This window comes from Phoenix dactylifera, chromosome 11 (genome assembly GCF_051530095.1).
Source record: "Phoenix dactylifera cultivar Ajwa chromosome 11, Ajwa_hap1_PhDact_Kaust_v1.1, whole genome shotgun sequence".
NCBI lineage: Eukaryota > Viridiplantae > Streptophyta > Magnoliopsida > Arecales > Arecaceae > Phoenix > Phoenix dactylifera.
This window is the reverse complement of record NC_143200.1, coordinates 12,388,979-12,449,926: the sequence shown is the minus strand read 5'-3', so window position 1 is coordinate 12,449,926 and position 60,948 is coordinate 12,388,979. Positions and strand designations below refer to the sequence as shown.

General features: G+C 38.0%; 3 protein-coding genes and 1 long non-coding RNA gene across 16 annotated transcripts in view; 3 read left to right on the top strand and 1 right to left on the bottom strand.

Annotated features, from left to right (window-relative positions):
- The first annotated feature begins 3,361 nt into the window (after positions 1-3,361).
- On the top strand, positions 3,362-20,664 carry LOC103717255 (putative methylesterase 12, chloroplastic). 3 transcript variants are annotated; one of them, XM_008805572.5, is made up of 5 exons: positions 3,362-4,635; positions 9,424-9,663; positions 9,758-9,901; positions 10,408-10,542; positions 20,064-20,664. In XM_008805572.5, exons 1-5 carry the CDS (start codon positions 4,384-4,386, stop codon positions 20,334-20,336), a joined length of 1,044 nt encoding a protein of 347 aa, XP_008803794.1. In that variant the 5' UTR covers positions 3,362-4,383; the 3' UTR covers positions 20,337-20,664. The 3 variants fall into 3 exon arrangements, with proteins under 3 accessions (XP_008803794.1, XP_026664298.2, XP_088562952.1); XM_026808497.4 differs by lacking the exon at positions 20,064-20,664 and adding an exon at positions 18,798-19,098 and having other exon boundaries at positions 3,406-4,635; XM_088706826.2 differs by having other exon boundaries at positions 3,413-4,635; positions 20,045-20,664.
- Positions 20,665-21,023: 359 nt separating this feature from the next.
- On the bottom strand, positions 21,024-25,725 carry LOC113463391 (uncharacterized). 2 transcript variants are annotated; one of them, XR_015971164.2, is made up of 2 exons: positions 25,306-25,725; positions 21,024-25,041 (listed from the first exon to the last, which is right to left on the bottom strand). It is a non-coding gene; the product is annotated as an uncharacterized LOC113463391 (long non-coding RNA). The 2 variants fall into 2 exon arrangements; XR_015971165.2 differs by having other exon boundaries at positions 21,024-24,496.
- A 9,649-nt stretch (positions 25,726-35,374) lies between these two features.
- On the top strand, positions 35,375-47,776 carry LOC103717256 (nucleic acid binding/RNA binding protein). Its single transcript, XM_008805573.5, has 8 exons — positions 35,375-35,582; positions 41,649-41,717; positions 42,519-42,632; positions 43,316-43,398; positions 43,495-43,570; positions 44,274-44,459; positions 45,323-45,451; positions 47,459-47,776. Exons 1-8 carry the CDS (start codon positions 35,508-35,510, stop codon positions 47,618-47,620), a joined length of 894 nt encoding a protein of 297 aa, XP_008803795.1. The 5' UTR covers positions 35,375-35,507; the 3' UTR covers positions 47,621-47,776.
- A 2,227-nt stretch (positions 47,777-50,003) lies between these two features.
- Positions 50,004-60,948, top strand: part of LOC103717258 (vacuolar protein sorting-associated protein 9A-like) — a 19,594-nt gene continuing 8,649 nt past the window's right edge. For 4 of the 10 annotated variants that reach the window (XR_015971163.1, XR_015971161.1, XR_015971162.1 and 1 more), the window contains exons 1-4: positions 50,060-50,239; positions 52,920-53,080; positions 54,992-55,162; positions 59,569-59,748. Coding sequence is in view for 3 of the 10 variants with exons in the window: in XM_017845220.4 (XP_017700709.1) it covers positions 53,009-53,080; positions 54,992-55,162; positions 59,569-59,748 (423 nt within the window). In the remaining 7 variants the exon portion in view is untranslated. Of the gene's footprint in view, positions 50,240-52,919; positions 53,081-54,991; positions 55,163-59,568; positions 59,749-60,948 lie in introns of all 10 variants that reach the window. The other 6 variants (XR_015971160.2, XM_088706825.2, XR_005508108.3 and 3 more) reach the window with 4 other exon arrangements.

The window sequence follows — 60,948 nt, the reverse complement described above, 5'->3', positions numbered from 1 at the left end:
AAAATAACTACAGCGTGGCCATGAGGGGTTTCAACACCCTTTAGGTCTTCATAAAGGGGGCTATGGGTCCCGTTCCTCGGGCTCCCTCCTTTTAGCTTAATCACGAACGAACCGACCCAGCCGACCTCAGCAGATGAGTGCCTCAATCTCATCACGGAGCCGGTAGCAATCCTCCGTGTCATGGCCATGATTTTTGTGGAAGCGGCAGTACTTCTTCGAGTGCTTCTGCAACTCTGACGGCCATGTTTTTGGTGGAGGTCGAAGGTAGCCCCGGCCCTCAATCTCCATGAGGATCTCGGCTCAGGTGGATGTGAGGGGAGTGTATTCTTCAATTTTCTGGAGAGAAGACCTCTGACGAGCTGGCTCTTGGGCCGAGGAGGATTCTCCTCGTGCCGGGGGGATCTACTGCTTGGTTGGGAGCGCTCCTCGTGGTGCTTTTTCTGTATTTTGGCATGTCGTTCGGCTGCCTCTCGCTGAGAGGCCGTGGCTTCCTTAGCCTTCGCGTACTTGTGAGCTCGGGCCAACATTTCAGCAAAGTCGGCAAGAAAACTCTTCTCGATGGAGAAGAGAAATTTATAAGACCGAGATCCAGTCTTCAATGTGGACATGGCGATTGACTGATCGAGATCGCAAACCTCTCATGTGGCCGAGGTAAAGCGATCGATGTAGTCTTTTAAGGATTCTCCCTCCTTCTGCTTGATAGCGAAGATGGAGTTTGAGGTCCGGCGCTGACGTCAGCTGGCGGCAAAATGGGTGGCGAGCTGCCTGCCTAGCTACTCAAAGGAGAGAATCGAGCTGGGCTTTAGCTCGGAGAACCAAAAACGAGCTGCCTTGTGGAGAGTCGTTGGGAAGGCTCTGTAGAGTAGGGCATCTGTGGCCCCTTGGAGTGTCATAAGGGCCTTGTAGCTCTCCAAATGATCCAGAGGATCGGATGAGCCATCATATGCTCGATCTATGGCATCTTGAACCTCTGGGGGATCGGCTCATCCACGATCCATTGAGGGAATGGAGACTCGGTTGTAAAGTCGAGGTTGGCGTCTTGCTTTGGTGCTCGGTCTCGGAGCATTTATATCTGCAGCTCCAAGTCCTCAACTTTTCTACCAAGCTTGGGCGGGGCTTCCGTTGCAGCTCAGCATGGGGTAGACCCCGCCTCAGATGGTTGCTCCCGTGCTCGAGGCGTCAGACTTCGACGCGAGCTCTCAGGATAGTGGCTGCGCGACAAGCCTTTCCGGCTCGGGGACCGAGCTCAGTGGGAGCTTCGGTGATGGCGACGCTCTGCAGGAAAGCGACGTCACGAGCACCGTCTTGAGGACTTGCACCCATGAGGAGGGAGTGTAGGCTGGGCTCCTGCCCGCTGCAGGCCTTGAATGGCCGTAGTGAATGCTTGGACTTGCTGGGCAAGCAAACTAAACTACTCTGGCTGGACCTGAGGAGTTCGGTCCGCCGGTTCCGCAGGGGGTGGACTTTGGAAGGAGCTGTCGGGAGTTGGTACCCGATGCCTCGATGCGTTTGAAGCTCCTTGACCCTTCAACTTCATGATCACGACTCAGGCCCTTCCTCTAAAGCCAAATGTTAGAGTTCAAATTTGGCCCGAGGATGACCACGCCGAAGGAGCTGAGAGAGCTGCCGGCCAGAGCGGAGGAAGAGGAGAGCCACCTTCCGTGCGACGGTGTATCTGCACAAAGCTTCACTGATGGTTCCGGTGGGGGCCCTCCGATGTTCAAGTTAGAATAGAGTTTTTTTTTACCAGCTTGAAAAAGATCCTCAGGCGTTACCTGATGGGGCTATTTATAGTCTCCGTAGAGGTGCCCAAGTAGTGGAGGTATGGCCTGTCCTCATCATAAGAGGAGATGGCTTTTAGCCAGATGGCGTGCAGCTAGAATTTGCTTGAGGCGCACGGTGTAGTTCGTTCTTTTGAACGGTAAGGCATTAGTAGATATGGTAGGGTATGGCCCTTAATAGGAAGCATGGCTGGGGCAGCATGGCGTCGTCCTTGGTTGTTGTTGGCCAGCAAGCAAAGCATGGCGCGGTGAGGTTGTGATGTACGGCTACGTGTGCGGGCGTAGTGTTGAGAACCCAGGCAAGCGGCACCGCCCTTCTGAGATCGGCCTTCTGGGCACGGCCTTCTAAGCTTGGCCTGTTGAGGTCGGCCTAGATTTTGGCAGGGGCGAAGTCTGCTCGGCCGAAATTGGGTGACTCCATGCCGGAATAGGACGATCCATTTTGCCCCCCATCAGCACCGATTACCGGCAAGATATGTCCAAATAACCTGATATGCTCAAATAACTCTTCTTTTTTTTTGTCTCGGAAATAGACACAAAAGATTGTATAACCAAAATTTTGAAAGAGACTGTGTGAAACTGGTGCGAGGACAAAATATTCTCTACACCGTGTACACTATGTAGTCATATGCACCAACCACAACTGTTTTTATTTTATACTCTATTTATCAAGCATGCAGCTTGATGCACTGCTATAGAGACTAGCAGTTATATTTGGTGGTGTGCACCAGCATATGGTGCGTACAATTTACGAAATAATTTTTCAACGAGTGGTTGGATTTAGCACTTATCATCCTGCTCCCAATGAAAAATATTCTCCAATTTTTTTTGAGTGATCTTGTTTATATCTCGAAAAACTTTATAGAAATCCAATTAACAAATAAAAAAAGACAGTGAATTGCTGCTCCCTCCCAACCTTCCGTGCACGTGGAAAATTATTCTCTACGACTGCACTATTCCCATGACTTCGTCCGGTATCACGGGATGTGGGAGCCTTACTTTGTTGTTACAACGTCTAGATTTATCCATATCTCTTGCCTCTTAGAAGCCTCCACCTTCTAGCCATATCAAGATGAATTTCAATAGTAATGTTTCAGGTGATGGAGATAGAGCAGGTGTAGATTTTATGATCCGGAGTTATGACTCTAGGTTGATTGCTTGTTGGGGAGCAAAGCATCGTCGGTTTGATAGTTGTAGGTGCGGAGCTCAGGACAGCTTGGGAGGCCTCACCTATGTGAGGCGGGTACTGAGAGCCGAGTATATTATACTGGAGGAAAATTTCGTGACGGTGATCGATTGGATACGGGATGAGAGACGGATGGAGGATAGAGACCCTCTTCTCCGTACTGTATCGCTTTTCAAGTCACATATACCATGAGGCGAATTGAGCCGCCGATTGAATTGCCACTAATGTCACTAAGCACTTTGCAGCGGTCCTGTAGCTACAGCAGAAGGCCGCTCTCTCAGTGTTTTGTTATTTCCTGGTCTTTGACTTTGCTGGCTGCACGCTCGCCAGGGTAGTATGAGCCGTTTCAGCGACTCTTTTTTACACCCCGATTATTGAGTACGTATTTTGATGAACCGGTTCAGAAATGGTGGTTCTCATTGTCGGCGTGCGCTGCCATCTGATGCACGCAGTGGACGGAAATTTGGCCAACTACTCCGGTTTTTAAGACTTTAGTTTTAAAATTTGTTAGAGAGAGACAGAGAGAGACGGCTTCAAGGGTCCAAGCAGCCGTTTGAGAAGTGCCTCTTTGAACTCGTTTCCATAGTCTCTCTCTCTCTCTCTCTCTCTCTCTCTCTCTCTCACAGAGAACAACTCTCAGCTCATCCTTCGTAATCTTCCTTTGGAGAAAGCATCACCCAGACTCGTTCTTAGGGAATAGGGCCCCGTTTTCTCACCCAAAGATGGATTTTTTCGTTAGTATTTTGTGATATAGAGCCGAAAAATCCGCGATTCCGCTTTTGTTCCGCTTGAGTATCACCAATTCGCGTAGAAAAGGGAACCTTTATTACAAAATCTCTGTCGGTTTTCTCAAACCTGTATTATTTGGGCATTTCTGGTGTATTTTTTCTCGTTTTTATGTTATTGTTCCCTCAGAATTTCTTCTACTGTCTGTTTTAGGTAGAATTTCTATTTGCTTCTCCTTTTTAATGAATCCGTTTGAGAACCAGCTCTTATTTCTTGGCTACGAAATTTGTTAAAGTTTTCAATCTCGAACTTCGGCGTGCCATAAGAAACGCTTTCTGGCGTTGCCTCGAATCGAATTTTTCGAGGTCTCGAGCTTGAAATCTTGTTATTTTCTCAATTATAACCGAGAATCTCGGCTCCAAATCTCTTCTTTCCATTTCTCCAGCTGGGTGATCTACTGAATCTTTTGGTGTGATCTCATACTTCGTCCCTCTTCCCTAGCAAATTCTCCTAGGAGTTGCTCTCGATTCTATTTGACATCCCTATATCAAAATCTTCTCCTCAACTTCGGCCAAGAAACATCTTTCGATCTCATTTGGCCAAATTTGTCCAACTATTCTCAACCACTTTCAAAATCTTTATATAGAATAATTTTTCCGGCTTTAGTTGTCTTCCTCCCTAGTAATTTCCATGGGCAACGGATTGACTTGCATACCAAAGGATGAGAGAGGTGGCGTCGGGTCACGGAGCAAGAGGACCTCAAACTCGAGGTCACAGAGGAAGATGGTCTCTGAAGAGGAGCTGTTGCACCGCCAGGCCCTGGCGATGGCAATCCAGCAGCACCAGCTATCGCAGCGGTTCAATGGCTCAATGTCCCGGAGGATTGGGTCCGCAAGCTCTCGGCGGTGGGACCTCCCTGATTCAATCACAAATGGGAAACAGGTTACTTTCAGATTGCAACCTTTTCATCCTTCAGTTCTTCTTGCTCCACTATTTTAACTATGATTTAATCATTATGTACCGAAAAAACTATGATTTAATCTTCTCTATAGAACCGTGAATGTTTATCATATATTTCACTTTTCCTTGTATGAGGGTGGTAGCTTTTACATTAGAAGATCCGGCAATGAGTATTTTCTTAAGGGTATAGGCTTAGGTTCTTCATTACTTATAATGTAGGTTATAAGTCGCCAGAATAAGATGTAGAATTCTTTTAAGATTTAGAGGTGATTTGGCTGTCAATTTGGAGAATGGAAATTTTGACTGTTTTTGATGGGCAACTTTATGGAAACGTCAAGGAAAGAAAAGGATTTGTTTGTCAAAAAGGTTTAGGATCCAAACTGCTTTTCTGGATTTCAGAAGCTGTATTGATATCCTTGGCAACGTTTTTTGTGATGAAGTGAAAAATAGCTGCTCGTTAAATCTCATTGCAAAAGAACTTGGAAACTGTATAGAAAGCATTCCTCCAATTACGCCTTATAAACTTACGGGCCCACTCAATTTGTAAACTCTCAAGATTTCCACCTTGATCTTCGTTACCATGGATCAATAATTTTCTCAGTCATGAGTTGTCAAAAGAAGGGCTGTAGTAGTTTTCCATGACAATTCTCTGCTCATAATGATTATAGAGTCTCCTACTTGATTGAGCTGGGGTCTAATCGAGCTTGATTTGCTTATTATTTGATTGAGCCTAATCAATCAGCTTGCTAACCTCAGACCAAGCTGAAATCAATTTGAGCTTGTATTCAGCTGGAATCAAGCTCAGTTGAAGGCTGGTTCAAACTCAGTTCAGACAATTAAATTTAGAAAGCAATTAACATTTGTTAGACATAAATTTTTTAAAAAATTATTGAATATACTATGAAATCTATTATCACTCAACAGAACATAATAATTTAGCTAAACCTTCAAACATAGATTTTATATTGGTAGTGTGTAAGTGTGTGTGCATATAAAATCTTTTTGAGCCTTATGGATTTTAGCTTGATCAAGTTGGGTTAATTGCTGACTTCACTTGAAACTAATTTCAAGCCAAAGAACCAAGTTTAAGGTTGGATCAATTAAATCTGTATTGAGCTTGATTTGAGCTTAATTGAAGCCGAGCTCGAGCATCTTAGATCAATTAATACATATAACCATAAAAAGATGACTTCGTCTCCCACCACAGACATTAAACAATCTTAACCACTGTCAGCCTTAAAACATTAATCTTACTCATGTTGTCACTCATATAATCTCTCTGCATATTTGCATTGTTTATTTGTGCACCCTTGTATGGTCATGATTGTTTCTAACATTGCATACCCATGATCCTTAATTTCATGCACCATGTGTTCAATTCTGTCCCCACATTTGTACAAGTAGTTTCCCAACACAAATTTGGTGAACCACTTGCACTCATGAGAATGACCTTTGATTAGTGCAAACTAAATACTTGCCACGGTTACGTAGTGCCCAAGCGCTCTAAAGTGTTCATTGCTATGTTTATATAACCTGACATCATGACTCTTCTGCAAAATATGAGTATACGAACATATTAAAATATGTTGAATACTATTACATTTACTTGTTAATAGTTTTCTTATCAAAAAAAAAATCCACACCAAATTCATACATGGGGGAAAAAGACATGACATTTAATTGAAAGTGTGTCTGTCTAAGTTGATTTCATTTGCACGTAAAACAGTAAAGAGTGGTATTGCCATAATTTGCATTCTAATGTTTCCTATTAAAAGAATCCAAAAAATGCCCAAGTGTTGACACTTCTGGTCAATGTAAGCAAGTCACTACATTTGTGGGGTACCAGCAAATTTCCTTCTATACCATCCCATCTTCAATCGGTAACCTAAAAATTTCAAAAATTCAAGTTTCCAAAAATTTGAAAATAAAAATGTTCCTCTAACACTACCTTGGAGATTCTTCGGCTAAGATGGATAAAAGCTTTTAAAGAGGTGCAATGAAGCTCTCAGAATGGCTATTTGTTATTAATTGCATTTTTTCTCTTTCTTGACCTGAACTATTGCAAATATCTTTTTAACTAATAATTGCATATTATGTACATCACAACAACACTTCACTAGGTTCCTGGTCAGACTATGTATGAGACAAACAAAATGATGACCTTTCTATTTTATGATACTCACACTTCCATAATAAAGGTTCCTTGCAGTTTGTTGACTCGATCATGCAATAAAATGATGTGATATGTGCTTTGCCTCATTTATTTTGAGCTATTGATATGCCATCAGTTAGACAACATGGATGTACAGTGCCACAGATACTATCAATTGTTTCCCCTCAAGTAATGGTGAAGGCAAGGTTTTAAGTCCTGGCAAGACAAGACAGAGGGCGTCCCAACCTTCCCATCCCGTTCCTATGAGAAAACGGAACCATAACGGGTTAGGACTCCAAAACCCATCCACGTGGGGAGAGAAGAAGAAATAGGAAAGAAAGAAAGGGAGGAAAGCTGAAGAAAAGGAAAAAGTGAAAGGAAAGAAGAAGAAAAAAAAAGAAAGAAAGGAAGGAGAAGAAAAAGAAAGAAAGGAAGGAGAAGAAGGAAGAAAGGAAAGAGAAAGAAGAAGGAAAAGGAAAAAAGAAACAAAGGAAGGGATAAGAGAAAGAACAAGGAAAGAAAAGAAAAGAAGGTAGAAGAAAAAGAAAGAAAGGAGGGAAAGAAAGAAGAAAAAAGAAAGAAAGAAAGAAGAAATGAAAGAAGGGGAGAGAGATGGGGATGTCTATCGGGATGCCTGACTGAGATTGCTGCTGGGACGGAGCGGGATAGCAGGGCATCCCATTTCTTGGAGAAACCGGGGCATGACCATCCCACGGGATTTAAAACATTAGGTGAAGGTACTAACTTGGATGAAATAACTGTAAAATAAGATCATTTTTGTTAGTTATAAGGCAACTTGATTAATGCAAACCATGAAAATGGGAGAGTTTAAAGAACTTGACTCTCCTTCCGTCCCCTTCCTATCTAAGATACCCCATCCCCTCTCCATTAACAATAATGATGGAAGTCCAATGTGGGTTAGCTAGAGACATGAACAAGGGTGGCATAGAGGGAGTTTGGAGCAAGATGTAGAATGGGGGGAGGGGATGCTCCATGGCATGGTTGCAGATTGACCAAGTTTAGGTAGGCTGGTGTAATAGATGATGCGAAGGGTGGGCGATGCTAGAGTGACTCGAGTAAAGGATATGATAAGGGATTGGGGTGTGGTAGACATATTCAAGACTGGGTGGGGAAAGATGGTCAGACATAGATGAGATTAGAGTAGTGGGAGAAGGAGCATGACTATGTCTACTAGGGAGGGAGTGTGGATTGATAGAAAGGGGTAGGAGGGATGGCTAGATGCAAACCAGGCTGGAGCATACGAGTAGTGGGGACAAGGCTGCAACTATGTAGGGGAACATGGTCCAATGCTCAGCTAAATTCACCTGAACTCTCTTCTCCTCTCTCTCTCTCTCTCTCAATCCTACTGTGAATGGGTGTGCTGATGCTTTGTCAAGCTCTTGAGACTATCTTGTTCCTCTTTCTCTGTATGATTGATGAGTACGAGCAAGTGGTTTGGGTGCTCCACTGAGCCTAATGAAGCCCTTCATGGCTTCATCCTCTTCTTCCCCTCTCTCTCTCTCTCTCTCTTCAGTTAAAGAGAGAGGGCTCTTATGAAGGAGTCCTACAAACTTGCAACTTCTTGTTCTAATTGTTGTTCTAATAAAACTTGTATTATTCTTTGTCCTTAGACAAAAGAATAGCTAAAATAAAATTTCAAAATAATCAACAAAGAAGAGAAATTACCAAGTTAATCTGCAAAGACATTTTTGCTTGCAGTATACAACTCAAGTCAAGAAATATATCATCCTTAACTTCTCCTTTTATAAATTCTTAATTTCTATCATATGAAACTTGTGAAACACATATGCTTCCTTGGAGTATCCATGGTCATATTTAATATATTTCAGATACCAGTGTTCCTTTAGTAGGGCTAGATATGCATCAAATACTTTCCATGGGTATCCATCTCTAAAATAACACATAAGATGAATTTGTAATCCAGATACTCTTCAGACATGTCTGGGATATTTTTGGAGCTAGCAGATGATAACAAGTTGGGTTGAATGGGGTGGTTTGACACCTAGTTCCATACACATTAAGTTATGTAAAGATCCTACAACCTTAAACCATCATATGTGCTCTGATAAAGAAAGAGATGGTGGATGGAGCAGATGAATTGAACAAAAATTAATGTATCTTGTGTACAATATAGTTGTAGACATGGAAAGATGTCTTAATTATTATCATTTCCCCGCCATAACCATGTTCGGGATACAAATAGGCTGTGTCAGGTCTGGGTTATCCAAAATTTTTGATAGGTAAGGTTGGCCTGATGGCGAGCCCAAATAGTGTAAAATTTTGCCCGTGGGTCCACCTATTGGCATCTCTATATACAACCTATGTCTTCATATTTTTTGTTTGCACATCCACATTTTTGTATTGTGTCAACCATATTGATTATTTCTGTTCATGCTTCATGGGTAGTCAGTACCTGTTCTTTCTACAAACTCCTGTAGGACATGCACCAGTAATGAACTGTGGACTTTTTTCACTTTTAAGTAACACAAGTTCCTTGCAGTAGATTTTGATTTACCATGCCTTCTCTTTTGTAGTATTTTGATATGAAGCATAATGTAACTCTAACTGTTTTTCCGTTTTCGAAATTGTACTTTCAGGTCCCTGTTTCGCTCGAGAATCTTGAAACAAAGAAAATTGTTCTAGTACATGGGGAAGGATTTGGAGCTTGGTGCTGGTATAAGACCATTTCTTTGTTGGAGGAGGCAGGACTGCATCCTGTTGCTCTGGATCTCACAGGGTCTGGGATAGACCACACAGATACAAACAGCATAACAACTTTGGCAGACTACGCAAAGCCGTTAATTAATTACCTGCAAGATCTTCCTGAGAATGATAAGGTGGAAAGGCTTTCATGAAAAAAATTTCATGCATGCGTTTCTATAAGCACCTTTGCTGTATATCAATAATATTTTGACCAATATAATGGCACAGGTTATTTTGGTTGGCCATAGCTGTGGAGGTGCAAGCATATCATATGCACTAGAACGTTTCTCCAAAAAGATCACAAAAGCAGTATTTCTTAGCGCCACGATGGTACTGGATGGACAAAGACCTTTTGATGTATTTTCAGGAGAAGTGAGTACTCACTTTCATTTTTTACCAGTAGCTTACAAACCTCAATCCCCTCCCCGAATCTCATCCAAAAAAAATTGTGTGATGCCACAACAATATTAAATTATAAATATACAAAGTTATTTGGAATGCTTCTATGTGACTGCATTATTTCCATCCTGCATTATGCATATTCGTTGATCCAGGGCCACAATGTGGCTTGGACTGACATCTTCATATTGACCTGTCCAATGAATAATTTTCCACACAATTGGAAAAGCCATGTGCAACCATCTGTTTTTTTCAGATTCCAGGAATATCTGTTCCAGACTTAAATTTTGTGGACCATCTCTGACTTGGCCTGGTATCTGACTAAGGTGTGTTCTGGCATGTGCCTGACAAGGAAATTTTTCTTACCTTGTTTGACCTTGGGATGTTCCCATTCTAGCAGTTGGAAGCTGCCTATTGCACTTAAGGCTTTTTGTTTCAAAGTTGTGCTTGCTCATTCTTTTTTTGTCATATTTTTGCAGCTAGCATCTGCTGATGTTTTCTTGCAAGAGTCACAGTTTCTAGTCTATAGCAATGGAAGAGACAAGGCTCCTACTGGCCTTGTGTTGGACAAACAACAAATTAAATGTCTATACTTCAACCAGAGTCCTTCCAAGGTTAGAAACAATTCAATTCTTAACTCTTTTATCAGATAATTTCTTCTCATTCAATTTATAGAATGTATTTTTTATTTATTTTGCTACATTAGATATTTTCTGCAGGTGCTTTCTGTTAGATTATTTATGTTTATATATGATCTCATGCCTATGAATTTAAAGGATGTAACTGCAGTGTAGCATCTTATAGACTAGCAGAGAAATGTTATGCTAGCACTTTTTTGATATGACTTAATGAACAGCATGATCTATAGAAAAAGAATACCAAGATCAAATGCACAATTGGTGGCTATCTGACAAAATGCAAAATTGGAAGATGGTATTTTTATGCAGCTAATGTAGATTTTAAATATAATAGTTATAAGTAGTCATGGACCAGGAGACACAGCAACCAAATTCAGACAAGTAGCCTAGCATCTGCCTCAGCAAGATTAAAAAAATAAAGGAGATGTGGAGATGCATACTAAAATACTTATATATTTATTTTTTTAAAATATTGTAAAAAAAATAAAAGTTATTATTTGTTAACACTTCCAATATAGATATTTTTCAAGAAAAATAACATTTCGCAAAGTCATTTTAATATTTACATCCCTGGCCAATCTCTGACAGAAAACAAACGTTCACTTCTAAGTTCGAACATTATTAAAACAAGTTGAGCCCATTGTTGGAAGAGTCCAACATTCCACCAATCTTGATAAGGTGGTGCAATCAAAGTCCTTCATGAGTTCAAGTGTCTTTCACTTGATTTGGATACATGTTCTGCATGGATTGTTGGAGTTGGATGCAAGTGTCGAGGTAAGATTATCAGCATAAGCAGCATTTATTACCCACCAAATCAGGGCAGTTAGAACTCAAATCCTGAACCTCGATGTCAATATAATACAAACAATATGAGGAATTCCCCATGGATAGGGCACATTCATGTGATAGCTACTAATTGTAAGAGTGATCTTTGACGTTATACAAATTCTGTCACATAAACTACTAAGCCAACTCAAATAGAAGAAAAAGCCCTAGTTGGAAAGCATTTTTAACAGACTAGAAGTGAGGTTTTTCCTTACCATCTACATTTTTTAGGCCTAAGTATCAGCAAAAGAAAAAAGACCGGAAACTTTGGAACTTTCTGAATATTCATTTCCACTCCTTTTAGAAGGAAATAGTGTTAAAGATGTAGCAAAAATGCTTAGAAGAATGCAAGATGATTTCATCAATCAATATGAACATCTGTTGGTCAGCATAAGCTCTTTGCTGAATTGATAGTATCGTTGAATGTTTTGAGCAATGACAAGGCTACAGATTTTGTATTTTATACATTGAAAAACCCAGATAATTGCTTTTAAGCATTACATGAAGCTCTTGTTGGGAAAATACTGTCCCAGAAAATTTTAAATCTATAATACTCTACTTCAACAAATAATAGGCAGAAATAGGCTTATAGAAAATAAATAGAGAAAGTGGAAAGATGGAACCCGAGATGCTGAGGCGTGGTATGTTGGTCACTTTCCTTGAAGTAGATTTCGCCGCCTTACAGTGCACTAGGCTTGGATGGCGTTCTACTCCTGAGATACAACAGCCTCTCGCACTGTTCCTTCTGCCTCAATGATTTTGCACAGATCAAAGAAGCTTTCGAACCCAGAATCAGTATGCAGCAAGCCCGTTGATTGAAAGAAAAATAGCAAACAGGGAGAATAGTAGTTTTCTGCTTTCAAAAAATTATATATATCCTGTCTAATCCGAAGAGGTCTATTTATAGACTTCTTCGGGACAGACGCGACCCAAAACCGATCCAACGGTCAAAATCGGTAAGAAAGTTTGAAAAAAAAACACTGGGAGTATGGCCAGCGGATGCGAGGTCGGTTGCGAAGAGGTGCTATCGAGGAAGCGACGTGGCTCCTCGTGCTAAGGGTGCGAAGCACGACTCATGCGCCTCTTGGCTCATCGCACCTGTTGTCCGACCTCGGCTCCTCTGGGCTCATTGCACCTGTGGTTCGACCTCAGCCTCGGCACCTCGGACGAGCACAGGCACAAGGTACCTCGGACGAGCAGGGCCTCAGTCTCTTGGACGACCTCAGCTCTGGGTCGCACAGGTGCAAGGAACCTCGGACGAGCAGGGCCGACGAGCAGAGGCACGAGCGCAAGGAAACTCGGACGAGCAGGGCACATGCGCAAAGAACCTCTGGTCGCGCAGGCACAAGGAACCTTGGACGAGCAGGGCCTGTGAGGCGCAAGTAACCTCGGACGAGCAGGGCCGAGCGAGCACAGGCTCGAGCGCAAAGACCGTCGGGTCGGACGAGCACAGGCACAGAACCGAGCCTTCACGTAAATAAATCCTCCATATGAGAGATTTAAAAAAGGAGGGAATAGAGATTCGAACCACCTACCTCAAGCACCTCAAGCGGGCACACCAACCATCCACACCACACTCCCTTCTTAACATATATACATAATATATATGTTTTAAGTATGAAAACTTTTAATTATTATTTAATAAAAATCTAACATTCCCCCACCTGATTAAAATGTTTTCAAAAACTATATAAAATAAAAAATAGTCAAACTGGGCTTGTTTATGTCACGACTTCAATAAAGGTAGCTTGCGGCTTTGAACCTTTACCTAGTGAAAGTATATTTTCATCTGAAAGGTATAGTGGTAGCTAAAAAGCTTTGAACCAAATCCTTTGGTTCAGATTTCTATATACTTCACCCATGACAAATGCAAATACTGGGTTCATTATAGGTGGTGCTTTTTCTGGCCTTATGCACCAATATCTCAGTTTCATGAGTGCTCTAGGGGTTAAACCCTTATCTCCATAGACTGCGGCCACACAGTCACACTCACATAGGTGAGTCCTCTAAGGGTGCTCGCAGCACAGCACCTTGCCATAGTCTCGGACTCATTCAGAGTTTTAAACTCTTCCGTATACCTCTGCTGTATTTAGCACTCACATCACAGGGAGAGACCAAATGACATAAAGTCATTTTATTATAGTGCTAACTAATCATTAAACAACTTGTTTTTCCCGTTGAACCTTTCGTCTTGGGATCTCCAGTCAGAAAAGGTTGGGTTGCCATTGTCAATGATTCCTTATGGGTTTCAGTCCCATCCCCTTTGATGTTTCTATGACTTTGCTTCTAGCCAGTCCTTTAGTTAAAGGATCTGCTAGGTTATCTTTAGATCCAACAAATTCCAAAGTTATGATACCATTTTTAATTAGGTATCTAATAGTCTTATGTCTCACACTAATGTGTCTTCTGTTTCTCTTGTTATACTCAGTATTTCTACAAGTATTAATTGCAGCTTCATTATCACATAACAAAGAGATAGCAGGTATAGGCTTTTCCATAATAGGTATTTCAGACATAAGATTCTTAAACCATTCTGCTTCTTGACTTGCAGAATCTAAGGCTACAATCTCAGCCTCCATAGTGGATCTTGTGATCACAGTTTGTTTGGATGATCTCCAAGCAACAGCTGCACCACCCAACATGAATATGTATCCACTAGTTCCTTTTCGGTTCACTGAATCAGTGATCCAACTAGCATCACTGTATCCTTCAAGTACAGCGGGAAATCTTGAGTAATGTAAACCATAATACATGGTACCTCTCAAGTATCTAAGTACTCTATCCAGTGCTTCCCAGTGACTAAGACTAGGGCAACTATTAAACCTACTGAGCTTTCCTATAGCATAAGAAATGTCAGGTCTACTTGTATTTGCAACATACATCAGTGTCCCAATAATTTGAGCATATTTCTCTTGGGCCACTGGATCACCTTTATTGCACTTCAAGTTCAAACCATGCTCATAAGGTGTACTCACTGGTTTACAGTTGTACTTATTAAATTTCTTCAATATTTTCTCAATATATTGTGATTGATCAAAAATTATACCATCAGGTATTCTGGTAATCCTGTTACCAAGAATTACCTCTGCCTGACCTAAATCTTTCATATCAAAATTATTAGACAAAAAAGTTTTGATATTAGTCACCATATTCATATCAGTACCAAAAATTAAAATATCATCAACATATAAACACAAGATAATACATGAATCATTTTCTAACTTTGAATATAAGCACTTATCTGATTCATTTGCTTTAAAGCCATAAGAAACAATTATTTTATCAAATTTCCTATGCCATTGCTTAGGAGCTTGTTTTAAACCATAGAGGGATTTGACTAACCTACAAACTTTTCTTTCCTGTCCTTGAGCCACATATCCCTCTGGCTGATCCATATAGATCTCTTCCTCTAAATCACCATGAAGGAAGGCAGTCTTGACATCCATTTGATGAATTATCAAATTATGGATTGAAGCCAGTGCAATTAAAGTACGAATTGTGGTTATCCTAGTCACAGGAGAATATGTATCAAAGTAGTCAATACCCTCTTTCTGAGAAAAGCCCTTAGCAACTAATCTTGCTTTATATTTTTCAATAGAACCATCAGGTCTTAATTTCTTCTTAAATATCCATTTACAACCTATAGCCTTACTACCAGGTGGTAAGTCAGTTAAAAACCATGTTTTATTAGTCATAAGTGAATTCATTTCACTATTAATAGCTTCCTTCCAAAACATAGAATCTAATGAGTTCATAGCATCTTTATAAGTTTTAGGATCATCTTCAACCATAAAAGTATAGAAATCAGATCCAAAATCTTTCTTTTTCCTAATTCTTTTCCCTTTACCAAGTTCATTAATATCATTAAGTTCATTTTCATTTTCATTATTAGGAATAATTAGAGAATTAGATGGCGAACTACAAGATGCATCATTAGATCTATTTATTACATGCTTTTCTATTTTATCCTTAAATGGAAAAATGTCTTCAAAGAAAGAAGCATCTTTAGATTCAATTATAGTATTCTTTTCTATGCCATTAATATCAGAACTAATGACTAAGAACCTATAAGTAACACTATTAAGAGAATAACCAAGAAACACCGCATCAAAAGTATTAGGTCCTAATTTTCTTTTCTTGATTAAAGGAATATTAACCTTAGCCAAACAACCCCAAACTTCTACAAAGTTTAGGTTAGGTTTTCTTCCTTTCCAAAGTTCATAAGGAGATTCATTAGAACCTTTAAATGGAACCCTATTAAGCAGGAAACATGCAGTAAGCATTGCTTCCCCCCACCAAACCTCAGGTAAACTTGAGTTGGCAAGCAAAGATCTTACCATATCTTGCAGAGTCCTATTTTCCTTTCAGCCACTCCATTAGACTGAGGTGAATAGGGAGGTGTAACTTCATGTAGAATTCCATTAACTCTACAGAATTCATTCAAGTCATTAGAGGTGTATTCTCCTCCTCTGTCTGACCTGAGAATCTTTATTCTCTTGTCAAGTTGATTTTCTACTAAAGATTTATAAGTCTTAAACATCTCAAATGCTTCATATTTAGATTTCATTAAATAAACTTGACAATACTTAGAATAATCATCTATGAAGGTAATGAAATACCTTCTACCCCCTTTAGTCAAAGTTCCATTTAGATCACATACATCTGAATGTATTAATTCTAATAAAGTTGAATTTCTGTTTATTATTTTAAATGATTTTCTAGGTTGTTTAGATTGAACACAAATTTGGCACCTTTCCTTTTCATTTAATGAAACATTAGGTAATAAACCTGAGCTAATCATTCTTTTAATAGTATTATTATTCACATGTCCTAATCTAGCATGCCAAAGAGATGAAGAACATATTGAAAGCACAATTTTATTATTGTTATCAGAAGAAAAATCCAAAGATACATTATTTATTACATACAAGCCATCACACTCATAGCCTTTGCCTACAAATGTTCCATTCTTTGTTATAATCACTTTCTTAGATTGAAATAACAAAGAATAACCACTCCTATTTAGAAGAGATCCACTGATCAGATTCCTCCTTCCATCGGGCACATGGTACACATTAAATAGTGTAAGCACATTTCCAGACGTAAGCCTTAGAAGTACTTTTCCAGTTCCAAGCACTTTTGCCGAGGTGGAGTTCCCCATAGTTACTGTTAGGCCACTCCGGACCTGATAAGTAGTAAAAAGGGTATGATCAGTACACATATGAACATTCGCACCTGTATCCACTAACCAATCGGTAGAGCAAATTGCCAAATTTAATTCTGGACTTAAAGTTACATACCGATCATCAGTACTAGTAGGACCAATACTGGATAGCACCATGTTGGTTTGTGGATTTGCAGGTTGAGAAGGCGCATGTTCATAGTTCTGATACTTCTTCCTCTTCATCCGGCATACTCGAGCCATATGACCGAGTTTCCCACAATTGTAGCAAATCGGCTTCCGATCATTCTTATTGATATGATATTTTGGCTTCATAGGTTTTCTTTTGTTTCTAGGTCCACCCTTTTCAAATTTGGAGTTCTTGAACTTATGGGTCTTATTTTGGCTTTCTACAAAGTTCACTTTGGTTAGAAGCTCAGGATTCATGAGTTGCTCATTATCTTTCTCAAGGTGTTGTTCTTGGATCCTAATGGCAGACAATAGAGTTTTCATTGTCATATCCTCGGTTTTATGTTTCAGGGATAACCCAAAGTCTTTCCAAGAAGGTGGGAGCTTGTCAATGGTACAAGCAACTTGAAGGCTCTCAGTTATTCCCATTCCCCTTAAGCCTAATTCATGATAAATCACTGTTAACTCATGGGCTTGGTCAACTACGGGCTTGGTGTCAACCATCTTATAAGACAGGAATTGACTAGCAGCATACTTGTCCATTCCGGCATCTTGGATACCATATTTCTTATTAAGATCATCCCAAATCTCCTTGGAGGTTTTAAAAGTGCAGTAGACATCAAAAAGGGGATCAGTAAGATAGGACAGAATCCTTCCCCTACACAGGTAGTCTTTCTTCTTAAATTCCTCCAAGTTACAAGTTCTAGCTGGTTCATTCTCTTCCTCATTTGGAGGAGAGTCAAAGATTATGGAAAATAACCCAAGTGTGGTTAAGAAGATTTCCATCTTCTGTCTCCAACGCTTAAAGTTATTTCCATTAAATTTTTCAGGAGGAACCGGGTCACTTGCATTGGCCATTGGGGTAACTCTAAGTACTAGCCTATTATATGTAGGAGAATCTACTTCAAGAATGTTGGGAAAATACTGTCCCAGAAAATTTTAAATCTATAATACTCTACTTCAACAAATAATAGGCAGAAATAGGCTTATAGAAAATAAATAGAGAAAGTGGAAAGATGGAACCCGAGATGCTGAGGCGTGGTATGTTGGTCACTTTCCTTGAAGTAGATTTCGCCGCCTTACAGTGCACTAGGCTTGGATGGCGTTCTACTCCTGAGATACAACAGCCTCTCGCACTGTTCCTTCTGCCTCAATGATTTGCACGGATCAAAGAAGCTTTCGAACCCAGAATCAGTATGCAGCAAGCCCGTTGATTGAAAGAAAAATAGCAAACAGGGAGAATAGTAGTTTTCTGCTTTCAAAAAATTATATATATCCTGTCTAATCCGAAGAGGTCTATTTATAGACTTCTTCGGGACAGACGCGACCCAAAACCGATCCAACGGTCAAAATCGGTAAGAAAGTTTGAAAAAAAAACACTGAGAGTATGGCCAGCGGATGCGAGGTCGGTTGCGAAGAGGTGCTATCGAGGAAGCGACGTGGCTCCTCGTGCTAAGGGTGCGAAGCACGACTCATGCGCCTCTTGGCTCATTGCACCTATGGTCCGACCTCAGCCTCGGCACCTCGGACGAGCACAGGCACAAGGTACCTCGGACGAGCAGGGCCTCAGTCTCTTGGACGACCTCAGCTCTGGGTCGCACAGGTGCAAGGAACCTCGGACGAGCAGGGCCGACGAGCAGAGGCACGAGCGCAAGGAAACTCGGACGAGCAGGGCACATGCGCAAAGAACCTCTGGTCGCGCAGGCACAAGGAACCTTGGACGAGCAGGGCCTGTGAGGCGCAAGTAACCTCGGACGAGCAGGGCCGAGCGAGCACAGGCTCGAGCGCAAAGACTGTCGGGTCGGACGAGCACAGGCACAGAACCGAGCCTTCACGTAAATAAATCCTCCATATGAGAGATTTAAAAAAGGAGGGAACAGAGATTCGAACCACCTACCTCAAGCACCTCAAGCGGGCACACCAACCATCCACACCACACTCCCTTCTTAACATATATACATAATATATATGTTTTAAGTATGAAAACTTTTAATTATTATTTAATAAAAATCTAACAGCTCTAACACCTCCATCCATGTTCTTTATATTTCTTCAGTTTACATTACGATTTTTGAAAATCATCATCATTCATTCTGAAGGCCAGAGGTGCCATCAGGTGCAGGCCGATTACTAACCACAAGGTCCTTGTGCAAAAATTTGTTGGCACCTGACTGCTTGTAAGTTGTTAAACCTGCTTCTTGTCAACGTTTAACCTGTTCAGTATGTAGATAAATGCAGTAGCTCTAAAAGCCAACTCTAGGTTTGAGGGACTGCAAGATGTTTATTGAGCATTGACTGATTGTAAATATACTAAGATCATTCTTTAAGGTAATGTAGTGAAATATTTAGTACAAGAATGCTGAATCAATAATTGCTGTGATGTTCATTATATTAACTGTGACTTCAAGCACCAAGGCATCAATGTGGGCATGAAAGAGGTGGCTAGCCAAGGACAAACAGAGAAATCTGGTAGTGAGAGAGTAACTGTACAGCGAATCCATTTTGATCAAGCATAGGAAAATAAATATCACCAGTACACCCAATAGATTATTCCCTTGAAGCTACAGGACTAATGATAAAATGATGCAACAAAGAAGAAAGGATGCACTAACATAAGCTTTCTTGTAATATTTGGTTAGCTTCTGATTCATATGCTGCAGTCTAAAAGCCAAATGTCATTGCACTGGGTACAACATCTCTACCCAAACTGAAATTGCACAATTCGTTCCAAGGAATAAAGTACTCTGTGATGTCCCCATGCCAAACCATTCTGATCACATGCCCAACCATGTGCAAAGGCTTATGGCAATGAAAATGGGTCCATGCCAGCCTGTATTGGTGCATGCCAGTGCATGCCACTGACTGATCCACAATCCAGCAAAGGCTATATAGGGGTATATGACCCTGTACCTATGCTGGTACCTTAATGGCAAAAACACATTCCGTGTGGTATCACCCAACCTGGTACAGTACCTCAATCTATGATTTGTGCACCATACAAGCTGAGATGCATAACTCAGATGAAGAATGCTTATTATTACTAAAGCCTTAATTTCTTCTTTTTATTCCAATTTATACAGCAATCATCATTAAATTATTTTATGCACCTATATTAATTTATATATGCATGACAGCCGAGTTAACTGTAGTTTCTTAAATTTAAAGAAGCTCTGTTTCATGATGTCACTGTGGAAAATCGCAGATGACTAGCTGAAATCATCATCTGCATGGCTAACTCTAGATGGCTTTTAATGTTTTAATAGTTTTCAGTTAAATGGATGTGACTTATGTTTTCTAATGAAGGGGTGAATGGTGATAGCAGGATATATCTTTGGCTGCAGTTTCAATGAGACCCATCCCACTGGCACCAATCATGGAGAAGCTGTCTCTAACCCCTGAAAATTATGGCTCTGTCCGGCGTTATTTCATTCAGACACTTGGTGACTACATGCTCTCAGCCGACATCCAGGAGAAGCTGGTCCGGGAGAACCCGCCTCATGGGGTCTACAAGATCAAAGGCAGCGATCACTGCCCTTTCTTCTCAAAGCCACAGTCTCTGAACAAAATTTTGCTTGAAATCGCCCAGCTCTCATAGATACTGGTTTCATAAGGTTGCAGCTGAATGAGATGAGCTACAATGCATAAAATAGGATAGCAAAAAGGATTCACAAAATAAAAGATTTTGTGAAAAGTTTTGGAGGTCCGGGAGGAGACACGTGCTTGAACAAAGTTGATTGGAAAGGTTAAGTCTTGATAAGTTAATGCTCGTGATTCCGAAAGCTGCTTTTGTTCATCAATATGGAGGATTGCTGCATCAAAAATACATTATAAGAGATTCATGTATCAAAAATAAGAAATTTATTTATCAAGCAGGAATGTATTAAAATTTATAGATTTATTAAGAGCAAACGTTTTTTCATAAATAGGGTCAGTTCTTATCAAGAGCATGAAGTTTGATGAATGATTATAGTCATTATATATATATATATATAATTGATTATCCAAAATAAAGAATCATATTACATAAAGAATCATGTTATTATCCAAAAAAAACCTCCATCTGGTGAATGGAGAGCTTAGCACGAGATGGATTTTCTTTTTTAGTTATATATAATAGATAATTGATAAGTAAACCAAAAGATTGATAGAATTTTGACCTGTAAAAGTAAATCAGAAACTCATTCCTTCTGGAGTACATGCCTCTACAAGTAAAACCCCACTTGTGGGCATGCTAGTTTATCACAAAATGAAAAAGAACCAGCAATATCGTGGAGTGGGCACCTTGCTGAAATTTACATGACAGAGCATGCAAATGGAAGGGTTTCATGTCATAAAACAATGTTTGAACAGTCTCTGCATTACTCAATTTGCCATCTTTTAAAATAGCATCACTTAAACATCAGAACTACAATTATGCATATCGCCTTGGTGTCAGGATGAGCATGAACACTGAAGTAGCTCAACCCCATCTCAAAGGAGCATCAAATATGGATTGGAAACCATTTTGCAGACAGCACACAAAAATACAGAGAACTCTAAGAAGAGAGAGAGTTATCATCAAAGGCACCAGGATCTGCTGGAAAAGATATGCATGAACACCTGAAAATTGATAATTTATCACTGATTCAACCTCCCACTCTTCCGAGCCAGCTGATCGATCTGCAGGCAGCCACTTCAGTATGTTGACGGTGATGGGAACCCAAGCTTTCATCTACCCACCACAAAAGAAGCTCTTATTTTCTGTACGAGGAAGTTCCCCAGCTAGCTCATATTCGGCTTCTCACACCTTAAGGTCTAGATGGACAATGGATGAAAAGCAGCACTCCCCATTTTTTCCTCAAGAATATTTACAGTCATTAACCCTGAGCCAGTGACCTAAATACAAAATGCTTTGTGAACCCAGCAAGCTCATGAGAGAGATGAACTCTCTCTCTCTCTCTCTCTCTCTCTCTCTCTCTCTCTCTCTCTCTCCCTCCCTCCCAGTGAAGCTCCTTCTCTGCAGCTGAAAGCTGCACAGCCACATAAGTTTGCATGACATATTCCATCACCTCAATGAAATAAAGATGCATCAGTCAAAAACCATGAACACTGTCACTTAGGTCAAGTGATCTGGAAAGTTTAAGATCCCCATCCACGAAAACCCTTCTTTGGACTTGTAACACAGTAACAGGCACTCCAGACATCTGCTAGTAAAAAATTAATAATGCTGTTTTTGATCCACCTGCAACTGTGATTAGAAAATGGAAGAATAAAGCAATGGCATACATCAATGTCAACCAATATGAGTTTACTGTGATGGCTTGCTGGGAGATTCAAAATTGTTAGAGGCGAGAATAACCCCAAAGCAAGAACTCACAGTTTCGCAAGAGCTGCAGAAATGGATCAGCGATGCAGTTAGGCAGAAGAACCAACTTTAGTTGGTGAGTAGAGTTGCTCAAAAGAAAAACTATTTCAAGTTTACACCAATGAAGATAAGAGAAAGCTGCATTGTTAGAAACTAAGGGTGTAGTTAAAAAAAAAAATGCTCCACACTCCTAAACAGAAAGAGATATAACAATATATTATAAGAATCGCTAAGCTATCATGCATATTACACAAGCCAACATATTTTAGAGAAAAAGGGCTTCGCCATGCTTATGATAAAACTAATGGAATGGGATAGAACAAGATTCTGAGAGTCAAAGAAACAGGCAAAGGGCAACTACATACCTATCAATGTGATAGAGTTTTTAAAACTCATGAGTTAACAGCATCCAAAATAATAATATTGTTTGAAATTTCTTTCTAAGTTGTCTGTAAGATTAGAGGAAGTGGAAGCCATACCTTATTGACCATAAGTTTTCTCGTATTGTAGAACTGAAGGCAACAATATAGACGATCTTGGTAAGACAAAAATTTTAAATGATAGCTGAGAAAAAAGGAACTGCGGAAGATTGTTCAATTTGTTTGTCAGAGAAAATGGAAGCTGAAGAGCAAGACTTACAAGGATGGATTCAGCTTTTCATGGTGCTCGTTCTTCAGTTTGAAGAAACTACAAGTCAGATGGATTTTAGACCAATCAACAAACACAAGTTCTTTGATATTTTAATCAAGACTCAAAATGCAAGTCATCCAACCTTTAGAGAATCATCATATTTTTTGGACCATCAAGGTGCATAGATAGACACATATAGAAGGCAGGATTTACATATGAGGATGACCTAAGAAGAGATCATGTTTCAGAGATCCTATTTCACCCTAAACGCTAAATGAAGTTCTTACGGGAAGTGGGTGAAATAGGTTCAGGCTCACTCTCAAAGTCTTTCTCATTATAAATTAATAGATTTCTATGCATAGGTTCTAGGCTAAAAAAAGAAATTCATATAATTGTGACCTCAGCCTCCCATGGGTTTGGAAATTCATAAAAAAAGAAATCGATGGGTTTGGAAAGCATAAAGAACAATGACGCGAGCTCACCCTCCCATGGCCTGACAGACTCGACGAGCCCTCACCTCCCGTCACACCCCTCCGCCGCCCACCTCTCCTCCTAGCTCAAGACCTTCCCAAACATCTTCTGCATCACAATTGTCGATGCTGGCCTCCTCTACACCTTCATGCACACTGGGTGGGTTGCCGGCACCCTCCTCCTCGCCATCGTTGCCGCCTTCACCTTCATTGCATGCTCCTCCATGTCTGCACCCGCTGCCACCTCGACCTCAACTAAGGCTTCTCCAAGATCACCTATTTCAGTGACCTCAGCCTCGCCGTCGCCGGCACCACTGGCCACGTTGCTGTCAACGCCTTATGATCATGCTCAACCAAGCCAGCTTATGCATCGGCCACCTCATCTTCATCCCCAACAGCCTCGCCTCGCCCACCTCTTCCACCCCAACTCCAATCCCTCCCCTCTCCTTACCCCCAAAGCCCTCTACATCTGGGCCATGCTCTCCTTCCAGCTCAGCCTCAACTCCATGAAAACAGCTAGAACAGTCCATGCTCCCCCCACTGCCCATCCAAATTTCAGGAGAAATCCCATCAAGGACCCCTCCTGTTAACAAACAATGTGTTCTGCCTTCGTTTCAGAAGTTCTAAACTGATTGCACTATTCTTAGCTGAAAAACCATAGAAAAATCTGGTAACAACAGATCCTTTTCCATTTTTTTCAAGTTCACAAACTGCTTGGACTCTTCTAGCTGATTATTTCCAAAATGGTAATAAAGTTTGATTTTAGAATTTCAAAGATCACTTAGAACAATCCTCATCCCATTAAGAACCTCTCTGCTCTGTTTTCGTATTCTACATAGAAACTGATTGTCCATTTGTCCTGTGAGAATCTGCCTCATTGGCACAGGGCCGGCCTAATGCATTTGAAAGCCTAAAACAGAAAGGCCTTTTTTTTAATAAAAAAATTTAATAAGTATAAAATATTTTAAAATTTTATTTAAAAATAATTCGTCCATTTTTTGAAATACAAAATTACTAATCAAATTTTTAAGCTCAAAATTTATTAAAATACTTTTAACACCAATTACTAAAACTTTAAGTGTGATGCGCCATAACATAACATGCTCCAAATAACAAGGACGGTTGAATGTAAGGATTTGTGTTAATTGAAAGAAAGAAAAATCGACCTGGCCAAAAACAAAAGTTCAATGCGTCCAAAACAAAATAGGTACTGAGCTGTAAGTGGCCCATTGTCAAAGCAATGAGTACCCTCAAAATTCCATTCAACTTTTGGAATTGAACCGTGAATATTGTCCACAACTTTCTCGAATTCTGACAAAAAAGAAAATCGAACGAATTACATAACAATTAGATTAGCATAATACTGATTGCACTTCAAAGTGCAATAACCTATAATCATACTAGAAAAAGGATCATAATAAAGAATGAGTGACCAAGAAAAAAGTGAAAAGAGTTAAATGGTATGCTGTTCACATATGTAAAGAAAATTTGGGAGCACATAAGTCAACTGGTCAAGAGTTGATCACAAGGAAGTAGCATCAAGACTAGGTAGCAATTCCATCACTAGACAAAGAAAAATCAAGGGACCAGAAGGTAAATAAATGCTAGGACTGCAGATTAAGATAGCAGTGGAAGGTTAAGAAAATGAATGGTCAGCTTTTAAATGCCTCTGGAATTCCATAAAACAGAACGAATCTATAATTCATAACAAAAATTTCTTCAAAGATTAAACATTAGAAAATCCTAAAAAATCCAAAACAGAACAGAATCAAAAATAAAATTACTAGAAAATAAAAAGAATACCTAAGATTGGTCTACTTCCAAGAAAAAACCTCGAAATCTTCCATCGATGATCACTGAACAAAGGAAAATCAAGGGACCAGAAGGTAAATAAATGCTAGGACTGCAGATTAAGTGCATTCATTCCTTCAGAGATCATCAAGAACAACAGAAACAAAGAACAAGAACCACATCTCTTGTCTGAAAACAGCATCTGGTAAGTATTTTATAAAAAAAATAAAAAAATCATTGGAACAAAACAGCAAACACGTGCATAGCATCAAAGAAAGGCGAAGAGTCGGTAGGAAGTTAACATCTGGAAGATTAGGTTGTACTTGTACCTCAAGAAAAACACTACTGGGCTGGTGTTCTTCCAGCAGATTTGATGTAGTTGAGGTGGAGGACGGGAGGAGGCAGCACCGGAGGCGGAGCGTCGCCAGAGTTAGAGGCTTGGAGCGTCGGAAGGAAGAAGAAGAGGGCCATGGACTCTGGCTATCTGGGAATCCCATGGCGGATGGAGAAGATGGGCTATGGTGCCTAAGAGGCTAAGACGTCTTGTCCGGTTGTCCCGTAAGCTGTAACCCCTGTCCGCCTAACCCTAGGCTGATCGTAGCTCGTAGCCCATCGTAGGCAGGGCAGCAGGCACCGGAGCAGTTCGTAGGCACTAGGCAGGGCAGCAGGCAGCGGAGCAGCTTGGCGATCGGAGGCCCTCTGGGCCGAGGCCTCGGTCGCCTTAGGCTTGGGCCGATCCTGTTTAGGCCCCACCCAGGTTGAAGTCTGCAATGCCCACCAACCTTAATTCAAAAATTTCAAACAAAATTTGATCAGAACAAAGAAACCACATTCTCCTCCCTGATCCACTGACCGTTGAGGGGATATGGCCACAGAGTCGTAGCCAGTGACAACTCCGCGGGGTTGTTCGAATGGTCGCCGACCATTGGATCACGCACAATCGCTACCATGATCACAGGTAGGTGCAACGACCACCGAGCTAACATCCGAAACCTCTATAAAACTCTCCTTTCTTTCCACTTGATCCACCATCGAGCTTCCTCCCTTCTTCTTCCTTACCTCCAACGGCCATCATGTCACCGTATTTGAGCTTTGCCAACCTCCAAAACTATCTCTAATTCCATCTAAAGCCCCAGTTACCCTGTTTTTCCCTTGCTCTGACCAATGCCGCCACAATTCTTGTCGGATCCACCACCATCGGTCAAGAGCCGCCACCCACGCCATTGCCGGTGAGCTCCCTTTCTCCTCCTCCATTTTTCTTTCCAAACTGAGCCCCATTCTCATGTTTTCGAGCCAAATTGAGAGTGTTTCCTCAGCTTCTTCCTTTTTGCCGGACTCCACCGCTGCCGTCAGCTGGCCGTTGGCCCTCTGCCACCACAGCCTGGCCGTCGTCACCCTTCACTGGCCTCCTTTCTTCTTTTCCCTCTTCCTTCTCTTCACTGGCCTCCTTTCTTCCTTTTTGTTTTCTTCTTTTTTCTTTATTCTTCTTTCTTCTTCCTATTTTATCTTTATTTATATATTTATTAAAAAAATTGATTTACTTTCTAAGCCATCTTATTAAAAACTTAAGTTTCTTTTGTTCCGTTTCAGTCAGCTCAGCCATCTTCTCCCGAGCAACAAGGGGGCGGGGACTGCACACTCAGAGCCATATTTATGCACTGACTCAGTAGGATGCTCATGCATCCAACACCGTGGTATCAAGTATGTTGTCGATTATATCTATTTACGACTATGTATTATTTGATTCTGGTGCTACACATTCTTTTGTGTCATCTGTATTTGTGCAAAAGCATAAACTGCCCTGTGTGCCATTAGAGTCTTATTCAGTAGGGTGATTGCTAATCAAAGCTGCAAGTCTTATTCAATTTAGATAGTAGGTAGAGAATTGACAGCTGATTTGATAGTCATTTATATTTTGATTTTGACATAAATTTGGGTATGGACCGGTTAGTGCCATATTTTGCTACTATTCAATGCTATGAGAAACGAGTAAATTTTCAGATTCCAGGAGATACTGAATTTATGGATAGTGGCACCTATACTTCTTCTCGAGTTGTCTTTGCTATGCAAATTAAGCAGTTACTTAGGAAAAGGTGTATGGCATATATAGCTACAGTAGTTGATACCAGATAAGCAAACTAAAAACTAGAAGACTATGGTGAATGGATATCCTAATGTCATTCCAGAAGATTTTTTCGGTTTGTGTCCAAATAGAGAAGTTGAGTTTGCAATTGATTTGATGGTACGACACCAATCTCCAAAACTCCTTATAGAATGGTTCCAGTTGAAATGAAGGAATTAAAGGAATAGTTGTAAGTTCTTTTTAATAAAGGTTTCATCAAACCTAGGATTTCTCCATGGGGAGCTCTAGTATTGTTTATAAAGAAAATGGATAGTAGTATGACGCTATGTATTGATTACCGGGTGTTAAATAAGGTAACAATAAAGAACAACTATCCTCTACCAAGGATTAATGACCCGTTCGATTAGTTAAAGGGCGCCCAGGTCATGTTCTCCAAGATCGATCTTCATTTAGGGTACCATCAATTGAAGATAAGGGTGGAGGATGCGCCTAAGACTGCTTTTCATACGTGATATGGAAACTATAAATCTATGGTCATGCCCTTTGGGTTGACAAATGCTCTAGCAGCTTTCATAGACCTGATGAACAAGGTATTTAAGCCCTTTTTAGACAAGTTTTTGGTTGTCTTTATTGATGATATTCTAGTTTACTCAGGCCGAGCATGAACAACATTTGAGAATTGTTCTAAAAATTCTGAGACAAGAGCAGTTGTATGGTAAATTGAAGAAAAGTAAATTTTGGCTGGGCGGTGTGATGTTCCTAGGGCATGTGGTATCTAAAGAGGGGATTTGTGCAGATTAAAAGAAGGTAGAGGCAATGGTCAAATGGAATAGGCCAAATAATGTTTTTGAACTTCACAGTTTTTTAGGCCTAGCTAGATATTATAGACAATTTGTCGAGGGTTTCTCATGTATCGCCGCACTTTTGACTCGACTAACTCGTAAAGGAGTTAAGTTTGAGTGGTCAAATAAATTTAAACAGAGTTTCTAGGAGCTTAAACAATGTTTGGTATTGACTTCTACTCTTACCCTTCCTTCTAGTGGTGGAGGTTTCATCATCTACAATGATACTTTAAAGGAGGGATTGGGTTGTGTGTTAATTCTAAATGACAAAGTAATTGCTTATGCCTCCGGGCAACTAAAGCCTTATAAGGAAAATTACCTCACTCATGATTTGTTGTGTTTGCATTAAAAATTTGGAGGCATTATTTGTATGGTGAGTCTTGTAAGGAGTACACTGATCATAAAAGTTTAAAATACTTTTTTACTTAAAAAAAACTCAATGTGAGACAGAGAAGATGTTTATCTTAAGGATTATGATTTGTCTATACATTACCATCCGAAAAAAACTAATGTAGTGGCTGATGCACTAGGTAGAAAATCTTTGGATAGTATAGCTGCTTTATTTACCTCTTAGAGAGGCATTTTGGAAGATTTGTATGTTTGCATAATCCTAATATATATTTGGCTAACTTGCATGTCCAGCCTATTGTAATAGAAAGGGTCAAGGTTGCACAAGTACATGACCCTCAGTTACAAAAGATTAAAATTGATGTTGGTCAAGTTCTCAGAACAGAGTTTAGAATGTGTGAGGATGGATCATTGAGATTCAATAATAGAATTTGCATTCTAAATGATTCTGAGTTAAAAAGAAAAATTATGGAAGAAGCTCATAGCACCAGGTACACAGTGCACCCTGGAAGTACTAAGATGTATAAAGATTTGAAGAATATATTTTGGTGGAATAACATGAAGAGAGAGATTGCATAGTTTGTAGCACAATGTTTGACTTGGTAGCAGATTAAAGTAGAACATCAGAGACTGGCAGGGTTGTTGCATCCTCTTCCAATTTCTAAATAAAAGTGGGAACATATCACAATGGACTTCATCTCTGGGTTGCCCCATACTCCTAAGGTTATGATGCTATATGGGTAATTGTAGGCAAATTGATAAAATCGTCTTACTTTTTGGCATTTAAAATAGGAGTGACATTGAAAATGTTTGTAGAGCTTTATATTGATCCGATAGTGAGGTTGCATGGAATTTCTAAATCGATTGTATCCAATAGAGACTCACAACTTGTGGTTTATTTTTGGGATAGTTTGTATAGGGGACTAGTTAGAAAGGACTATTCAAATTTTTGAAGATATGTTGAGAGCTTGTGTGATTGATATGATAGGTTCTTGGGATTGTTACTTGCCTTTGGTCAAGTTTGCATATAATAATGGTTACTAGGCAAGTATTCAAGTGGCCTCTTAAGAGGCTCTGTATGGAAGAAAGTGTAGATCTCCTATTTGTTGGGATGATGTAGGTGAAAGAAAATTTATAGGTCTTGAAATTGTTTAGCAAATAGTAGAAAACACCCAATTAATTAGCGAATGCCTACGGATAGCTCAAAGCAGACAGAAAAGTTATGGAGACAATAGAAGGCAAGAGTTAGAATTTCAGGTCGGAGATCATGTATTTTTGAAAATATCTCCTACTAAAGGGGTAATTCGATTTAGAATATGTGGGAAACTCAGTCCCTGGTATGTTGGACCTTTTGAAATTCTGAAAAAAGTTGGAGTTGTAGCATACAGATTCACACTTCCACCTTTGCTATCTGAAGTTTATAATGTATTTCTTGTTTCCATGTTACAAACATGAATTCCAGATGCAGGACATGTGGTAGAGTTGGCTCCTTTGCAGTTAGAGAAGACTTGTCATATGATAAGTAGTTGGTATGTATTGTTGACAGAAAAGAATAAGTATTAAGAAAGCGCATGATTCCCTATGTCAAGATCCGGTAGAATAATCACACTAAATGTGAGGCTACTTGGAAACTGGAGGACGACATGAAAAAGAAATATTCGGACATTTTTGCAAACTAAGGTATATTAAATTTCGAAGATGAAATTTTTTAAGGAGGGGAGAATGTGAGAATCGTTCTCATTGGGCCTAACCCAGGTTGAAGTCGGCAATGCCCATCGACTTCAACTCAAAAATTTCAAAAAAAAAATGGGATCAAAACGGAGGAACCGTGTTCCCATGCTTGATTCGCCGGTTGTTGAGGGGATAAGGCTGCGGAGTCATGGTCGGTGACGACTCCACGGGACCATTCGAATGGCCACCAGCATGCACAAGCAGCACAACCGCCGCCATGATCGTGGGGGGCCAGGTGGGTGCGATCGTCGAGCTAACCCCATCCGAAACCTCTATAAATCCCTCCTTCCCCACTACTTGATCCCACCATCAAGCTCCCCCCTTCTTCTTCCTTACCTCCGACGGCCATCGTGTTGTCGTATGCAATCCCTGCCACCCTCCAAAATCATATCTAATTCCCTCTAAAGCTCCGGCTACCCTATTTTTTCCCTACTCCAAGCATTACCGCCACATATCTCGCCGAATCTACCACAATCAGTTGAGAGTCGCCACCCACGCCACTGCCAGTGAGCTCCCTTTCTCCTCCATTTTTCTTCCCAAACTGTTCCCCATTCCCCTATTTTTGGAGCAAACTGAGAGTGTTTCCTCGGCTTCTTCCTTTTTGCCAACCACCGTAGCCGCTTCCGGCCTCCACCTCTACCTCGGCTGGCCTGGCCCATGGCCAGGCCGCTGACCCTCTGCACCATGGCCTGGCCGCTACCACCCTTCCCCGGCCTCCTTTCTTCTTTTCCTTCTTCCTTCTCTTCCCTCTCTTCCTTCTCGTTTTCTTGTTCTTCTTATTTCTTCTTTTCTTCCCATTTTATCCTTATTTATTTATTTATTTAAAAATCCGATTTACTTCCCTAGCTTGTATTTCTTCTTTGGCTCATGGATTAAATGACTAGTGCCATTGGCAACCAAGACGCGACCCCTAACTGAACCCAGACTGGGATTATCTCTCTTCTCTCTCTTTCTCTCTCTAAGCAAGATCTGAAGATCTTAGTTCAAAGCCATAACTCTCTTTGCTTCGATCCAAGTTGACCCCAAGGTGGAGGCCCTGCACCGCCTCGATACCCGGAAGGCATACTGGCCCAATACCTCAGCTTTGTCATGTACTCTTAGAATTTGGTTACCATTGACCTTAATTGAGTCACTTAAATCATAGGTCATCTTGATCAGTTTAGTTCACATTGTTCAGACCGACCCATACGGTCGGGTACTGCTACTTGACCAACCTTGCCTTTCCTTCGTCTTGATTTGGGCATGAGACTGTATCTCTAATAGTATTTTATTTATTTTTTGACTTTACTTGGCTTTTAAATAATGATAAAATTAATAATATTTTAATATTATTAAAACAGATGAACCTGATATGCCTAAAAAGTGAGATTTTGAAATAAGAAGAGGTAAATAATCTAATGCATCAAAGTGTGCTTTCTGATATTTGGTAAAGTGATAATTAGTTTATTAAATTTGATTGTAATATTTATTTGATACTAGATTAAATGGATCAGACATGTTATTATTATGATAATAAATTTTTTAAAATATGTTATGTGATGTAAGATAAAATTTGGATAAAATGATTGAATAAATTATAAATTATATATATGTGTATTCTTAGCACGGTTATGATATGGTCCCGCCAATGCGGATTATTCATTAACCCTGTTGACTTGTAATCTGAGAAACTAGTTTCGACATCGAGCCACTGATGATTCGAATAGTAGTATTTGTTATCTAGCATTTGGTGCACCTTATATCTGCTATCAGACTTATATTACTAGGTTATATGGCCATAGCCTGATGTCGGGTCTAGTATCAGTTCATGAAAATATTAATAAATTTTAAAAGAGATATATGTATTATTTAAGATTTGATTTATTTTCAATTAGTATCATGCTATTTATTTATTTATTTGGCATGCTTAGATTCCACTTTGTAGTGTTATGTTGCTTACTGGACTAATGTCGCTCATTATTCTTTTTTTCTCTATTTTTCAGATTCTGAATTATGATTGCTCGGGACTTGGAGGAGTGTGCTATCTTTTAAAGAAATTCCGAATTATTTGAAATTTAGTTTAGACTAGTTAGACTAACTTAGTTTAGTTTGAACATCTTAATTGAATAATAATAACTAGTTAGCATATTTTGACTTATGTTACTTTGCAACAATTGATTACGAAATGATTTATTAAGATCTTAATTAAATTAATTTATAATAATCAAAGAATTATCATTATTGCTTTGAGATTATATGATTTGATCAGTAGCTTTGTACACTTGTATGGTATATCTTGCAAGCATACCATCTTTTATGCTCTGGGTCTGGAGCACGATGGATCCTCATCCATTTTTATTTGAAAATTTATACTTGATTATAGCAGGTTGTTAATAAAGTTTATTAATATTGTCTTTGCCGGCTTCCACGGTGATAGCAAGGCAACAATAGGGGCGCTGGCCATGTCGCCTTCTCAACCTACTTCCGACCGGATGGGGCGCAAGTCCGGAGACATGCCCATCCGCTCAGTGCAGGAGCCCTTCTTCCTCCACTTTGCGGTGACATAGCAGCAAACATAGTTTCTCAGACATCCAGATCGTGATAAAGCCCAGGGACATAGTTCTAGGCGACGGTGCCCTCGTGGGATCGGATCTGGGGGAAGGTGACGAACCTCGAGATGCTCCTCCGCTGCACCTCCTTGGAGGCTAAGATGCGTTGGTTCGAGGACCCCATCCCTAGGATCTCAGGAGCAGTCAAGTTGGACTAGGTGAAAGCAGATCGGAGGACTACGTCGTGGTGCAATGGCACTTTGCCCCAGGATGTTACTCCATAACAGGAGGAAGCCGTTGATTGAAAGCTGCATATAAGTACATTTAGTGTGATCCGATCACTTTTGGATTGGTAGACTTTTGAGTTCAATCCATGCTTTCAGCTATCATTTCCAGTAGCATTGTCCATAACTATGTTGCGAGCTTTAGGATTGTATTTGAAAATTGGATTGAATCAAATATACATGCGTTATAGCATGGTTTAACAATTAGGCAGTCACTTCCTTTATTTAAACAATAAGGGAAATAAGATGTCTTTTCACTTTCAGAAGGGAAAATTTCCAGCTAGGATGTCCAGGTTGAGTTTGAATAGAAATAGTGAAAACATTAACTAATTAAGTTGAAGATACTACTTGCATTTACATTTTCATTCTTAATCAAAAAATATTTATTTTTCTTTAATCAACTCATCATCATTATTATTTTCTTTTTATTTTGATATTACTATAATCTTTGTTTTGCTATTATTATTTTTCATTAATCATATCCCAAGCATGATATACTTTATTTTTCTGAAAAGGGAAAATTATGGTGTGGAGGTTTCATATTCTAATCAAGTTAAAGATGCTAAGATCTCCTATGGACTTTTGTGATATTTTATTTTTTGATTTTGTTGGAAATATCCATATTAGATTAGTGTGAGCCGTCCATTCTAGCAAAAAAAAAAAAAACTATAATAACTTTGTATAATATACTTCTAGTGTTTTCCTATATATTTTTACTATTAAATATAGATTCCGTGTTCTTAGCAAGTTAAAGATGCTAAAATAACTTCATGTTATGCGGTTCTCGTATGTGTATATTCTCTACCACTAACATTTACCTTCTTTTTTTTTTTTAGTTACGCTCCAAATTTGATATGCTTCAATTATTGAAGCGATGCAAATAGACCTTATTCAATCAGATCGTGTCCTGATCAGAGCAAGATTTATTTTTAAATTATTTAAAATTAATTTCTTTCATTAATATGATAGTAATTATTTAAAATCCAAGAACTTTTTTATGAGATAATATTATTAGGATGAGATTGTATAGTTTATAATCCAAATTTTATTTTTATACTTTTCATTTATTTATATTTATCTCCCCCTCATCATGGGGGTATTTTGCTTGAGGTATTAGATTTGATTAGATTTACCAGTGATCTCGGCAAATTAGACCTCCCACAATTCTTGCTAACAACACTAAGAGGCCTTTTTTTTTTTCTTCTTTACGGAGTGGCTTCTTTAAGATGCCTTTTTGTTCCTTACCAAGCCCATCATCAAAAACGAACGAATCCTCTCTTTTTCTTTTGTGTGTGTGTGTGTGGTAGAAACAGCTACTCATTTCATATAATTCTAATATGAGTATAATCTACCAGATCACGAAAAAATAACAAAAACAAAGGAGGAGGAACGTCTGATGCAGACGTCCACAACTCGGAATGCCGGGCAACAAAGGAGGCGACCCAGTCTGCTGCCTTGTTCGCCTCCCTAAACACGTGTGCTACCTGAAAATTGCACATCATCTGAGCCATCATGCGAGACTCCCGAATAAGGGGATGACCATCACCATACTTGTCCCTCCCGGATCCAGTCGATCACCATAGATGAGTTCCCCTCGAGGTACACCTGCTCGATACTAAGTACCTGCATGGCATAGGATATACCCATCCAGGCTGCCCACAGCTCTGCCCCGACTGCTGTAAGCCCTGGCGTGCGCCGCCCTCCTGCAGCAGCATCCTACCATGGTAGTCCCTGATCGTAAATCCAACCTCTCCAGTTACACCATTCACTGACCTACTGCCGTTGAAGTTTACTTTGAGATAGCCAAGGGGTGGGGGTACGCAAGACACAAGGGCAAACTGAGGCGCTAAAACAACATAAAGAGTACCCCAAATGTCCCTAGCTATCTCAGAAGAAAATACAGCAGCAGCCGCAGTGACCCCTTTCGCATGTAGCAACGCTCTATCCACCATCATCCTTGAAGGTGACCACCTCCCCTCAAACAGGCCAGCGTTTCTGTCCAGCCAAATGTGGTAGGACAAGTACGCCATAAGAATCCCAGCCTCAACAGATCTAGGGCTCCGCATGGACTCTCTCAGCACATGAGTCAGATCCTGCGCCGAAACCACCGAGTCGGGTAGTGGGATCGGTGACCTCCGCCATATCTTTCGAGCCCTAGGGCATTGCAGAAGAACATGCTCGGTGATCTCCTCAATACCTGCACATATCTCACAACACTAAGAGACCCGCATGCCACGCCAAACTAGTAAGCTTCTGGTCGGAAGACAACCTCAAGCCACCTTCCGAACGAATCCTTAACCCGAGACAACCATGGCCCATTTGCTCTTTTACCCAAATCAAACCCAAACGCAAACCCAAATCCTTAAGGCTTACCGTCCAACGCGGCCCACAAGGGGTCTCCGACAACCTACTTCGATTTCAGGCACGTGTTCTTCTTTTCTGTATCAACCATAAGCAACACCCGATCTCGATGTGGAACACCGAAAAGGCGTAGTCGCGCGTGATTATAAACTTTTACCTGTCAGATCTAAAAGGGTATTTCCGTAAATTTAACCTCCGACGCCGTTTCTTCTATCAAAACCCCGAGATAGGGCGAAGGGGAAGAAACCTAGCTAAAAGGACCAAAAGATTACAAGGTTCCCTTGTTCTGCAAAGCTGAAACTATTCGAAGCAGAGAGAGATCACAAGAGTAACAAGGAAGAACAAAGGGGGAAAATGCAAGGGGGCGAGGATCTAAGCACCGAAGAGCTCGCAGCGAATCTCTCCACGTATAAAGATCAGCTCCGCGAGGTCCATCCTTGCGATCCTTTTCCTTGCTATTTTTTTTGGAAGTACTAATGGGTTCTTGGTTCAAAGTTTGAATCTTTTGGAGTTTGATGGGTCTTTTAAACAAGGAATTTTGGTTTTGTTCCACAATCATGGTGTTGTTATGCTTCTTCTGTTTCTAGGGTTTCTGTTATTACCTTTTGTTTCTTGGATCTGTTTCTTGATTGTTTGCATTATTTGTGAGTTCTGATAGGCTTCATTAAAGAAACATCAACTACGGGTTTTTTGGCTCTGGAATTACTGCTTTTCTTGTTTCTTGTTGCTGCTTTGTGTTTCTTATTAACAATTGAAGTCAAGCAACTGATTCCTTATTGGCTGAATTCCTTTCATCTTATTATTGCATAAATTTATGATTTTTATCATGAGATATTGCAGAACTTAGCAAGAATTCCAAAATTGGATTAAATTTATGGGGATTAGACAGTTGCTAGTTAGAAAACATAGATTTGGGAGCTTCAGGAACCAGGACAGTGGCAGAAATAATAGATTTGGTTGGTGCTGCACATGAATCCATAATTTATTTCATTTGAACATGAAAGCTTTCATCAATAATAGGAATAACTTGTTCTGAGATTTTGTGTGCTGACCCAGACACTTCTTACACTCCACAAATCTCGTGAATCTGACCATGTTTTTTCACATCAGTAGATGGGCTTTGATGCACCATAATGATGTTGAGAAGTGAAATGGCAGCACTGGGGTGACCAACAAACTTCTGGGTAGTGATGGCTGTACACTGCGGTTGTCCCCCATCAACTATTGAAGCTTGTTGTAACATCAAAATTTTATCCCTAAGACCATCACACATGTTAACTCAGTTTTCTCCAATTCTCTGTCTTATTTATTTTTATTTTTTATTGTTTTGCTTTTATTTCTTATTTTTTGATGCCAAGAGACAACATGATATGTGATGCATGTATCCTGGTATTATGGGTTATACTCTTCTGTTGGTCTCTGCTCAGGGGAAAAAGGACCAATACCTTGAAAAAGTAAACTCTTTTCAAATATGTCTATCACTTATATCAAGCCTTTTTTTACCCATTTGCTTCTGTGGGAACTCCTCACACAGGATATCTCTAGCCAACATTTCATATACCGACACCATCTTCTATGGCTTCCCTCACTCAGTTCTTCATTGAGGCTACTCTTATGTGGTTCTACGTTGTTCCTAAGCTTTATGAAAACTCAAAGCAATATGAAAATTAATAGCAAGATTTTTAAAATTGGTTTCAGTCCCTTGGGTAGAGTTTTGGTTTTACAATTTCAGTGCTTTTGACAATTTCCCTCTGAGTTTCAGAGTTTTGGCCAAAAAATCTAGAAAAAAAATCAAAGATAGAAAATTTAAGAAATAAAGAAAATCAAGGTAGGTTATTTTCCATTATTTCATTGTGTTTTAGGTTATCTATATTCATAATTTATAAAATTTGGGTAGTTTCAGGCTGATGTTAATCTATAGGAAAGTCATTTCCCATCATTTAATTGTGTTTTAAGTTTTCTAGGATCATAATTTATATAAATTGGGTAATTTCAATCTCAAAATAAACTATGTTGAATCTGCATTATAGGAATGTATCAATATCTTAAGTAAAATACTAAATGTCAATCAATCAAAGGCTAAAAATAGGTTGGGCATTATCCAACCAAATCTGTTTTCATATCCAGTTTCTATCAGATTCGGATACAAATTTTGTATCCGATCGGATCACGATACATAACCGCGAATATTGGTCTCAAAAAATGCATCAATAAGATTAGAAGTTGGAATCGAACCGCTGAACGAACAATTGATCTTAATCACTACTAACCATTTTTCATAATGATTTTTTGTCATACTTATTCAAAATCCATTCGCATCATTAAATAGAGTAATTTGAAGTATGCTTTGTATTTCAATAATTAATTCTTCTCATAAAAATCCTTCTTCCTTTGATAGAAAATGGAAAAATAAATATATTTTAGTTTAGTCTTTATGATACTTTCAAAATTTATTGTTTAAAATAATTTAAAAAATATCATATTCTTTTGTTATGTATAATTTTTTTATTCCAAGTTTTTTAAAATATTAGATGATTCATGATCATTTTCCACTTAATTTGTAATTAAAGAGTAGTGTGGAATATAAATCCATGCAATTCAAGAGGTGATATTTAATGCAAAAGTTTATTAATATTTTGTATTACATTTTATTTTTAAGTATTTTTAATTTTTAAATATATTTCCAATACAAAATCAAGTTTGGCTGATTGACTCAGCAATTTGACCAGTGACCTAGGGAGTTAGACCCTTGATTGCATCGATCTTTAGTCCGGCTTTGAATTTTGATAAAGACTTTTACCTAATTAGCCGTGCATAGCTTGCGATTTTGATAGTGGATCAGTTGGCTATATGTCGCATGTGATCTGGATAGTGGGTTCCATTCCCATCTTTTATGATTATATTACTTATGTTAGTTCTCATTATTGAATTCTACTCAAAATCCAATTTATATTAGAAATAATGTTAAACTATATCCATATTAGGATTTGAAGATATGGATATAACTAATATTCAACTTGCATTTGCATTTATTTAGAACAAATATGGATACTTATTTTGATATGAGCTTAATATCCATATTTATATTCATAGGCACTGATATGATTACTAATTTTATATCGATTTAAGATCCATATCTGTATTCATATCTATTGAAACATGTGGATATGGATGTGGATATACCAGTATCTAATCCATTTTATCCCTAACCACTTGAGCATAAACTAACAAGACAAGTGCACATGTGTGTAAAACAATTTCCTTGTTCAAGACCACATACTATTTGCAAGGTGAGTCACGTCAATAATAGTGGCTGTTATCATTATGACAATGTGGGTTGGAGTATTGATAGAGATGACTCCACGCCTCATTGATCCATGAAGTTATGAAAAAATATTATTTTTTGTAAAACATACTGTATTTAGTTATTTAGAACAATTTTTGTGAAGTTGTAAGACAAGGGTCACTAGAGGCCTTGGCCATCAAGAATTAATATTTACTATATATCCTTTTTTAACTCAAGAAAAAAAGAAAATCCATTGGACATTGGTACTATATACAGCTGTACTTAAATAAACAAAGAAATGGCAAATTTATTAAAAAACATCAAAAGAAAGCTTGAAAAAAATCTATGACTAGTTTCAGTCAGTTTCAGCCGAAACTAACTGAAACCCAAAACTGGGGGTTAGTTTTGGTTCAATATAAACCAATCAGTTTCGGCCGAAATGGATTGGTTTCAGCCATTTTGGCTGAAACTTAAATCCTTGATTGTAGTGATAAAAATCTGAATTCCTGTTTCTTACATAACTTGAATTTTGCAGGTCCTGTGGTGCCTCTGTATCTAAGGCGATATCTATTAAAAACAACCCAATGATGTTTCACAAAACTTGGTTGCGCTTTTGTTATTCTTTGAACTCCTTCCATTTGACTTAGCAAGCAAATATTTAGTTGTCCTTCAATATGAGTCTATATTACTCAATACCTCCTAGTCTCTCTCTTAGTAAATGGAATCTTCTATCTGGGATCTTACTTCTATTATGGGATCTTGCTTACATGCAAATACAAGTATCTTTCATTGCTATTGCTACTTTCTCAAAATTTATCTTTATTTACTAATACATGTAGCATGCACTCTGCTATCTGTTCTTTTTAAACCCTATACCACATTTCTTTGAGACCCAGGTAATTAGAAGTCGATTTTGTGCAATATTTTATATCATTTCATACATATCTGTACTTGTTTTTATATCCCTTTTTTTCCCAATAGCTTTAGATCCCTGCTTTTCTACTTGAATTTGCTATAGAACATGATTTCAGTTAAAAGCTTTTTGACATGTTTTTCTCAAGATGGTAACCATTTTTATCCTCATCATACACTAATGTTGAGTTTCATTACTTAGTTACCTGTACAGGCACCTAAAAGGAAATGGAACGGGAGAAATTTTAGGTAAAAATAGTAGGCATCTTCAAACCATTCGACATATACACCCATAAGTAAATTCATATAATTATATAATACTTGCATAGGATTTTAGGATTTTTCGCAGCCACATGTTTTCTTTCTTGTCTATAAACATTAACAAGCAAACATTGCATAACGATCTTCCATATGATTTTTTCTCAATTCCTTGTCAGTTTATCTAATCTAGCATTACAACAAGCTCTACAGTCCACAAGAAATTTTTGGATTATCGAGCATTTTGTTAAAAGCTGTTTGATCTATAATTACAATATGTAGGCAACTTCTTTACCTTATACTAGGTCTGCTCGGTCCGTGAATCTTCATTGTTAGATAAGCAGCAAAAATTTTCCCGGGTCAAATTGTCGATGTAATATCCAGAAGCCTTGAAATGTCCTGATTGCCTTTTTGAAATTGAGATTCGATTCTACTTAATGATCGTTTTAGAGAGTTAAAAATTTGTCCCTTTATCTACTTTTCCCCTAACATTTATGTACGAAGGTTGTAATTCTCTTTTTCCATATTAATAGTTAAAGTGAAATTCTGAATATCTGTATAATCAAACTAGTTTTGGAGTGCAAGAGGTATAAAGGTTTCATGGAACATATTTTTTATTAATTTGAAAATGCATGACCAGTAGAGTGTCATGTAAGGTCCTTGGTCAACATAATAGTCTTTTGTGGTATAAACTAGATGCAAGGAACTTGACGTTGATTTTGAACAAGAGTATGCATGGTCTTCAATTGGTTATTTGTTTTGCTTCTGTATCTTCCAAAAGGAAAAAAAAATGTCTGAGAGTTGTTTCATGGATTTGCAAGAGAGTAGTTGGGTTTTCCCAATAAATAAAAAGTGTACGATGCTTGAATCAACTTGAGTTTGCGGTGGAGGAATCGGATTGGAAAAAGAGGGATTCTAGTTGTAAGATATGAAACTGTAGCTGGAATTGAGATCTCATTCGGAGAGAAAGATAGCAAATAAGGTGACCTATTTATGCTTCAGTAGCTACCAATTTTAACAATAGGTATTGCATTAGGTGGGCTTTAAAAGTGCGTACTTACATAAGATAATCTTGTGAATGGAGGTGAAAGCATCAAGATTTTGGCCTACCTGCTGATGCATTCATGGTACAATAGATGGCAGCATAAGCATAAAAAATTCTCATGATTGTTCATTTGTGGTAAGTACAAAGGATAAAGCTTGCATAGCAGGTGCAACATGCTAAATCTGTATGCAATTAAAACTTAGTTGATTTATGGAAAGCCCCAAAACATCTTTAAGGTTGTATTTACAGGGGCACGTACTCAAGTGAGGTGGTCTTTGTTATATTGTGTAGTAATGATGACTATAATGCAAACTCGGGGTTTGACTCCAAGTTCAACTCCATTTTGATATTTTTTTTCTTTTTTATAAATACCAAAGTGGATACCTGGTTGTCTCGAAATTCTTCACCAGATACCCATTTTTCCTTTCCCTCCTCTAAGCTTCTCTTTCCCATCTCTCTTATATGTGCAAGCTCACATGTCTTGCATGTGCACATTGCTGGTGTAATGATAATGGAACTCCAACTGTTCTGATGAATCACCAATATGCGCTGTAAGCATGTGTCTCAATCATGTAATGAAAGCAGAACTCTCACTATGCATTGATATGTTGTGAAAGGTATATTGTCAAATAAATTTGTGCTAGCCATCAGTCTAATTCCTTTGTCAGGTTGTTGTATGATATCATGTTATTTTGCGAACAAATTAGTGTGAGTTTGTTAGTGAGTTTCTCCCTCTTGTGTTTGGTCTCTAACGATGGGACTGTCTCTTTTCATTTGTTGTGACTCAAACATCTATTTATCATCTTGCCTTCTTCCAAGACAACAAATTTCCTCTGCATTCTTGTGTAATTTTAGGTTGTTGAATAATTAGCAAGTAATTGTTGTTACATGAGTTTCTCCAATCCTTTTCTTCTTATTATTATTTTATATATTTTATTTTTGATTGTTGAAATATCTTTTTTTTTTTTTTTACCAATGCAAACTTGTACTTCAGGTCAGAAAGGTTTTGATTGATGAGCCTGGAAACTCTGAGTATGCAGATATGGAGAAGGAGCTTGAAGAGGTGAGCTGTCTCCCTTTTATGATTATTACTCCTGTTATATGCTGATCATCTTATCAGGTAAATATTGACAATATCTTGTTGGATGGTTTTGATTCTTTGTAAGATAAATACACTACTGCAAATTTTGAGTGAGCAAACCATATTTTATTTATTATTTTTAAAGTTATTTTTATGTTTTTGCCTATATAAAATTCAACATGTTCTATTGCTTTTCCGATTGTGCTTTTTCTATTCAAGGGTTGACCAGTGTTCAAGCAAGGCAGCATCATATGGCTGCTAATGTTTCTTTATAGCTTGAAAGGTGAGAAGGATGTTTCTGTCGCAAAATAGCTCTTCTTTAAAGTGCTTGGAGCCATAGTTTGCCGTACCGGTCAGTACGAGTATGTATCGACGGTACTGTACCATACTGGTACTGAATCAGTACATGGTACCCTAGGAGAGGGGGGTACCGAGTGTCGGTATGCCAAACTACCCCCCGTATTGGGTGTACCAATATAGTAATAGAATGGTACCAGTATGGGTCCGGTACTGAGATGGTGAACTTTGCTTGGAGCTATATGGGCAATTATGATTAAAAAAGAAGAGCGATATATGAGAAATCGTGGCTTTTTAAGATGCCCATCACCCTTTATCTTGGTTCTTTGCAGGTTTTATGTGTGTCGTGATGGCCTGCCTGCTTGCAATCTCCTGATTTCAGATGCTCACACTGCTGTTATAAGTTCGTGGAGTTTGGGCTTCTAAATAACAATAATTGGATCCTTGCTTTTTGGGCTGAACTTAGTGTAATTTTTGAGAATGTAGGTTATTGCTTTGACGGAGGAGCTTTTGGCAACTGCAAGGCAAACAGAGGCTGCCCAGCTTGGTTTAGATGTGTCCCTCCAGGGTCTGTTGGATGGGTCCTCCCAGTCCAAAGTGGTAAATCTCTTGATTATAGTGTGACAGACAATCTTGTGTTTCCACACCTTGCTTCTAGTTGTGCAAAATGTCAAAATGGTAACCTTTTTATATTTTTTAAATCATGAATTTTTGATTGATGAAAGTTCCAAGGATGATGGATTCACAAAACTAAGATTTAAGCCCTATATCTAGCTGAAGAAAATTTGCTGGTCAGTAGTGTCATATATAGTCCATTTAATTCATCATCTACTAAAATTAGTTAAAGGTCTCAATATATTGTGGAGTGGGCTAATTGAAAGGGCAAGGAATAACAGCCATTGGTTTGTAATTCTTTATGCTTGAAACAACACTAGTTTTATTATCCTGTGCAAGGTCCGCCGAACCGGTACCGAGACCCATACCGGTCGGCGCCTGGTACGGTTCGGTACTAGTTCGTTACCGGACCGAGTCGGCACTGAACCGGCCTGTCCAATATCTCCGGCTGGTAGAGGCCGGAACCGAATATGAATGACGAACCGACCCGGTTTTGGTACTGCCTGAACCGGGCAGTTCGGCCCGGTTTGGCAGACTTTGGTCTAGTGTATACTGTGTATACTAATTTATTTTTTTTTCGTGCAATATACTAAAGTTTTGCTGCTAAATAGAGCTTCTGATTCATCTTGGCAGTCTATTTTCGTTAAGTTTTATGGTTCCCATTGTAGGAATCAAGTGAACTTTCCAAATCTCATGAGAAGTTTTCTGTTGGCACCAAAGTTCAAGCTGTTTGGAGTGAAGATGGGGAATGGTATGTACTAGAAAACTTATTTAGTCTAGTTAGTACATTCTACTTTTCAGTTGCTTTACCTTTTTTCTTTTATGTGTTGATTAGTTGAATGTTTAGGTACGATGCAACAATTGAGGCTCTTACGCCAAATGGATATTATGTCTGTTATGATGGCTGGGGAAACAGGGAGGAGGTATGCCCAGAATTAATCAAACTTTATAAACGTTGACTTTTATATTTGTTTGTGCAATTTGTTTCATATGTGGCAAGACAAGCCTTAAATGGGCAAAGAGGCTAGTTTGTCTATGTGTAATAGTTTGGTAAAATAAGTCAAAATTTATTTTTTTACTTGAGTTCTAAACAATTTGGTCAGCTATTGCTTCTGTCAAGGCAGTCATAAATGTGGTTTCACTTTTTAGAATAATAAATATGGTGAGTTTTTTTCTAAATCGAGCATTCTCTTTTATTTCCCATGCATGACAATTATTTTAAGCAAGATTTTGTCATGGTTTATGAATGTTTTGAAGGATTTGGATGAAAAATTAACTCAATTTTCTGATATGTTAGTTGCAACATTTGTTAGCTGAATTGCCTGACCTTATTAATGCTGCTTTTTATTTTGAAATACAAATGAATTCTTCACTTAACATCACATGCTGAACTCCATATTGCTTTCATATACATCTTCAGACATGTTCTCCATTCAAAGAACTTCATTATCGTAATTCTATTTTAGAATATGTCAATGTTGCAGTCTACTCAATTGATTTATTCTTGAATCGAGATGCTGGATCCTTTGGCATTGCTAAAGTAGTCACTCTTTTGCTTTTATATATTTTATCTCCTTTTTACTGCAATGTCAGAGAACCTTATGCATCCATGTTGCTGCATTTTAGGTGGATCCTGCTAATGTTAGGCCCATCCAGGAGGGAGTAGTTGATGCTTTGCTCGAAGCTGAGAGGGAAGCTGAAGCCACCAAACAAGCCATTAAAAGGAAGATTGCACAAGCAGCTGTGACTGACTTTCAAGCACGCAGTTTACCTCCTAAACTTCGCATTGATCCCAATGATGCCGAGGATGTGGTGAGTACCATTGGTGCAGAACATCTAGTTGTACCAGTGTGTATGGCATATGCTTCTGTGCTCCCCCAGACAACGGCATGCATGAGTCTTCTTCATGCGGTGATAAAGATGTCTTTCATAACAAGATCTTAAATCCTATCTCTTGCCCCATCAAGATAGACATTTCCACTAGAAGTCATTGCCGCATGGCTAGCTAGTTAATCTTTTGAACTATCATATTAAATGTTATTTTTTTCCTTAATAACTTTAATCCAGTTTTGCAAGAAAATAATGATTATCGAACATAAATTGGCTATTGGTTGCAAACTTGCAATAGTTGGGTCTGGCATGAGGTGTGACTATTGCTTGGATTATCTGGATTCACTGCCATCAGCAATTATGACATGATATTTAGAGTTGCCCTCATTTGAAGTTAAAGGAGGAGAAGGATGGTGGCAAACAAAAGTGGCATGGAGGTAGTTTAATCAGGTCCTTAAGAGTAAAATAGAAATGATTGAAATTCCTATAATTTAAATGTTTGAAGTTATGGTGGATTTATAATAAATAATTTTGTATATGAAACATTTATACAGTAACTCAGATGATTCACTTGAAAAATTCAAGTTTAGCCTAAGGAAAATACTTCCAAACATTTAGAAGAATAAAGAAATGTGAATAATTAGAATAAACTTTTAAATTTTGCTCCAGAAGTTCGTATCAGCAGCAACTCCAAAGTCAACCGAGTTTCATATTTGGTTCAGGCCAATACCAAATCTTTTGGATTTTGCAATTTTTGAGTCATAGTTCTGTCATATAGTCCCTTGAAAGTTATCTTTTGGATGTTTTCTGCGGATTGATGTATTTGGCTGACTATAAATTTGCAGAAAGCTGCTAAGCGCAAAAAAATACATGCTTTCAAGTCAAAGGTTCGCTTTGAACAACTTGAAGTTGTGCAGAATAAGCGTCAGAATGCTTGGCAGCAGTTCCAGACAACGAAGGGGAAAGCTAAGACGGTAAAATTGTTATTTCATTCTTGAATTTGCACTTATGCCTTATGTTTGGATGTTTATGGGATTCTTCATCTTAATTAAGTTGGTAAATGCACCTACTCGTGGCATACGTTTTAGCAGAATACTGCATTGTTCTGTAAAGATTATGTCAATGGCAATTTGTGTCCAAAATTTGGTTGTCTCTGTATTGGGTGAAAACATTTTACATGTAATTATTGGAACAGGGTTATGCCTCTTTAGTAACATCTGTGCTGAAATTTTTATGCATCCATGTATTTTTGCCAATTTTCTTCTTATTTGTATCTCTGCCTGTGTGGCTTACCATCCTATGATTGTCTAGCCTCTTTGTTTGACATGATGACGATAAGCTCCAATTCTGAGATCCCACCACCAAGGTGCATATTTGTTAGGCTTTAATATTGCACCCCAAACTCAATCATGTACTGTGTTCAATTTTTGTTATGAACATGAATCTCTAGCCACCAAAATCATCTAGGGCTCGTTTGGTTCGCGGAAAAAGATGAGAGGAAAGTGTGGTCAACGGAAAAGTAATGAGATGCTTCTTGTTTGGTTGGAGTTTTCAAAGGAGAAAGACGGAAAAGTTGTATTTCCATGGGAATATGATTCCCACGTTTCATGGAAAAGTCTTTTCCATGAGAAACATGGAAAAGTTACTTTTCCGTGAGTCGGGAATCACTCCATTTTTTTTCCCAAAAAAGCCCTTCAGCAGTAAAGAGGCATTAAAAACTTAATTTTTATTAAGGGTATAATATGAATTACACATAATTTTTTTCAGAAAAGTGGATGGTCAACCAAACATAAGCACTCTGGAAATCTGTCACTTTTCTATTGTCAACCAAACATGCCAAAAATACTTTTTCAGGCATCTTCTTTCTAGGAATCTGCTTTTCAGGAATCATATTCCTAGAAGGGAAAATGCTTCCCGTGAACCAAACGAGCCCCTAGGGATATTCTAAGTTACCTATATTTGTGTTGCTAAAGGTACAAATTTCTAGAGGCATGTACCAATGCTTTCCAAGCTAGAGTATTGTTTTTGTGTTGTTTGTTATTTTTTAACTTTGAACTGAACTTAATTCTGCATACAGGTACCAAAGTCTTTTAGCAGATTTAGAGAGCTAAGACTTTCATTAAACGCAGATTTTAATGACAATAAAATGCATATATATTCTGAGATTGAAACTCCTAGGGCAAGCTATAGGCCTTTTCCCAGCCATATGTGTTTTACTTGTCAGGAACTCTTAAATTATGCACTTAATGTTTCCGTTTGTATTAGTCTTTTGAGTATTTGATGCATGTCAGGAACTCTTAGACTATGCACTTAATGTTTCCGTTTGTATTAATCTTTTGAATATTTGATGCATGTATTTTTCTTTTATCAATTCTTGCAAATTTGGTCCAAGAGAGGTCATGTAATTCGGTACTTGTTTTTTGTTTGTGGGGATTCATTTGAAATCCCTAATTATAATAAACCCTACTGTTTCTTTTTCCCATCAAGTACCTTTCGAATGTGCATAAAGGGTTGAATCATTGTAGAATTTTACAAATATGGAAGGTTGGCAAGAGTTGGCATGTGAATGATAACAGAAATGTGTCCATTGAGGAAACTGGATACTTTGTTAAGAAAGTCATCAAAAGGAAAAAGATTCCCTGTTGAATGAGCTCTGACTTAATCCTTGTTTTTGAGGGATTGGTGAAGAGATCTCTCCCTCGTAGCAAAAAAAAAAAAAAGAAAAAAGAGAGAGAACTCTCCTAGAGCTGTTTGCAGCACTGTAGGCAACTTGTAGACCTGAGTTTTACCTATATTTACATCTGCTTAAGAAACATCAGTGGTTGGCTAAATATGTGGTATCATAGAACATCATAGAACACCATCATTCAACTCTCATCAGCACCATTTATCTTACTGTGTTATGCTGTTCATCCATTATATATGAAATCCAAATTTGATTTTGATTTCTCCTTTTCCCACTGCTGCTTTTGTTGTTGCAGATCGGGTTCTTTTCAGGGAGAAAGCGAGAGAGTATCTTCAAGTCCCCAGAAGATCCAAAGGGCAAGGTTGGTGTCACCGGCAGTGGAAAGGGATTGACCGAGTTCCAAAAGAGGGAGAAGCACTTGCACCTCAAGGGAGCTACCGTGGATGTAGAGGAGTAGCTCAGAGTCAGTAAGAATGCCATCAGTATTCTCATCTTCACCATAAAGAGTGGTGACATAGGCTGAGTGGGGTTTTATATGTAATCTACTTGGTGCACTCCATGATATTATACGCAATTTACCTTGCTTGATTATGAGATCATGTTAGGTTAGATCTGTCACTTCTTCCCATATACTGCTGCTCTAACAGGGCTTGTTTGGATGGCCTGCTGCAAAGTTCACAATATATTTCCCGCTTGATGGAACTTGACTGATAAGAGCAGATGGGGAAGGTTAGGGTGGAGTGGAAATGCTGATGGAACTCGCACACTATTTTTAAGCAATCAAAAAATCCATCAAGGAAGTGGATGATTTAGTTGCCCTCTTTTATTAGGATTGCAGGATCAGATTCCTCAAACATTATGTGTGGCTGCTCCTGGGTTCTCTGAATGAGGGAAAAAAAAACACAAAATTTCAGATGAATGGCTAAAATCTTGGGGCATGGGATGGTCTCCATGATTTTGCAGGAGCAAAACATGTTGGATGGACTGATTGACGTCTGATAAGAGGGCTATGTTATTGTCATGCAGTGTTAGCACAAAGAATTTAGGGCCTGTTCAAAAAAAATTCTGGCAAGATAGTCCCAGCAGAGAGCATGAAGGAGGGGGTGGGAGAGGGGGAGGGTGGGGTGTCGCAGGGTCTACCACTGCATGATGTTAAAAATATTAGGAATTTTAAGACACTGTTATTTGCCCCCCATTCCTTTATTTTTCTTATTCTTTATGGAATAAAATGGTGATGTTAGGGATTTTAAACACGGTTATTTTAAGACAAAAAGAAAAGCGCTTTCAGAGTTACATGATTTGTGGTATTATTCTACTAGTTACTTTTTTGATTATGAAGCAATAATTTGCTACTGTATTACGAGTTTAAAAGATATGCCATGAAATTAATTGGAGACTGCTGAGGCTTCCTGTGTTTTACATGAATTTAAATGCATTGGTTTGAGCTATCAATTGTCTTATAAACATGATTTTGTGAGGGGGCGCTATTTCAGTATGCCATGGAAGGCTATCCAGCTCTCACATGTTTCATGGTGAAAAAGTTAGCTGGAATCGGGTGAGAGCTCAGAGATCTTACGCTTGGTCTTGGCCTAAAGGCATGTAAAGGCATAAGAGCTTGGAGATTTTACGAGTCCGAGAATCAGAATTAGAGCGTGATTAACCTCAAGTGGGGAAGGGCCACATGCCTGGTGACCAGCCCCTTTGCGCAGCAGCTTTAGGGCTGGCGAGGTTTTCCCGGGGCTTTTGTGGGCCTGCCATCAGGGTGGTAGGCTTGGAGTTCCGAAACTAAATAGAAAATCTTGGGCAGGACCGGGCATGGATCCGGTTGCCATATAGTCAATATAGTCGTTTATTTTTTTTATTAATTATGTTGCTATATAAAATTAAAATAGGATTACACGTAGAGTCAAATATTCAAATATGCATTGGATAATTATTTATAAATATTCATATACGTTTTTCTTTGACAAACATAAATATTAATATGAATAGTGAGATACTCAATTTTTTATCTATTTATGTAAAAATTCAGAAACAAAAATAAATCTAGACGGATATTATTCGATTCATTTTCAATCTTATATATTTTTCTCATAGGGTACATGGAGTACTCATAGGTTAGAATGAGAGTAGACAGTAGCATCCAATGGCTTACTTGAGGTGTAATTGAAAGAACCATTTGTTGGCCACATTTCTAGCACCTGCAAGTATAAAAGGGTGAAGCAAAACATGTGCCTTACAATTAAATTCGCTACACAGCAAAAGCAAAAGTTTCCACTCAAGCAAAATGCATCCCACCAATGGTGTTGCGATTCACGTACAAACAATGATGCAGATAAAACTTCTACTGGCTCACTAAGGTATTGACCATCTGTTTTGCATAAATTTCTTAATATTCATAAAGTGCACCTTTACTCAAGTAAAAGAAAAAAAAAAAAATCTTGTTTCGATGTAACATGGTGATGCCTTTCACATTCCACGCCTACAATTTGTCCTTTTCTTTTTTGATCCCTCTCTACAACTTTTCTTATTTTTTTTTCCCTCCAATAATGACAAAAAGCTAGGGGCTCTAATTACAGTCTCCAAGGGTGATCGCCACGTGACCTGATCGTACCGCTGAAGTCATCACATCTGAATTCCTATCTACCGTCCGATCGGGTCCGCAGAAGTCTTCCCGTCCCCGGTCCTCCCCCGAACCCGCGCACCTTAAACCGTGCGCGAGGCCGAATGTCGGCGCTCCCACAAATATCGCTTCGCGTGCGAGACTAGCACGCAACCGGTCCGAGTTAACTAATAATAACAATAATATAAATAATTAAGAAAAAAAAATCCCTCACTTGACTCCCAGGCCCACGCGCGAAGGTTAGAACTACCTAACATTCCTCGTGGCCTCTCTCTTATATATTTTACAGCGCCAGATAAGAAAAAGCGATGGCAATTTGGATCGCAGTCGATCCAAGAATAGGGTTTGGGTTCCCATGGATTCCTCCTCCGCTTTCTCACAGCCCAATTTCTACGATTTTCTGAATCGGATGCGCCATCCCGCCTCTGCCGATCTCGTCCGTGCCATCAAGAGGTCTTCTTTAGAGCTTTTGCCGAGATTTTCTCCCCCCTTTTGGATGATTTCTCGAGCCGGAATACTGAATTTTATGCTTTCTTTGCTGAAATTTAGGGTTTTGTCTGTGTCTTTGGTGATAGACTTGGATTGCTTTTGATTGCAGCTTGGGGTGTTGCTCTTCTGATCTTTGTTGTGTTTAGGGTTTTACCTCGGCTTCTGTTTGAATGGAGGGGTTGTTTGGTGTATTTTTTTGGTGGATTTATTGCCTGTTACTTGTTATCAGACAGGGAATGCTAGCTCAGTTGTTTTTCGTTTTCTTTTATGTTTATTGGCAGAGTGGTTGATGGATCGTGATATCTGGATTTTGTTTTCAATTTCCTTATATAGGTTTCTTTTGGATCTCATATGATCTTTGATTAGTTTATGATGTCTACCCTGATTTCTTTGACATTTCTATTCCGTTCTCTCAACCTTGTTGTTGTTTTGGAAAACAGTGTTCTTGCTTGGTTCTGTTTTTCTGTCATATAAAGGGACTAGAATTCTCTAATTTTGGCACTTGAGAGAGATTTAATTTATGCCATTCTTTAACTGCTTGGCTTGATTTTAGGGTTCTATTCTGTATCTTGAGTGACGGACTCGTGTGAGACTAGGATTTGTTTGGAATGCTCTTTTGTCTGTTGCCTGTTAGCGAATAAGAAGTGCTAGTTCTCTTGTTTGTGTCTTTTTCTTCTGTTTGCAGACTAGAGTGATTGATGAATTAATATATCTAGGTTTTGTTTTGGATCTTGTTGTTTAAGTTTTACTCGAATCACATGTGATATGTGATAGTTTTCTGTTGTTTATACTTGTGCTGGAAACAGTGTCTATACCTCTCTTTGAACCCTCTCAATTTTAAAAACGATCACTCTTCCGTGGTTATATTCTCTACTATATTCAAGTGATTTGAAATACTTGAACAAGGATCAGCTTACACTTGTTAATTTCGAGGATTTGATGCCAGCCTTTATTTGGATCAAAGTATAGATGTGTTTGCTCTGTTCATAATTTATTTGATATATGCTTACTGCTTTTGCTAAGAAAGCCAGCTTTTGATTTTTTATTTCCTCTCTATTCTTTCGTGGTGGACCAGATGAGTCAGTGAACCATGATATTGAAGTTTGGATTTTCTTTTCATTTAATATTTTATCTATGTATCTTTTGGTATGATCATCTGTGATAATATAGTTTGCATCCTGTGTGGATTTTTCTTTTCAATATATTTCATCTTTACCATTTTTTTGGCGCATCCTCTTTTAAAGTTTGAAGCCAGGCATTTCTTATGGAGTTCTGAATGAAGAACTTCACTGTTATTGCTAAATTCAATTTCAACACCCTCATTAATTGTGTTTCACATAGCTTTCATGTATTAGCCCCTTCTGTTTCTGCAATATTATTCTTTTCCTTTAGGCTGTGTATGGTTGCTTTACAAATAAGAGAAAGGAAGCAAATTTAAAGGTCAATCAACCATCCCCCGTTTCTCATTATATCATCTACTTCTGCAAACATCATTTTCTTTTTTGATGCATGCTAGTACTTTTGTTCTTACCTCTCAATGGGTTTATACATTTCCAAATATAATAGAATAGTGAAAATTACTGTAATTATTAGAGAGTCATAAACGGGCTGAAATAGTAGGGCTTTCTGACTAGTAGCTAGAGTTTAGTGCCCTTCTGTGGTCCTGATGTAAGCATAATTTGTCTTGAAACAGAACCTGAAAGGTGAGTTAAGCATCTGATATTTCCTTCAATTCAATCAAATTCCCTTCCCTTTCACATAATTCAGAAATCTAAATCTTAAAAAATAAACATTAGAAAAAGGGGCAAGTGGTTTTAATCTCAAGTCTCAAATGGTTGAAAGAATGGTTATCTGACAAAAGCCAACAAATAATGTTGATTCCAAAGAATGCGGTTAGGTTTTCTTTCTTTAGGGTCATAATAAGGGGTTTCGTATAGTAGGTAGAGTTTGTTCAGGTTTTTCTTGTACGAAAAGTTAGGAAGTGTAAAGAGTCGATTGAAACATTTTGCATTTCTTTATATTCTGGTCTTTCCTTCCATTCTACACTTCCTATTTCTCTATTTCTTGCTTCCTATGCATTGGAGCCCATGATCTTTCTGAACCATTCAATTTGATTGCCTCACCAATTTTATTCTAGGAATATGGCTCCTTTTTTATGAGGTCATACTTTAAAATGTGGTTTACTTTTTCCAAGAAAATCTTCATAATGAGATTACCACAGATTATTTTTTTTTTCTGACCGATAGTCAGAATTGGTACGAAGAAGATCATACTAGCATCATCAAACAATGACTATATATTTCCCTTTTCATTTTATAGTTTTTAGATTCTTACCTTCCAAGTGGAATCTCACAGTTTGAGTGAATTATTCTTATTTGAAAACCAGTCTTGATTTTCCACCATGCATAGTAGAAAGCTGCAAGATTTTCTTGTGACCATGGAGACTACTATTAAAGAGCATCCTTTATGGCCTCATCCTTAACAATTGTATCTACCTGTACTTATGACTTGTATAAGAAATGCTCTACCTGTTTTGAATGATAAGTGCATGTGATATATTTTTTTCTTTTTTCCCCTCTTTTTGGGGGTGGGGATGGGGGGGTTGTGTTAAATTGTTAAATTAATATTAACTTGCAAGAAATAGCATTTATTTGCAGCTTCATTGTGTCCTTCTCATTTCATACAACTGATGCTGAAAATGATAGTAGAAAGCTGCAAGACTTTCTTGTGACCATGGAGAGTACTATTAAAGAGCATCCTTTATGGGCTCATGCTTCACATGAAGAAATAGATAGTGCAGTTGAGGTATGTTTCACATCCTTTATGTGTAGCATGCTTCACATGCTACACATTTAGTTACTCATTAATATCCTAAATTCCTAATTGCTGTTACCATGTTGTAATGTGCTGCTGATATGAGTTGTTCGAATTTAATTAATTTCATTTAATTTTACTCTTTGTTATAACAAGTTACCATGTGCATGGATTATAGAGGAACTGTAACCTTCTATTTTTGTTAACATATATTAGTGGACAGCACTTAACATTCTGACTATCTATCAACCAAATGTTAGCCTTGGCAATTGATCCTGCTTTCAGTCCCTTTTCTTGACTTTATCTGCAACCAAAATTTGAAAATCTTTTGCTGCATTTTTTACTCGCATGTCTTGTGCGTATCTAACAGTGATTCATTTTACATCTTCAATGACAAGTCTTGTATTATTATTTGAACAAATGTTGTGTTAAACAAAAATAAATAAATAAATATTGTGATACCCCATTTTGGGATTCTTGCACCTCTAACTCCCCCATAAGTTGTAGCTTTATCATCATTGTTGATCTCAAAGATGTCTTTTCATAATGGAGATGTAGTTTATATTAGTCTGGATTCATTTTATTGTGGCATAAAATTTTTATCGTAATTTTGTGGTTTTAACATTATAATTGTCCTATAAGTTGTATGAAAAACAACAAATAACAAATATACCTCAAAAGATAGAATATGGAGAAAGATTGTCTAAATTTCAAACTTTTCTTGTCTAGAATCTAAGTTCCATAAAGCTTGCTATATTATGGGTGGAATCTTTCACATCTCTGCTTCTCAATGATCAACTAAAATTTGTTATCCATGGATATCTCGTGACACTTGTCTGGCATATCTGCTTGAAATTACATCAATTGCATGCACATAGCAAGTTGTTCTGTTCACATTCAATGCATGTTATTTAAAATAGTGTATGACAAACATTTTTTGGGAAAATGCAATAATGCAACAGATCCATTATGGGAAATATCTGTGTATGCCCATAGTAGATACTTCCATACATACACGTAGCATTGATTATTTGACTTATATGGCAATCCTTTTTTCAGTGTTTAAAATGATTGGAAACAATATCATCAGCTGGTTTATTGCCGAGTATAGAATATGTAACTCTATTTAATTTAATTTAAAATAAAACTTATGTGCTTAAACTTCTGTCATTCTAAATGAGTTAGCTTTAAGTCAATGTTCTTTGTTCAAAATTTGATTGATTTGGTGTTGTGACATCAAACCAGATCACTAAAAGGCCAAAATTAGTCTTGTGAATGCTGTGTAATTCAAGGTTTGGTACTAGACCCCATACACTTATCATGCTAGTATAGTGTCAATATACTTGGTACGGATTTGTTTCAGCCTTGGTACGCCCCTAGGACCGAGTCTTGGTTTGGTACCAATATAGTACGGTACACTCCGTACAAGCAGTACCCATCGGTATTGCGAACCATGGACTGTAATTAGTCAAGAATCATTAAGCGCAATGGCATTATACTTTGTGAACAAGAACTTCCTTTTAACCTCCAGTTGACCTTCTCAAAGATGGTTGCATCTTGGATTGACTGAACTTTAGAACCTTTGAAGATTTTGTTTACAAGAAGAGAATAAATATTGGTAGTCCATAAAATATGGCTCAGCCAGTTGATAAAAAATGAATAAGTTCTCCAAGTCAAAAAGAAGGAATTGAGATTCAGCATTCAGCGAATTGAATGAGGCTGCCCTTTGCTTTATTTATGGTTTGTAATTCAGGGTTAGTGCTCTAGAGTTTTGAATGAGAGAAATCTGTCTTGTAATTGCTTGCTTTTCTTTTGACAGAAATATCTAATTTTCTCTGTTTCACATGAAATATTTTGCACTTGTTTTGAAACATGTCTTTGAAATAGTTGTGCGCTGTACAGGGTCTCGAAAAGTATGTCATGACAAAGTTGTTCAACCGCACATTTGCTTCCTCTCCCGAGGATGTAAAAGCAGATCTATACATTTCAGAGAAAATTCGCTTGCTGCAGCACTTTGTTAGGCCTGATCACTTGGATGTCCCTAGGGTTCTACGAAATGAAGCATCATGGCTGGTATGCCAGATTTTTTTAAAAAAACAAAAAATTACATGCATATTCTTTCCTGCATGATATATTCAACAGTTAATTTTCCCTTTTATTGTGTAATTGAACAACTTATTTTCACCATGATTGTTGTGTACTTTATTGTAAGTTCTTGCATGAAGAAATACATGGTTGAATTAATAGCTGACTGTACTAAAAACAGACATGGATTTGCATAAATGTTTCATTAGTCGTAGGCAGCCATTCATTTTCTAAGCCATGTAGGTTAAACAATAAGGCAAACATAATGAAGTGTGATGATAAAATGTGAGTTGAGTCAGTACATTCCATGAGCATATGAGGAGGTGCAATGCCTGAACTTTGTCAACTTATATGTTCATGAAAAATTCTTATATATTTAAGTCTTCATTTGAGCCAACTAATTACTCTTAAGATACCAATTTCATTAGAACCTTTGTTTCTGCTCCTTATATCGGCTTACTGGTAGATTTCATCTTAATTTTCTTTCTAGTAAACCTGCCATATAAATCATGCTAGTGCAGATTGTCTAGTGGAAAATGGACGCATTTTTCAAAATCGATTCGCGAATGTTGCTTGATGTTCTTAGTAGGTAACCTACAACTAGGAATTTTTTTAATTTATTCATTTAATGTATTTTCAGATATATTAAAGTTGTGAAAATAAAATATATATTTAATATATTTAAGATACTTTAGATTTATATTTTCAGATAGATATATTAAAGAACAGTATGTTGTTCTTAGATTCGTTAAAATCATGTTTTAATTCAATTGATTTAGCAATTTCTTGTTGATAGCGAATTCATTTTAGTCTCAAAAGAAACTCTATTTTGCATAAAATTAATCGTAGAAACATTCTACTTCTTTTAAAGGTCAAATCAGTGGGGTCCTCAATTTATTAGGTTCTAGATTGGGTTTCGGATTGACTTCAAAATTTGTTTTTAATAATTGGCTGGAGTACAAATCTATCCTTTCTTTTCCTCATTTTCTTTCTGTATCTCCTATTTCTTCTCCACCCATCATTTCCCGTTTATTCTCCTTTTCATTTTTCCTCTTCTTTCTTCCTTGTCCTTTCAACATAAAGCAAAAGTTTAGTTGGAGAAGCAACCATTATTCAATATGAAGATGTTGGCAATACCTGGAAGAAGACATGACAGGCGGCTTGAGTTCTTTTTGGAGAAAGCTTTTGTTTGTGTACTGTGTTAAAATAAGAGTAAGCTGAAGTTGCTTCAGGTTGGGTGATGGACTGAATGGAGTGAATTGCCACTAGCACCAAAAACCAGAGGAATTAGTTATGATAAAATAGTAATTTGGAATTGGGCTAAATTCAATAATTTAATGAAGTTCATATTGAATATTGTGCTTAGTCTAAGGAGAATTCTCAAGGACTCATAATGACCTTATACAATGCTCTTGAAGGTACAATGAATTCTCTAGTAGATATACCTATCCTTATGGATAATGCAGATTTATGGACTTGTTGATATTTAAACTTGCTTTGAGCAATTGAAAACATCATTTTGGATGCCCAAAGAGACTTCTTATACAGCTAAGGAGAACTGTAAGCAGTAAACATAGCAAAACAACAGCTTGTCAGTACCCATCTCCCTGCAGGTAGAAAGTGCTCCCTTGTAACAAAATAACACCCCTTTCTTGTGATCTCCATATCTCAAAAAGTTGTCTTCCCTTGCTTTTAATGCAAATGACATTTAAATGGCATCAAGGCCCCGTTTGGGGGAGTTGTCGGCAGTAGAGCTTTTAGAAGTAGAGCTTTTGGAAATAGAGCTTTTTGAAGTAGAGCTTTTATAAAAAGTAGTTTGCTGTTTGGTAACTACATTTCTAAAGTGTCGTGCCACTTTAACATGTGTTTGGTAAATAAACTAACAAAGTACTTTTGGTGTGACAAAATAACCATAAAGGACATTGCATAATATTATACGACAAAGCATAATAAAATATAATATGTATTAATGCATAAATATATGATATAGTATAATATTACTGTAATGTAATATAATATTATTATAATATAGTAATATAATATTGTATACTATAGCATAATAATTTAATATAATATTAAATTATTTAACATAACATAGCAATGTATTATGATATAATGTAATATAATATTATTTTTATAGTATAATACAATAATAAAGATATAAAATATTTAATTATTAGCAGAAATTAATTTCTCATTATATAACAAATTTTCTAACTAGGTGATAAAATTGGTTAAATAATTATTAAAGGGACATTTTGTGTAATTGTTATATTTTATCACGGATATTTTGGTCAAAAAACAGCTTCCTGACCGGGCCTAAAAGTGCTTTTCCGGTAAGCTCCAAAATAAAGCTTTTCCCAAAAAGCTGTTTTTAGCTTTCTGAAAAAGTTAAAATAGCTTTCCGAAATTTTTACCAAACACTCCTATTTCATCTAAAAGTGCTTTTAGATGACCAGAAAGTGCTTTTTGGCTCTCTAAATGCTCTCCCAAATGGGGCCCTAGTCATCCTCTTGTTAAACTCAACAACTGCTTGTATCATTCTTCAACTTTTTCCAGAGGGGAAGTAGCTTATCTAACTAGTGGTGAACAAAGGGACCAAAAAAGGCAACTGCTAACGGCTGATAGCTAAAGTAATGCATTGATTGCTTATGGATCTCTTGTCAAATTATAAAAATCTAACATCATAACATAGTGCATCGACAACATTTTATCTTTCTTGAATTAAAATAATGTTCCTTCTTGATGTCAATGCGTACCTTGACCTTACATGCAAGACATAACATCTATTTGACATGCTTAAAATTCAATTCTTGACAACTTTTTCAAGTAGCTACCAACCTGACATCAATTCTCACTTATTGGTGCTGATTTCTTGACCTGCTCAACTGTCTAAGACAGTGGGCCTAGGTTGACATAACATTTGGATGATGATACAACAGGAACCAAAGCTTTATCAAAGTTAGAGCAATCCTTTAAGATCCATAATATACTGAAAGACACTGAAGTTTTAAGCTGTACTTGTCCCCTTTTTTGACCATAATCAGGAGGGGAGGGAACTCCCCAAGTTAGGAACATAAAAAAATACATGGTGTTAATTTCCAATCTTCACGGCTGGTACAACCAACCTCATATGATATTCACCGACTTACAGTACATATGCTGTGCTGACTCCAGCATTGTACCATGGGTCAGAATGTGGGTTACCTTGCCATATATGCTGGTAAGCTACCAGTATGGGGCCAATACCAAGACTTAAAACCTTAGTCCAAAACAAACATCTTGAGCATTCACTACAATTTTACACCAAATGTTGAAAGATATTGAGCCAAACTGTCCCACTAATCTTGGACCTCTCATTTGCTAGCCAGCAGGAAACCTGGTTCCCTTCCCTAACTATATCAGTCATGGTGGGTTCAATGATGCATCGACACTCCAAAATGTGCCAGAGTTAGGGTGAATTTTTTTAGTTGGTTGACGTTACTTGATCCACTGAATACTGTTTGTGCGTCACCTTCAATGCTGATATACTGAAGGTGCACTGCATATTTAATTGCTTTTTAATTGCCTTAGGTCCCTCTCATGTGGCTCTCACTGGGACCATGTCACGAAACAACCCGATAGAGGCAGCAATTAACACTTGTCCTTTACAATCCCTGATCATAAACCATGCACCAGCCTTTCTGTGATTTTTCACTGAGCTGGCGTAACTGAGCTTGACTGAACCTGGTTGTGGTGGCCTCCAACAAACAAGGCTAGGCATAAAATTCTGACCTTTCGACCATGTATATTCTTCTCTGAGAATTTACTCCAATTTACTCTTTGTATGATCATGTTTGTAGTTCTTCTATTTTATGGAATTCCGACCGTTTATTATTGTATGATCTATTGTTTATGGTGCTCAAATTAGTCCTGTATAAGTTCATGTGACCATCAGTGCGGAAATTTTGTCAATCTATACTTCTACATGGGTGACTTGATATTGAAATTTATATTATTTTATGTATCTGCTCCAAAGAGCTTTGAAGCTGTACCCTAACAAACAAATCTGTCCTAAAGCTATGTTAATACAATCATGGAACAACATTAAATAAACCAGGAGAATAGTCAATAAAGTGCATGATCTATTGGAATGACTGATAACTTGGTTAATAAATTGATTGGGCACATAATAAATGATAGAGAAGCTCAATTAAGGTCACCAGACACGTCAGAAATAGCTTTCCTTAAGTTGTGTGATTTATTTTTTGAAAGTAATATTTGGACCCTGGTGCAGCATTTAGGATGCTATAGTTTTCCAGTCAGAAACATTTTGCAAGTTATAGTTTAACATCGTTGTATTCTGAATGCCAAAATTTTGACCAACTTTTCTTCCTTTTATTTATGGTTACTAGTTTGCAGCAAAAGAACTGCAGAAGATAAATTCTTTCAAAGTTCCTCGTGAGAAGCTTCTCTGCATTATGAATTGTTGTCGAATCATAAACAACTTACTGCTCAATATATCAATGTCAACCAATTATGTACCAGCAGGGGCTGATGACTTCCTTCCAGTTCTTATTTATGTTACTATCAAGGCAAGCTCTTTTTGTTTTTGGTAACAATAGTTGTGCCTACCTTTCCTTTGCAGATTCCCTTACTTTTATTGCATGCTATTTACAGTTGCAGTTTCTTGTTTTATCTCTCTGTCATTAGCTAAGTGAGGTCTGTGTATATGTATAGTGCAGATGTATTGAATAAATAATACTCTAGGAAAAGAGTATTTTATAATGTGTCTGCAGTTCCCTTGCGAAACTTGATTATCTGCTGACTAAGTTGTTAAGTTGTTTCAAACTTAGAAATGTAGACTCTGAAATCCTAATTGCTGCCAAAGTTGTTTGATGATTCTATTCTTGATCTCTCTGTGTTATGAGAAGCAGAATTTTTCATAAATGAGAAATAATAAATAAAGCTTTTAAGTCAGAAAAAAGTCTTCTAATAAAAAGTTTAATGCATTTTCTTATTAAAAAACTGTTTATTTCTTATATTTTTCAATCTATAACAGAACTATCTTTTTTTGAATTTCGTCATGGATATAGTCATTGAGTACTAATTCATAATGAGGATTGCATAAGGTAGCTCCCCCGCCTACCTTTTTCTTTCTCCTTTATTTACATATGCATGTTTAAGATGTCCTACTATTGGAATTGAAGCACATTCTTAATAAACATGATCTGGAGTGGTATATTTTTGTAGAAACTTGGTCATGGCCTGATAGAACTCTCACAAATCTTTAACCTTTTTAAGGTTTGAAAATTTAAAAAGCCCCTCTTTCTAAGAAAAAGGTTTTCAAAAGTCTGTCTACTTTTTTCAAAGCTGTTCAGCACAGTGATGCAGGATGATTTTCCGATCATAAATTAAGAATTGGTAATAGATCACATTTCCTGTCAGTTTCTTTGCAGACTGATTTTTCAGAATGCTGCAAATTAAGTCCAGCACTCTAGATTCCACTGAAATAATGAATATGACAAGTATACCTCTGCTGTCATAATTTAGTATTATTTATTTGTATTTTTGTTTATTGAAATTGAAAGAACAAAAAATCTACCTGCGAAGGAGGTAAACTTTGAGGCATCTTATCCTAAATTTAGAAGAAATCGTTGTATCATGGAACTTTATTCTAGAAATGTGGAACATGGTATGCAGAACCGGCCAGCTACCGGTACGCCGGAGCCGTGGAAACCGGTATAGGCTAGTTTTGTGCTGGAGACGAAGAAGACGAAGAGAAAAAGAGAGAG

What these genes read in the sequence shown, in the direction of transcription:
- LOC103717256 (XM_008805573.5), top strand. Translation starts at nt 35,508, where the DNA reads ATGCAAGGGGGCGAGGATCTAAGCACCGAAGAGCTCGCAGCGAATCTC. An exon ending in TGGAGTGAAGATGGGGAATG is followed by an intron (nt 43,399 to 43,494) that starts GTATGTACTAGA and finishes TTGAATGTTTAG; the next exon opens with GTACGATGCAACAATTGAGG. An exon ending in CGAAGGGGAAAGCTAAGACG is followed by an intron (nt 45,452 to 47,458) that starts GTAAAATTGTTA and finishes TTGTTGTTGCAG; the next exon opens with ATCGGGTTCTTTTCAGGGAG.
- LOC103717255 (XM_008805572.5), top strand. Translation starts at nt 4,384, where the DNA reads ATGGGCAACGGATTGACTTGCATACCAAAGGATGAGAGAGGTGGCGTC. An exon ending in ATCTTCCTGAGAATGATAAG is followed by an intron (nt 9,664 to 9,757) that starts GTGGAAAGGCTT and finishes ATAATGGCACAG; the next exon opens with GTTATTTTGGTTGGCCATAG. An exon ending in TTGATGTATTTTCAGGAGAA is followed by an intron (nt 9,902 to 10,407) that starts GTGAGTACTCAC and finishes ATATTTTTGCAG; the next exon opens with CTAGCATCTGCTGATGTTTT.